Below are 72,089 nucleotides of genomic sequence, written 5' to 3'. Positions count from 1 at the left end.
TGCGAGGAGGTTACAGACCTACCCGCTTCATACCCAAAGATCAAGTAGAAAAGTCGGGAATTTCTGCGTGACATTAGGAAAACCGCGGGAAGAATCCCCACGGAAAACCTTAAAACTAAAAACCCTTTTCAAAACCCCTTGCTAAAGTCCAAAAGTTCACCTCACTTATTGATAATTCATGAGAAGAACATTGGACTGGGGGGACTTGAAGAGGTAGGTCCCAGCAGAGCCCAGTTGGACCCGCAAGACTCACCTTGAAGAGGGACGTCTGCGCAAGGACCAACTGCTTCCGCAGGACCCACCATGCTCAGAGAAGACCTTACGCGCAGTACGCCAGCTGTTCCCGCAGGGAAAGCCTCCCAATGGTGAAGTACCCCGCTTGTTCCCGCAGCTGCGGATACAAGCCATCAGGGAGGGCTACCCGCACTGATAGCAAGGCTACACGCACAAGGCACTAACTCGATACTTCAGTAATGTCACCTGAAGGAATGAGCAAGGCGGGAATACTCCCGCCCAAATGAGCCAGTCCGTATGCTTCTGGAAGATCTTTTGTACTATACCTGCCAAGGTATGGGCAAAATAGACGATCTGACCAAAACAGCCCATGAACCAATCACAGGGTGACAGCTCACCGACAACAGTACGAGGAGGAGCACCCTCTAATACTGTTTGTCACTATTAGCCGCTGCCTACTCACCAACCCTCACTGTGGGACGTGCGTAGCCTACAGTTGGTGGAACAGTGCATAGCCGGCAGTAAAGGAACAGTATACAGCCGGCCTTGTCACTATCGGCCGTAGCCTATCCACCAACCAGCATGGCTTGTGCGTAGCCCACTGTTGGTAGAACAGGGATACTATTCAGCCGGCTATACCTTCTTGGAAACCTACATTCGGCTATAAATACTCCAACACCTTGGAATGGTAAGGACATCATCTGATATCTCATTATCTTATCTTCTCTAGCAATCTCTTAATATACACTTATATTCAGAGCAATCTAGTCTGATTCTCACGCCGGAGGGTGGTCACAAGGAGGAACCCCCCCCTTCTCAGTGACGAGCTTACGGTGTCTGTTTTTCAGGTCACTTGAAAAACAACCTTCTTTGCTGGACCTCATCCTTGTGGGAAACATCTATTTAACCCCCAGATTATCCGTAATCTGCCCGGGGTCACTTAGTGTTTCTTCACTCTTTGACATCATAGTTTGTGGTAGCCAGCAACAGTTTATGAAATTTGTATAATCAAGTGGACATATATTATTATATTTTAACTCGTTTCTTTCATAACAATATCTATTATATGTTTTCGTCTATTTGACTTAACCTAAACATTGAATCCGTACATGTACAACACTCCTCCACCACCACCTTTAATTTGTTTGCAAGTCTCCTCGATATGCCACCTTCAACGTCGACATAATAATAGCTAAAAAAACTATGAACCGTAAGTGGTTATTGCGCTTTTAGGTTTTGAAGTTCTTTAAACAAGCTACAAAGGCCCGAATATATTTGACTTGCTTACTTGGAGGAGGTTTGTTACATATGATTAAATTATTACGTGAAGAAAAAAAAAAGAAACATTAATTGTTTACTACTAAAGTTTCGTTTGAGGATGCACCAAAACCGACGGGTGATTGCAATTACCCACTTTCAGAGTTTCAGTTGCCATAGTTGGTAATAGCTTTTAAAAGCATATAATAATATCGTTTATGCGTTTTTAAGTGTTGTGACTAACCAACACATCTGATACTTATACTAACATATGAGGAGCAATATGGTCCAAAAAAGTCCCAAATTCGGCCTCTAACTATCATATACAACAACAAAAACCATACTAAGTAAATCTCACCCATAATAAAGATATTGGTAGGATCTAGGGAAGATAGGATGTAGGCATACCATAAATATAGGTATGCTTTTCCCACATTCTGATCTTCCAACTCCTGCCAATTGCTTTACTATGGATGAGATTTTACTGACTATGTTGTTATGTTAAAGACCATGACGACTAGTAAGTTTAAACGCTCATAACAGTTGAACCATTTCATAACCATCGGTTCATTGAGCACATGTTTCAAACTGGTTCCTCCTGAAATCACAAACATGTCCTAGGTTTTTTGGATTTCATATTGGTCCAGATTGCCGGTTCAGTTAGCCGGTTTACACCACGAATAACATGTTGGCGTGGTTTAATCCAATTGTTTGGCATGTCGTTGAGTTCGGAAATACTTCAATCACATCAGCTTTCGGATATGAACTATAACTGTATCTAATCAACTTATGCTCTTGGGAAAATTCAAATCTCTTAATATCGGATTAGTTCTTTGCCCGTTGAGATGTTATCCATCAAACACATAATTTATCATATATTATAATACATGGTGTCTTTTTACCCGAAACCCCTGAATTAAGATCCCCATTAAGACGAATCCCGAACAATACTAATCCTATTAAGATTGGACTTGAAGCCTGAATGTAGTATTTAGTTCGATAATTCGGTAAAGAAAAGGTTTAATGGGTTAACCCGCTTAACCCAAGTGTACATAAAAAGAGTCTATTATACATATACGTACATAATTAACTAGAAAAGTCTAGTTTTCCCACCGTTATGTTGTTTGTATGTATTTCGTGAATGTATGTGTGTAATGCTTTTTGTTGAGACCATGGTGATTCAGCGTTTTCTTTTTTACTTTGTACGAATGTATTCCAATGAATACCATGCTAAGGGTGTGTTTAGGATTCCTTATTTAAGTCCAAAAGGATTTTATGTGAAAAGGAATTATAAACTTATGACTTTTTAAAAAGGAGTTTGTGTAAAAGTGTTTGGATTAGCTTATGTTAATAATCTATTTTTTAAAGAATGTTTGGTTTAACTTATTCATGTAAAATGACCAAAAAGGACATTATTTTAAAAATTAATAAGCTGTTTTTTAAAAAGTGTTTGGGATTGCTTATTTATACTATTATGTACTTTTTTCATCTCTAGCATATTGAACAAAAAATACGAAAGATATAACATAAAACTCGTTTTCAAAAGTTTAATTTCTTGATTGGACCATAATAATATAACGTTCAGAATCTTAAAAAAGCGTAAGCATACTGTGTGAATATAAAACCTACAAATACAACCTAGATACGTACAAAACACACCTTCCATTTGTTTTTTTTTTCATTTCAATCTAAGCATACAAGCCAACACAAAACACAATCTAAACAGTAGCTAATTGAAATTTCATTGAGACATTTCATCAAATATGTGGTGGGCATGATTAAATCTTGCAAATTAAAGAAGCTCAAATAAATCAAAGCATCCACAGAATCTCATGAACTATACAAGATTCATGCTAATTGAATTATAAATCAAAAGTCCAAAAGATTCATGATGCTTTCAGGTAATATAACAGTGACATTGAACAACCCTAACTAACAATGAACATGAAGAACCCTAACTTTGTAAACACCAAAACTAGAGCATGAAACATCGGGATGGAATACACATAGCAGTTAATCTAACGATATTCTTCACGAAATTAAAAAATTAAACAAACCAGATAGGGATGAGCTGAGATAAGGAATATGATTGTGGCAGAGATCTTGTGTATACAACATATATGCAGTGGGATGTAGGTGGTTGTTGAACAGAGAAGTAAAGGGAGAATTAAAGAGATGCAGAGATGCATGTGGTAGATAGAGAAGTTTTGATGCAGGTGGTAGATAAAGAAGTTAAGATGCATGTGGTCGTGATTTGTGAAGGGTTTAATGAGAATATTATACCCTTTAAGTTAATAAGTTAGAAAATCATAACTTTTCAAAACTCTCTTATTTTGCCTTGGTCATAAGTTAAAAACCATAAGGGGGTGTTTGGTAGAGGGAATTGAGGGGTGAGAAATGGAATTGGTAAGAATTCTCTTGTTTGTTTATGAAAGAAAGAGGTGAGAAATGGAAATAAACCATTTCCATTTCTCTGATTTTGTTTCTCTAAAAAAAGCGGAGAATTGATTTCTAGGGTTTCATTTCTCCCATTTTCCTCCTTTTCATTTCTCCCATTTTCCTCCTTCAGCAAGGATAGCACATGCTCCTCTTATCGCCGCGCCATCACAGGGTCTTCGCTTTCCTCCGTTTTCAACAATATCCGTCACCGACTTTCACTCCGTTGCACTTCACAGTTCTTTAATTGAAGGTAACAAATCCCTAATTGGATGTTTAGAACCTTCTAATTCGATGATTTTAAACACATGAATAGGGTTCCGATGGCCTTTTCTTCGTCCGGTAACCCTATGCTGGTGTTTTACCTGCGGCTTTAAGGCCTACTATGACTCTGTTAGGTTGACACGGGTAATGATAATCATGTATCTGAGCGCCTATGATGATTATCGTATATTGTAAACTGGCTCCGATTCGATTTCCTTGGTGGTGATTAAGTCGAATTGCCATTTACCAACTGTCTTTCGTTGTTTTGCCGCAGCATTTGCGCCTTACGTTTGGTTGGTTTCTTTGATAGGCTATGATGATAGTGTATCTGAGCCAATTTTGAACTGTTGGATGCGGTTGAAATATCGTTAACTGCTGGAATTTGACTGCACCAACATTTCAAATTTGGTAATTAACGACAACATATCGTGTTCGGTTTTGTTATAATCTTTTATAACAACTAATTGCTAAATTAAATCTAATGTGAATTTGGATTTCTGTAGATTTGTTTGCTGAGTTATTGTTAACTGATCACTACCAGTCGTTGCGCATATTATGTAATATGAGCCCAATACATGTACATGTACAAACTGATGTTATTTGGGAATGTTAAATACTTTTTTTGTTTAATATGCTTGAATGTGCATGTTACAATTCAAGTAATAGTAGCAGTTTCATCATATAAAATACATGAATTAAAGTTTTAGTTATGTATTTGTTTAATAAGATTGAGAAATTTTGGTAGGGACTTTAAAGTCACAGTCATTTATCGTCTTAGTATCGATAAAATATCAACTATAAATTTAAATGTGTCGAGTAATTAAAACATTTTTATAATGCAGGAGGTTCTAACTTTTTGTGGTGGATATTCGTTTTGAAATTACTAATATTCCTTGATTTGAACCTATTATGATTTATGATTGGTTATTTTGAGATGGATATTCGTTTTCCTACAATTACATGTTCACTTTCACATAATTTTGTGGTGCAATTTGATGCAAGATTTGGCATTCATGTTCTAGGATTTGATGAGTAATTTCGCCGGTTCATAGTGTCCATTTTGACACTTTATAAGATAACTTGGAAGCTTCTTTCACTTTAGCTCAATTTTGCACTTTATTTTGCTGCATTTTGGTGTGCATTTTGGCTGCGTTTTTGCATTAATTTACCTGCAATCTCATGTGCACTTTGGCAGCCTCATAGTGTATGATTTTGGCAGCTTTAACATGTGCATTCTTACATAGGTATTGTTAGCATTCGATAATGCCCTCAACTTTTGATATATAAAACTGATACATGGGTATTGTTTGGATTAGTTAGATATCAGTTTAGAAATGTTTATTTAGGATGAAGATTTTGGATTTTTTCTTTTTGGACAATATATAAGTTTGGTTCCTCTGAACATGGTGCGCTTATTATAAACTATCGTGAGGTCTAGTTTAGTGTATAATAGGAACTATGAACTCTTTTGATTTGTTATATATATGAAGTTTAGATTTAACAGACACAAAGCAAACTGATATACTTTTTTTTCATCAGCATCGGCAGTCACCTGACATCCATCAGCATCGCCGCCGTACCTGGAATCAGCTTCTATCAATCATTTAATCATCAGCAAACCTAACCTGTGAGTTCTCCTTTAATCCAACACTTTGTTTTCATTATACATCTTATTCTATTAGCTTTGTACAAATCAATAATTATTAAGTGGTAGAACATGAATTAGGTTTATGTTGTTGATTAAATTAGCAACTGCTTCAATATTCTTAGCTAAATGAAGTTTAGATTTAACAGACACAAAGCAAACTAATATTTGGATTATATTTTGGAGTTATTTGTTTTTCTTGAATTTTCTTATATTTTTATGTGTAGATGGCAAGATCACCTTCCAGACAAAGAATAGTTGCCATAGGTGCATTTTATGTCATTTATGTTACGATTCGTTGGTGGATGTTGTGTACTTATCATTTGCGTCGGTCGATTGAGTCAATGACTTTACGTACAAAATATTTAATGAGTTACCATAATAGGCGTGAAAACATAGTGAGGATGGTTTATGAAAGTGATGTTACGAGTGTTGTTAACATAAGAATAAATATACATGCATTTACAACACTTTGTGATATGCTAGAAACTATAGAGGGACTAAAGAATAGTAAAAACATGCTAGTCGATGAGCAAGTTGCTATGTTTTTACATACCCTTGCTCATAATGCAAAGAATAGGATACTAGTCAACAGATTTCATCGGTCCGGGAAAACTGTAAGTCGGTATTTCAAGTTAGTCTTAAATGCTATATGTCGATTACACAAAGAACTCTACAAGTCACCCGTGCCAGTGCCAGATAATGAAACTGATGAAAGATGGAAATGGTTTAAGGTTAGTCAAACACATTTTTTATTAAAGATATTTTTTGCTAACATACATTAGTAAGTAATGATTTCTTTTAACTCAGGGTTGCTTAGGAGCATTAGATGGAACATACATTAAAGTTAAAGTCCCTGCTATTGATAGAAAACCTTATAGGACAAGAAAATGGCAGATTTGTACTAACGTACTCGGAGTATGTACGAGAGACCTTTTATTTACGTATGTCTTAGCGGGATGGGAGGGTTCTGCAGCTGATAGTAGAGTTTTGCGTGATGCATTCAGTAGACCCAATGGTCTTAAAATAACTCCGGGTATGTGATAGACAATTTTCAAAGAATATACATAGATTTAAGTATGATAATTAACATAGAGTTTATGGTTAATTGTAGGAACATACTACCTTTGTGATGCCGGTTATACAAATGGTGAAGGATTTTTAACTCTATATCGAGGTCAACGTTATCATCTTAACGATTGGTCTCGTCCTCCTACGAATGCTAAGGAGTTCTTTAATATGAGACATTCATCGGCCAGGAATGTTATAGAAAGATGTTTCGGAATGATTAAAGATAGATGGGTTATTTTGCGTGATAACTCATATCATCCCATAGAGTCCATGCCACGTATCATCATTGCTTGTTGTTTATTGCACAATTTCATACGAACAACAATGAGCGAAGACCCTCTTGATAACGAAATCCCAGTAAATCACACACAACCTGCAAATGACCATGACAATGTTATTTCTATGATCGAGCCCTCACAAGAATGGACCGATCGTAGAGACCTTCTTGCTAATGAAATGTTTTAATAGTTGGACTGCGATGCGTGCGCAGCGTGCCAACAATGTTTCTTAATTATGTTTGACAATTATGTATTTTTTATTTGTAGAACCAAGGATGTTTCTTATTAATGTTTATTTATGCACTTTATTTGTTTCTTATTAATGTTTCTTGTTATATTTGTATTTGTAGTTACATGAATTATGATTTTTAATTGTATAATTATGCATTTGTATGTAGACATGACAGATTCAAATATAGTGAGAGGAGTTACTCGGAGCAAGCATACCTGGACAAATGATGAAGATGCAAAGCTAATTGATGCATTAATGGAGATACATGCATCCGGAAAGTATGCTGGTGCTGACAATGGATTCAAACCAGGTTATTTAAATGGTGTTCAACAATTGCTAGATGTAAGTCTTCCTAACTCTGGCCTCAAAGCAGAACCACATATAAAGTCTAGGATGAAGACATGGAAGACACACTTTAGCATTGTATATGCCAACCAAACCCACTTGTATGCACCATATCATATACAATGCTAAAGTGTGTCTTCCATGTCTTCATCCTAGACTTTATATGTGGTTCTGCTTTGAGGCCAGAGTTAGGAAGACTTACATCTAGCAATTGTTGAACACCATTTAAATAACCTGGTTTGAATCCATTGTCAGCACCAGCATACTTTTCGGATGCATGTATCTCCATTAATGCATCAATTAGCTTTGCATCTTCATCATTTGTCCAGGTATGCTTGCTCCGAGTAACTCCTCTCACTATATTTGAATCTGTCATGTCTACATACAAATGCATAATTATACAATTAAAAATCATAATTCATGTAACTACAAATACAAATATAACAAGAAACATTAATAAGAAACAAATAAAGTGCATAAATAAACATTAATAAGAAACATCCTTGGTTCTACAAATAAAAAATACATAATTGTCAAACATAATTAAGAAACATTGTTGGCACGCTGCGCACGCATCGCAGTCCAACTATTAAAACATTTCATTAGCAAGAAGGTCTCTACGATCGGTCCATTCTTGTGAGGGCTCGATCATAGAAATAACATTGTCATGGTCATTTGCAGGTTGTGTGTGATTTACTGGGATTTCGTTATCAAGAGGGTCTTCGCTCATTGTTGTTCGTATGAAATTGTGCAATAAACAACAAGCAATGATGATACGTGGCATGGACTCTATGGGATGATATGAGTTATCACGCAAAATAACCCATCTATCTTTAATCATTCCGAAACATCTTTCTATAACATTCCTGGCCGATGAATGTCTCATATTAAAGAACTCCTTAGCATTCGTAGGAGGACGAGACCAATCGTTAAGATGATAACGTTGACCTCGATATAGAGTTAAAAATCCTTCACCATTTGTATAACCGGCATCACAAAGGTAGTATGTTCCTACAATTAACCATAAACTCTATGTTAATTATCATACTTAAATCTATGAATATTCTTTGAAAATTGTCTATCACATACCCGGAGTTATTTTAAGACCATTGGGTCTACTGAATGCATCACGCAAAACTCTACTATCAGCTGCAGAACCCTCCCATCCCGCTAAGACATACGTAAATAAAAGGTCTCTCGTACATACTCCGAGTACGTTAGTACAAATCTGCCCTTTTCTTGTCCTATAAGGTTTTCTATCAATAGCAGGGACTTTAACTTTAATGTATGTTCCATCTAATGCTCCTAAGCAACCCTGAGTTAAAAGAAATCATTACTTACTAATGTATGTTAGCAAAAAATATCTTTAATAAAAAATGTGTTTGACTAACCTTAAACCATTTCCATCTTTCATCAGTTTCATTATCTGGCACTGGCACGGGTGACTTGTAGAGTTCTTTGTGTAATCGACATATAGCATTTAAGACTAACTTGAAATACCGACTTACAGTTTTCCCGGACCGATGAAATCTGTTGACTAGTATCCTATTCTTTGCATTATGAGCAAGGGTATGTAAAAACATAGCAACTTGCTCATCGACTAGCATGTTTTTACTATTCTTTAGTCCCTCTATAGTTTCTAGCATATCACAAAGTGTTGTAAATGCATGTATATTCATTCTTATGTTAACAACACTCGTAACATCACTTTCATAAACCATCCTCACCATGTTTTCACGCCTATTATGGTAACTCATTAAATATTTTGTACGTAAAGTCATTGACTCAATCGACCGACGCAAATGATAAGTACACAACATCCACCAACGAATCGTAACATAAATGACATAAAATGCACCTATGGCAACTATTCTTTGTCTGGAAGGTGATCTTGCCATCTACACATAAAAATATAAGAAAATTCAAGAAAAACAAATAACTCCAAAATATAATCCAAATATTAGTTTGCTTTGTGTCTGTTAAATCTAAACTTCATTTAGCTAAGAATATTGAAGCAGTTGCTAATTTAATCAACAACATAAACCTAATTCATGTTCTACCACTTAATAATTATTGATTTGTACAAAGCTAATAGAATAAGATGTATAATGAAAACAAAGTGTTGGATTAAAGGAGAACTCACAGGTTAGGTTTGCTGATGATTAAATGATTGATAGAAGCTGATTCCAGGTACGGCGGCGATGCTGATGGATGTCAGGTGACTGCCGATGCTGATGAAAAAAAAGTATATCAGTTTGCTTTGTGTCTGTTAAATCTAAACTTCATATATATAACAAATCAAAAGAGTTCATAGTTCCTATTATACACTAAACTAGACCTCACGATAGTTTATAATAAGCGCACCATGTTCAGAGGAACCAAACTTATATATTGTCCAAAAAGAAAAAATCCAAAATCTTCATCCTAAATAAACATTTCTAAACTGATATCTAACTAATCCAAACAATACCCATGTATCAGTTTTATATATCAAAAGTTGAGGGCATTATCGAATGCTAACAATACCTATGTAAGAATGCACATGTTAAAGCTGCCAAAATCATACACTATGAGGCTGCCAAAGTGCACATGAGATTGCAGGTAAATTAATGCAAAAACGCAGCCAAAATGCACACCAAAATGCAGCAAAATAAAGTGCAAAATTGAGCTAAAGTGAAAGAAGCTTCCAAGTTATCTTATAAAGTGTCAAAATGGACACTATGAACCGGCGAAATTACTCATCAAATCCTAGAACATGAATGCCAAATCTTGCATCAAATTGCACCACAAAATTATGTGAAAGTGAACATGTAATTGTAGGAAAACGAATATCCATCTCAAAATAACCAATCATAAATCATAATAGGTTCAAATCAAGGAATATTAGTAATTTCAAAACGAATATCCACCACAAAAAGTTAGAACCTCCTGCATTATAAAAATGTTTTAATTACTCGACACATTTAAATTTATAGTTGATATTTTATCGATACTAAGACGATAAATGACTGTGACTTTAAAGTCCCTACCAAAATTTCTCAATCTTATTAAACAAATACATAACTAAAACTTTAATTCATGTATTTTATATGATGAAACTGCTACTATTACTTGAATTGTAACATGCACATTCAAGCATATTAAACAAAAAAAGTATTTAACATTCCCAAATAACATCAGTTTGTACATGTACATGTATTGGGCCCATATTACATAATATGCGCAACGACTGGTAGTGATCAGTTAACAATAACTCAGCAAACAAATCTACAGAAATCCAAATTCACATTAGATTTAATTTAGCAATTAGTTGTTATAAAAGATTATAACAAAACCGAACACGATATGTTGTCGTTAATTACCAAATTTGAAATGTTGGTGCAGTCAAATTCCAGCAGTTAACGATATTTCAACCGCATCCAACAGTTCAAAATTGGCTCAGATACACTATCATCATAGCCTATCAAAGAAACCAACCAAACGTAAGGCGCAAATGCTGCGGCAAAACAACGAAAGACAGTTGGTAAATGGCAATTCGACTTAATCACCACCAAGGAAATCGAATCGGAGCCAGTTTACAATATACGATAATCATCATAGGCGCTCAGATACATGATTATCATTACCCGTGTCAACCTAACCGAGTCATAGTAGGCCTTAAAGCCGCAGGTAAAACACCAGCATAGGGTTACCGGACGAAGAAAAGGCCATCGGAACCCTATTCATGTGTTTAAAATCATCGAATTAGAAGGTTCTAAACATCCAATTAGGGATTTGTTACCTTCAATTAAAGAACTGTGAAGTGCAACGGAGTGAAAGTCGGTGACGGATATTGTTGAAATCGGAGGAAAGCGAAGACCCTGTGATGGCGCGGCGATAAGAGGAGCATGTGCTATCCTTGCTGAAGGAGGAAAATGGGAGAAATGAAAAGGAGGAAAATGGGAGAAATGAAACCCTAGAAATCAATTCTCCGCTTTTTTTAGAGAAACAAAATCAGAGAAATGGAAATGGTTTATTTCCATTTCTCACATCTTTCTTTCATAAACAAACAAGAGAATTCTTTCCAATTCCATTTCTCACCCCTCAATTCCCTCTACCAAACACCCCCTAATAGTTTTTATTGAAATTGTTTAGTAATAAATTTGAATACACGCACATATAAATAATATTTCAAATTTAAGTATATTTTAATCATGTTGCCCGGTCCGGTTTTATACGGTTGGTTTGCGGTATAAACCGTAAACCAAACCATTCAGCACGGTTTAAAATTTTCAAACCAATCGATAAAAATTAAAAAAGAAAACCAACCGTGAAACCAAACCGATGTTTAACAGTTTTACGGTTTCAAACCGAACCGTGAACACAGTTGCAAACAATAGTGGTATAGAATCTTTTCAATTTGCTATTATATATGTTAGAATAAACTACTAACTAAGCCTGTTAGGCGAATAATGTCGGAGGAATATTTGACCAAATAATAAATAATAATAATCATCATCATCTTCTTCTTCGTCGTCGTCTGCAATCTCCAGCAGGTTTGTAACTGTAACTCTGAGATCTTGAATTATGGGTATGGAAATAGTTTCGTAATTTGTACACAAACCAAACCCATGTGAATGAAGAAGGTGCCAGTCTGGATGATGGGGTGTTCTTAACCTATGTTTATTTTCTCTTTTATAATTATTATTATCTTATCTTGCCCTCATTTTATTTATGATTTTATTATCTATACGTCAGTTCAGTTCATCAAACCTAGCCGCCGCAGTTGATCATCACAACTGACAACCCACAGACCACCTGCTTCATCATCGATTGCTTCAGGTATTCTTAATTTAATATCGATCTAACACTTTATTTTCATTTTACTTACATCTTTAGGGTTTGTTTTAGTAACCAATTAATTAATATGGTTCTGTTCTCTCTTGTAGAGTTAGTCGTTTGTTACATTGAATTTATCATTAAGAACTTGAAATTTGTTAATTTGAAAGACAAAATGTGAGGAGGCTATGCATGTTCTTTGTTAATAATATAAAAGCCTTAATTTTGAATTTAATAAGTTGATCACAGATTATTAGTAATTATAAATTCCTCTCAAATATTGCTTTCTAATTTTTAGGTCAAACCGTGGTTAGTAACGGTTGGTTTTTGATCATTGAAAATCAAAAGCGAACCGTTGAAAATAAAAACCGAACTGTTACTAAGGCAAAGCATACTGGGCGACAAATATGGGGCGATGGGGGCGAAATAGGGCGCGAACACCGCCCCCGGGCGATGTTTGGGGCGAGAAGGTTTCTCGCTGCTTGTGTGTGTGCGTTTATTAATATTATGGGGGTGTTTGGGATTGCTTATTTTCACCAACTTATAACTTATAAACTTTTTGAGAAGTAATAAGGTGTTTGGTATTGCTTATGTTGTGAGAGGAAAAGTTTCATAAGTTACACTTTTGTAACTTATTAACTTAATGAAAAGTTATAAGGAAGTAAAATAAGGAATCCCAAACACCCCCTATATATGTGTGTGTGTGTGTGTGATATATATGGCTACAACACAATTACACCCCAAAAACAAAAACCTACCCTTTGCTAACTGGGCACCACATTGCGCAAATCGCCCCCCTTTTGTACCCCCTCCACTACACATAGCCTAACGGTTTGGTTTCGGTTTTATTTCACAGTTTGGCCTAGGGATGTGCAACGGGGGACCGGTTTGGAACCGAGAATGATTTTTACATGAACGGGTTCGCGAGTTGTTTCATGGGTTTTTGAAAATGCAGCAGCTTTAACAGTTAGCATTATTTGGTTAAGAAAAAATAGAAGAATTGCAGGAGCTTTATTACGCCTAAAAATTTATTATTCATTTCAAAAGCAAAATATGCAAATCATTTATCAATACAAAGTTACAAACTAGTTAAAAACATGAAAGGTTTTTGTAATATGTAGTTTTAATTTTCAAACGTTATGTTGTTTATGAGAAGTGTTTTTAATGGTTGGATCCAATAGATCTATATTTAATTTGAGGAACATAGATTAGGTAACTGGTGCGGGCCAGCTAGTTTTACCTATCTTGAGCATCGTTAATATATCTTGGGCGTTATAAGGTATTAAAAATTTATAGAACGAACTGATTCGAACAATTAAATATGCTTATCATAAAAGTTATCCATTAAACAAACATGCCAAACTTCATGTTAACAGCAGCATATTGACCTCGCTGCTGATCACCACTCCAAAATATAAATTTGTATATTACATTTGAGAGTCTTATATTTAGAACTAAGGGTGTTCATGGTTCGGTTTGAAACCGTGTAACCGTTCAAACCGGTCATCGGTTTGGTTTCACGGTTGGTTTATTTCCTTTCGTTTCTTTTCACTTGTATAATTGTAAACATGCAACTCTATTTCTCTCTTGCCCACAGTAATAATAATAATGATTCAGAAGAAGAAAAGCCAACTTCCTGTCATAGCAATCATCTTCTTCCTCTTCTTCGTCTGCACCATCTTTTACAACGAACGCCGGTTTCAACAAATCCACCAAAATGAAAACCAAAAACCAAATGATGATATCGCTGCTACTCACAACAAACCACTGCAATCTCCACCAGGTTTGTAATTGTAACTCTGAGATCTTGAATTTTAGGTATGGAAATAGTTTTGTAATTTGTACCCAAACTTCTGTCACACTATTTTAAATTTAAAATTATTATTTATATTTTAGTTAACAATTTACTAACTTATTTACCGTAATTAATATTTAGAGTTGTTTTTAGTAAACCAAACACACTCTCAGTGGCGTAGCCAGAAAATTTTTCCTACGGGTTTGGAGAATTTCGAGGGACGGACGAGCGAATGTTTATCACTTAAATTTGGGTTTTCTACGGGTTCGATGTTGAAATTTTAACGGGTGCAATGTCAAAATACATTAATATATAACACTAAGACAAAATTTTGTACGGGTTCGGCCGAACCCGTTCCCATAAAGCTGCCTACGCGACACTCTACCTCTGGCCGATTCAGTTGTAGCATCTTAATGGAATTGTTAAGTGGCTACCAAACAACGCCTTAGTTATTACCAATTTTAGCTACTTAAAATAGGTAAATAGCTAATTATTTTATTAGGTAAAGGATTAATATGTGATTTTAAGAAAAAATATTGCTTTTTGTTTTTGGGATTTTGAATTCAGAGATTTTGGATAGATTTAGCATCTGCAACTCTACAATAAAGTACAATGGAAAACTTGATTCGAACACACGGTTGGTTCAGTCTGATGAACAAGAAGATACGAATGACACGTGTGATGTGTTTTCGGGTCGATGGGTATTTGACAATGTTTCATTTCCGCTTTATAATGAATCTGATTGTCCATACATGTCTGACCAATTGGCTTGTCATAAACATGGAAGACCTGATTTGATGTATCAAAACTGGAGATGGCAACCGCATGGCTGTGATTTAGAGAGGTAATGTTCATCACTTAACTTGGATACAATTTAAATTTGGGATTGTGTTTTGTGACTTTATCTCAAAGGGGTCAAATAGAGTCAAACGGGCCAGGTTAAATCGATTTAACGTGACCCAAATAGTTAGACAGGTGCCAAACAAATACCTGTTTTGACAATACAGATGTGTTATTTCACACGAAATTTGGGGTGCGAATGGGTCAGTTTTGTAAACTCGGACCAAACGGTTTAATATTAAACTACAGAAAGTTTGGTTTTTGAGTTTTTAAAATCAAAACCGAACCGAATCCATTTTGTAAACTCGGACCAAACGGTTTAATATTAAAACAGTTTGGTCTCAGTTTACAAAATGGATTCGGTTCGGTTTTGGTTGATGTGAACCGAACTGAACCACAAAACTGGTTTAAAAAAAACATTAAACCAAAACCGTTAGTTATTCATTGTCTTCGGCATAGTTATTAAAAGCCCTTGCTTCTTGCCCCTAGGCCCATTTTTCAGGCGAGGCTCAATAAATGCGCTTCTAGTTCTTAGGTGAACGCTTCGGCATTGTCCATGCCAAGAACATAAGAAGATAAAAGCCAAGCAAAAGAAACACAAGCAGTGCTATTGAAACTTAGATCTAGGAGAGGTCAAAGGCATTATAGCTTTTGTTTATTTTATTTGAAGAATAATATTATTTTTCATATACGTAATATATTTTTAATATTTTATTCAAGTGCGCTATTTTCCCCTGAGGCCCTCGCTTTTTTTGCGCCTAGCGCGTTTGATAACTATGGTCTTCGGTTTTTTTCACTTCAGTTAAGCCGTTTATTTCGATAACGGTTCAGTTATTTTCATTTCATGCACACATTTACATAAAATTGAGTTTCTTTAACTCGTTTCAACGAACTTAGATGGAATGCAACAGAGATGTGGAATAAGTTGCGAGGCAAACGATTAATGTTTGTAGGAGACTCGCTAAACCGAGGCCAATGGATATCAATGTTATGCTTATTAGAGTCGGCAATCCCTGCAGACAAAAAGTCAATCACACCAAACGCCCCGCTTACCATTTTCCGAGCAGAGGTACTTTGAGTTTTGACCTGAACAGTCCAATTCTTTGGCTTTTGATTAATCTCATAGTTCCAATATGTTCATAGGAATACAATGCAACAATAGAATTCCAGTGGGCCCCACTTATAGTCGAGTCAAACTCAGACGATCCAGTCAACCACAGATTGGACGAGAGAATAATCCGCCCCGATTCTGTTCTTAGACATGCTTCCGAGTGGGATCATGTCGATATATTGGTTTTTAATTCTTACTTGTGGTGGAGACAAGGCCCCGTAAAGTTGTGAGTGATTTAAAAGTTTTTTGAAGTTTATTATTTGTTTAAAAATAATATATGTTATTATTTATAATCCCGTTTTCGTTTTTATTTAGATGGAGTAACGAAAGAAATGGAGTTTGTGAAGAAGCCAAGAGCTTAAACGCGATGGAGTTAGCCATGAAAGAATGGGCACGATGGATAGAATCTAATGTCGATCCGTTAAAGAAGAAAGTGTTTTTTGTTACAATGTCGCCTACTCATCTATGGTAATACTGTAAATTTATATTTACTTTTTATTCAATTAATTCACTATATATTTTTGTATTTTTTTTCAAAAATAATATACTTAGATGCAAAATATCAGTAACGCATATATTCTAAAATATTTAACGGCGTATATTATCAATACGATATGCTTATATGATACATATTTAGATATTTATTTTGATTCAGTATTCGTTCACATAGATTATATATCTTCTAAGCATATCGTGTTGATAATACATGACGTTAATTATTTTGAAGAATCTACATTACTAATATATCACATCGAGCATATTATTTTCGAAATACTTAAAAAATATAATTGATTGATCGAAAAAACTAAAAAGAAATATAATGTGTAAACAAAAAACAGTTACACGAGTTTTAAAGCACAACATGTCAGGCTCGATTTGTTAAAACATTTTTTATACTTAAATGGCAAACCACAGGGACCATAACCGTAATTTACTCTTTTCTTATACACACACATACACACACTAGTTTTTATCCCCCGTATTGCGGCGGTTGTTTTTCATTATTCGTTTATAATATTTATATATTTTTGGATTTTAATTTTATTTATTGTACAGAAGTTAATAATATACTTAGTATTTGATGATGAAAGAGTTTCACAAATAAATGAGATGTTATAACCCGGTTTAAAAGCTATTTGGGTTTGGTGAGACCCATGACCCGCTTATTTTTTTACTATAAAGTTGTTTTTTAATTTTAAATAATATATATATATCTATTTTTAAGGAAATCAAATATTATTTTTTAGTATATCCATATTCTATAGGCTGGTCATATCAAATATTTGGTGAGAATAATTTTTAATTTAATGGGATGTTATAACCCGTTTATGGAATATCTGGTTTTGGTGAGACCCATACCCATGAATTCGGGTCAAATGCATGAGAAGCGTCCATTTACAAATAATGCAATCTGGTGGCTTGAGAGAATGCAGGGAACAACCAGAGAGCTTTTAAAAGTTTCGTTTATATATATTATAATTTTTGTATACATATATAGGAGTCGGGAGTGGGAGGCGGGCACCGAAGGGAATTGTTATAATGAAAAGGTTCCTATAAAAGATGAAGGATATTGGGGAAGTGGTTCGGATTTGGCGACAATGAGGATGGTGGGTAGTATTTTAAATAAGTTGAAGTCTAAGGTTAGTGTTGTAAACATTACTCAGATGTCTGAGTACCGAAAAGACGGGCACCCATCAATTTACAGGAAGTTTTGGGAAAGTCGGTCGGCTGAGCAATTGGCAAACCCGGCGAGTTATTCTGATTGCATACATTGGTGCTTGCCTGGTGTCCCTGATGTTTGGAATCAATTGTTGTTCCATTTCCTATGATGTAGCACAATGTTGTTCACAAAGGTGAAGTGTATCAAATTGTAATGAACTTTTATTGTAAACATTTCTGGCCGGTACATATATGATTTGTTGTTGACTTGAGATCGGTTCTTGCCATGTGACCGAGAATCACTCCCAAACCTCAGTATATCGTCGACCTAATTTCCTAGGGTTTAGTCCGGTAATCGAAAGGAACAAAAGGGTTTAATCGTAACTTCAACTAGGGTTGTAAACGAGCCAAGTCGAATCGAGCCAGAGTGTGCTTGAGCTTGAACTTAATCGAGCTGGCTCGAGCTCAGTTCGTTTTCTTTAGCGAGCTGAAAAATCTCGTTTAAAGCTCGAGCCGAGCTCGTGCTCGTCAAGCCGGGCTCCTTTAATTTTAAATTTTTTTTTTATTTTTTATTTTATATTTTACAAATTTTGATATATAAAAGAAAACAATTATAATTATAATATACATATTATATAAATTTTATAAACTAGAGAATTATAACTTTATATGTTTTATTTTAGTTCTTTTATAAGGTTTTATGTATCGAGTGGCATAATATATGTATAATTTTTATTTATTTGTTTCTTGGTATGTTATTATATATGAGTATTAAAATTTAGGGTTCAATCTAAACGAGACGAGCTAACGAGTTGAGCCAAGACCGAGCCACGAGCCGATCTGAGTTGGCTCGAGCTCGTGCCGAGTCGAGTCGAGCTCATCTAGAATCAAGCTTTTTTCAAGCTATTTTCGAGCGAGCCGCGAGCCACGGACTTTTTGAACAGCGCTAACTTCAACCCACTATTAATCCTTGGTAAGTAAAACGAAACTGATTATGCTCAATCGATAACATTGTTTACTCCCGCCTAACTGTAATTGAATGTATTGCTTTCTGTTAGCTGTTACAAAGTTCCTTTCACGCCGATAGTTTTTTATTGTGTACTATGTGTGACCTAAAGACACGTTTTTGATGCATTTAGTATTCACCTGAAAATAATAATCCCAATTGATTTGTCATCCAAATTCATATAATCATCATGTATTAACTTGAAAAATAACAATAACTGTTGAACAAATATTACAATTTGGAAAGACGTGGGGATTAGTTATCAGTATATTCATATTCTGCAAGTCGGTATAGAAACTATTAAGGATTGTGATCAAATCAATTGATTATGAAAGAACAAATCATGTTTGGTTAATATAATGGAGTGATTGTATCCACACAGTTAGCTTGAATATAATTTGTATTCAATAGTATCCATAGATATTAGTTATTGTATTGTATTTATCTCTCATTGTAATTGAACAATTTGCGGTTTCATAATATATTCAAAACGTTAATATGGTATCACAACTCATATCTCCAACGAGAAAACTTTTGATCATATTAGCCTGCAAACCACTGTCCACCACCTCTAGATTTCTTTTCCAACATCTATATTTCTTTTTCAGGCACTATGATCCCATCATCTCTACCAAAATCCCTTAAAAAACACCTCTATATACATTACCACTGCAATGATTACTTCTTCAAATATAACGACTTATTTGTCTATATCAATTAAGTTTTGCAAAACCTATTACCCTATCACCACCCCAAGTTGTTTAAGAAGAGACAGTCTCAATATCATTAATTTGAGTTTAATCGAAGTCTGTTTGATAACTTCCTAGTCTTAAAATACTAGGTATTTGAACTCAACTTGTCCAAAATAATCCTACTAACTTATATTAAAGTGGGCTAAAATTTTGGTTTTCAACTAAAAGAAGCAACACACAAATGACAGTCCACCTACCAACAACAACAAAAAAATCAAATGTTTTATCATGTAGATAATACATAATCCCTTTGCCTTAGTGATTAGCTATACATATAAAATGTTTTATATAAAAAATATATATTAAATTAGATGTATAAAAATTCTAATGTTGTTTGATGATTGTTAATAATATCACATTTTCAACAAAAAATTAAAATACATATAAATGTATAATAGCTTACCAACTCTCCGCATTTCTAGATGGGAGACATCTTTGACTTATTTATTTATTACTCATAAAATAGAATGAAGAGCATTGAGTGGGAAACCACTAATCATAATAATAAAAAGAAAATGTGACGGCTAGCTTGTAATAAATATTAAGAAAAAGTATAGACCATGTCTATAAAAAGGGTTATTATCAAAGCATTTAAACATAAACACAATCTTTAGCCTTGTAAAGGAAGAGAGTGTCTAGCATGGGAAGTCTTGGGGTGTTGAGGCATTGGCCTCAACCTTTGTATGCTTTTGTTTTCTTGTTGGTTGCTACTCGTGTTGTCATTGCTGAGAACCCATATGGTTATGAACCTCAACATTATGATGTTTCTAAGTCACCGCCACCGGTGAAGCAAACATGGCCGCGTCTACCTTTGTATGTCTACAAGTCACCATCACCACCACCTTCGTATTTATACAAGTCTCCACCTCCTCCATCACCCTCCCCACCACCTCCGTATGTTTATAAGTCTCCACCACCCCCATCAGCATCCCCGCCACCTCCATATGTGTACAAGTCTCCACCCCCTCCATCACCGTCCCCACCACCTCCTTATGTGTACAAGTCTCCACCCCCTCCATCACCGTCCCCACCACCTCCTTATGTTTACAAGTCTCCGCCTCCACCATTGCCTTCACCACCACCTCCATATGTGTATAAGTCTCCACCACCACCCTCACCATCACCACCGCCTCCATATGTCTACATGTCTCCCCCACCACCATCACCCTCCCCACCACCTCCATACGTCTACAAGTCTCCTCCTCCGCCATCACCATCCCCACCACCTCCATACGTCTACAAGTCTCCCCCTCCACCGTCTCCTTCCCCACCACCACCTTACGTATACAAGTCCCCACCTCCTCCATCACCATCCCCACCACCTCCTTATGTTTACAAGTCTCCCCCTCCACCGTCTCCATCTCCTCCACCACCGTATGTCTATAAGTCTCCCCCTCCACCATCACCTTCCCCTCCACCACCGTACGTCTATAAGTCTCCTCCACCACCATCACCATCCCCTCTACCACCGTACGTCTACAAGTCTCCCCCTCCACCTTCACATTCCCCACCACCTCCTTACGTTTACAAGTCTCCTCCTCCACCATCACCGTCCCCACCACCTCCATACATCTACAAGTCTCCACCTCCTCCATCACCATCTCCACCACCTTCTTATGTTTACAAGTCTCCCCCTCCACCATCTCCATCCCCACCACCACCGTATGTCTATAAGTCTCCTCCCCCACCATCACCATCACCGCCACCTCCTTACATCTACAAGTCTCCACCTCCTCCATCACCATCCCCACCACCGCCGTATGTATACAAGTCACCACCTCCTCCATCACCATCCCCACCACCACCGTACGTCTATAAGTCTCCACCTCCTCCATCACCATCACCACCACCATCGTATGTCTACAAGTCTCCCCCACCACCCTCACCATCACCACCGCCTCCATACGTTTACAAGTCACCACCTCCACCATCACCATCCCCACCGCCTCCATATGTCTACAAGTCACCCCCTCCACCATCACCATCCCCACCGCCTCCATATGTCTACAAGTCACCCCCTCCACCATCACCATCCCCACCACCTCCATACATTTACAAGTCTCCACCACCGCCATCACAATCACCACCACCGCCATACGTCTATAAGTCTCCCCCTCCACCGTCTTCATCCCCACCACCTCCATATGTGTACAAGTCACCCCCTCCACCATCTCCATCCCCACCACCACCTTACATCTACAAGTCTCCACCTCCTCCATCACCATCCCCACCACCTCCATACGTCTACAAGTCTCCCCCTCCGCCATCCCCATCCCCACCACCACCGTACGTCTATAAGCCTCCACCTCCTCCATCACCATCCCCACCACCACCGTACGTCTACAAGTCTCCCCCACCACCTTCACCGTCCCCACCACCTCCATATGTCTACAAGTCTCCCCCTCCACCATCACCGTCCCCACCACCTCCCTATGTCTATAAGTCTCCTCCCCCGCTATCACCATCACCACCACCACCTTATGTTTACAAGTCTCCACCTCCTCCATCACCATCCCCACCACCACCGTACGTCTACAAGTCTCCCCCTCCACCTTCACCATCCCCACCACCTCCATATATTTATAAATCCCCCCTTCCACCATCACCTTCACCACCACCCCCTAATCTCTACAAGTCTCCTCCCCCACCGTCACCACCTCCTTATATTTACAAATCTCCTCCTCCACCTTCACCATCCCCACCACCTGTCTACAAATACATATTACCAGGTCCATTAGTAAAGTCCCCCTCTCCTCCGGCTTACTATTACAAGTCTCCACCACCACCAAGACATTATTAAAGCATAATGAGACTAGGTTAACTTGTTGCATGTCGTGTTCTTAAACAATTTATTTCTTTGCATCATTCTTGTTCACTTGTATTTGTGATTTGTTAAGGTCCAAACATACCATCACCTTAATTTGTTTATCATCATTTTCTGAAATAGTTATGTAAATGTAATACTTTCTTTCTATCAATGAAAACACATGATTTATAATCTTTAGTTTCCTTCTTATTGCTAAGTATATGCAAACAATATATTAGAATGACATTTCACTCCTTTGGTTATAAAAACATGTTATACTAATTTGGAGACAATAAAAGTGTCATATTTATTTTATATGGTGATAGACTAATCCTGCATTGCTAGCCAACTTGATATAAGTATATTGTTTTTGGTGTTTTTTTTTCATATGCCTTTTGGTTTTGATGATTGTTTTCTTAGGATGCTAGCTACTAAAAAGCATTAGGATGGTGGGCATCGAAGCCCCTCCACAGTGCCACGTCAACGCCACATGAGCACGAGAGGCATCGAAGCCCCAACGTATAATGTCTCGTTGTGGTTAAAGCCCCTAGGGCGCCCATTATATATATATATACACACACACACACATGTATGTAGGTATGTGTGAGAGATGGAGAGAGGGCCCACCATTTACCCATTAGCGCCCGGCATTCAAAGGCCCCTTTCCCCCTTTCGGCGCCCCTCATAAACGCCCCTCTGCGGTGTGCAGTAGGGATGAGCAAAATCGGTACTGATTTGATACCGTCGGTATCAAATCAATACCAAAATTTTGAGTTTCGGTACCGGTACGGGACCGGTATTTCCCGAATTTTTACCTTCAATCCCGGTCCCGTACCAATACCGGTACCGAACCGAATATTTCGATATCGGTACCAAGAATTAGCGATTTTCGGGACTGGTCGGTACTCGGTACCGGTAAGGTCCCGATCTCATCCCTAGTGTGGCATTGAAGCCCCAATAATGCCCCCAATGACGCCCATAGCATCAAGTCTTACAGTTATTTCGAAAAATATACTTAACATGAAAATTATTGTAATATTTGCAATTATCACTTGAAAATTTGGAAGTTGACCAAGTCAGCATCACAGATTTGTCATAATAATAAATTAATATGAAAATTATTGCAATGCTTGAAAAAATAATTCAAAAGCCAAGATAAACAGTCATCAATAATCTTTTAACATTTAAGAAGTTTCAAAGAGTTCTGCAAAGCATGGCTGTTTAACATCAAGATTAAACTACTATACAATCTGATCAATGTACATACATGATACAACACGATTCTCCAGCACACGTGTGAATAACAGTTTTTCACAAGTGAACTTGGTTGGAAACTCGCTAAACACTGAGTTTGGGTCGGAAATCAGATTTCACAAACGGTGCAGTAAACTCATCAGCACAAGCCATCCGTATCCGTTCAGGAGTTGCAGGATTATCAAGAGGAAACCAACCATGGTGCCCCGATTCGGCTCTTGCAGATATTATTGCGTCTTTTATGGCAAAGAACACAGAAGACGCCAGAAAGAATGGCGGCTCACCAACAGCTTTTGATGAATGTATAGCCTTGTCATTCGGTGCATCCTATATTACAATTTTAACAAATATTATTGATGTATTTTCTTGTATGTTTACAAATTGCCATATACTTTTATATATATATATATATACCTTCAATAGAGAAACCTTAAATTTGAAAGGAACATCATTGACTGATGGAATTTTGTAATTTCCAGGACCGGAAGTGAACAAGCAACCTGGTGGGACCCATTTGTGAGCTTTATCGCCCCATTTCAGCTCCTCCAGAGCCACCCAACCCATACCTTGCACAAATGCACCTTCAATCTATAAATGAATATGCAAAAATAACATTATTAAACCGTAGCCAAAATTAGATGATTGAGGAACAGAATTAGCTGAAATGAATACGCACCTGTCCAACATCAATGGCTGGATTGATGGAGAATCCAAGGTCCAAGATGACATCAGCAGCCCTCGTGTGGAAATCCCCGGTCAACGTATCGATTTCCACCTCAGCAAATGCAGCACCGTATGTGAAATACCTGAACGGGTGACCTTTTCCGGTTTTCCAGTCGAAACCTATGTCGGGAACTATGTGAAACCCGTGTGCAGAGAGATCTACTCGCTCGAAGTAGCACGCATTCACCAACTGCAAAATAAATAAATACTATCAGAAAGTGAACCAATGAATACTCTTTTGGTTTAAGATTAAGATTAACTGAGTAAACGAACAAACACAAACACCTAAACCAACGAATTCACTTTTTGGTTTTATTTGTTAAGAAAACATTATGTAAAAAAAATTATAAATATATATAAAGTATAGTCAAAAAAATATTGTAAATGAAATGGACGAACACCAACGGAAGTTTGTACATGCTAATTTGTTGACACTTAACCGAATAGAAGATTGAACGTTGATACTTAAACGAACATATTTTATCGTTGTTGTTTGCTCGTTAGAAAATTTTTTGCAATAAACACACGTTTAGAGAAAAATAAAGAATTATATAAAAATCTTGTAAAAAATATTAAAGCTAAAAGTATATACGCTTATGGTTGTAAATATCAAAAATATGTTCTGTAATTAATGTGATATATTTATATAATAGCAATTATTTTATGTAACTATGATTAATATAATTAAATAAAATATGTTATGTTATGTAAAGAAGATGGTTGTAGTGAAAGTAATGTTTATTACTTGAAGGTGTGAATAATAGAAAGACAACTACATCTATTTATACACAAACAAACCCTAGCTTTCAACCCATAAAAGGCCCATGGGCTTTAACCAACTACATGGGCTAAAACCCTAATTACAACTAAATACAACTAACACTCCTCCTCAAGTTGGAGCATAGATGTTAATCATGCCCAACTTGTTACAAATAAAATCTATATGAGTTTTCCGGAGCGGTTTAGTTAGAATGTCTGCTAGCGGTTTAGTTAGAATGTCTGCTAGCTGAAAATTTGTCTTCACATGAACTGGTTGAATGGATGGAGGATCAGTTTGTGTGCCTACTACTCGATCTCTGATAAGGTGGCAGTCGACCTCAATATGTTTTGTCCTCTCATGAAATACTTGATTCTTGGCTATGTGAATGGCTGATTGACTATCACAGTATAACCGCATCAAGTCATTAGAAACAACCCCGAGTTCTATGAGAAGACGACGTACCCATGTCATCTCTGATGTTACATCTGTCATGGCTCTATACTCTGATTCGGCACTCGACCGGGAAACCGTGTGTTGCTTCTTACTCTTCCATGATACAAGATTTCCTCCAACAAACACACAATATCCGGTGGTAGATCGTCGAGAAATCGGACAACCTGCCCAATCTGCATCTGAGAACCCTGATATCCGACCATCTCCTTCTTCCGTGAAGGCACCCACACGACAATGACCCTGATCAGAGTATAATATACCCAAACCAGGTGAGGTCTTAAGATATCTTAAGACACGAATGGCAACATCCCAGTGACCGGTGTATGGCGCAGCCATAAATTGGCTCATAACACTAACAGTAAAGGAGATATCCGGTCGTGTGACGGTTAAATAATTAAGTTTACCAACCAACCGTCTGTATCGCTCAGGATCTTTCATTGGATCTCCTTCCTTTGGGAGGAGTTTCTTTGTAGGAAGCATTGGGGTATCAACAGGTTTACAACCCAGTAAGCCACATTCAGTCAACATATCAAGGACATACTTTCGTTGGGAGAGAAGTAGTCCTTGTGGAGAGCGAGAAACTTCTATGCCAAGAAAATACCTCAATCGACCTAAGTCGCTGGCCTGAAACTGAGACTGAAGAAACTGCTTGAGTTCGGTGATCCCGACCTCGTCATCACCTGTGATTATAATGTCATCCACATAAACTACGATAATCCTCTTTCCTTTCTGGTGTCTAAAGAAGACAGAGTGATCGTAGGCACTCCGAGTCATCCCAAACTGTCCCATAACACTAGAGAATCGACCAAACCATGCCCTGGGAGACTGTTTAAGACCATATAGAGAACGACGTAGTCTGCAAACTTTTGAGGCCTCCTCCTCAACAACGAACCCTGGTGGCTGCTCCATATATACCTCCTCAAGAACACCATTAAGAAAGGCTTTCTTGACATCAAGCTGGTGGAGCGGCCAATGATTAATGGCAGCAAGAGCAATACAAATACGGACATATGGCATTTTAGCAACTGGCGAGAAGGTTTCATCATAATCAATGTCATATGCCTGAGAATACCCTTTTGCGACCAACCGAGCCTTCAAGCGGTGTAAGGAGCCGTCCGGCTGTAGTTTAACCATAAACACCCAACGACAACCAACAATACGCTTCCCTTTAGGAAGTGTTTCAAGATCCCATGTATGATTGGACTTTAGAGCCCCAATTTCGTCTTCCATAGCCTTTCGCCATCCTGGGTGAGCGAGAGCGCTCGTCACATTTTTGGGAATCGGGTAGGAATCAAGAGTAGTGGTGTACGCATGAGATTCAGGAGATAGGTGGGTGTAGGCAACATAGTCCTGAATTGGGTACCGAGTGTATTTCCGGGGTTCTTTGCGAAAAGAAATAGGTATATCGGGTAATGGTGCACCAGGAGGATCATAAACGGGTGTATCAGAGGTAGCTTCTGGTAAAGGTGTCGGATCGGGTAAGGATGTGTCAGTGAGAGGTGTAGATTGTTCGGATGCAGACGGAGGATTTGAGGGTATTTCGAGGTTGTGGCCTGAATGTGAATCAAGTGTCTCTGATATTTGACCCTTACCTCGCCTAGCATATGTGAAAAGCAGTGGCGGAGGTTCTGTCGGTGGGTCAGAATCAGCAGAGATTGGATCGGTAGAGGGAATCGACACAGGAATGGTAGGGAGGAAGGGAGATGTGGGTATATCGAGGTCGGGAAACGGGTCAGAAACAGGAGTGGAACACTCAGGAAAGTAAGGAGACTCGTGAAAAGTGACATCGGCACTAGTAAAGTATCGGTGAAGTGATGGGCTATAGCATCGATACCCTTTTTGAACCCGTGAGTAACCAAGAAAGACACAACGAATGGCTCGGGGATCAAGTTTGATGGTTTTCGGACGATGGTCATGAACATAGGCGACGCAACCAAATACTTTAGGTGCGAGAGGAAATGGATCATCGTTGGGAAATAGTACAGAAAACGGTGTTTTACCATGAAGAACGGTTGAGGGCATGCGGTTAATCAGATATGTGGCAGTGAGAACGGCATCTCCCCAAAAACGATGAGGAACACGTGATTGGATCATGATTGTGCGAGCAACATCCAATATGTGACGATTTTTGCGTTCGGACACACCATTTTGTTGAGATGTATAAGCACATGATGATTCATGAATAATGCCGTTGGTTTTTAAGTATGAAGAAAAGTCGGTGGAAAAATATTCTTTAGCATTATCAGATCGTAAAGTTTTAATGGTGGTGTTAAATTGGTTTTGAACATAGGCATTAAATTCTCGAAATATGGAAAATACCTCACTACGAGATTTCAACAAATAAACCCAAGTAGTGCGAGAATAGTCGTCAATAAAGGTAATAAAATATTCAAAACCCAACGTAGATTTGATAGGGCAAGGACCCCATACATCAGAATGCAACAGTTCAAAACAAGAACTGACTCGATTGGGCACCCTAGGGGGATAAGGAAGCCTGGTATGTTTACCAAGTTGACACGACTCACAATGAAAATTAAAAGACGAAAGTGGTAAATCTGGTCGCATTTGCCTCTGAACCGCTGTAGAGGGATGACCTAACCGACAGTGAGCCTCCCTGACAGCGGAATCACATAAGTTTGCTACAGGATGTGAAAATGGGGATATACGATAGAGACCTCCTGATTCAAAACCAGTACCAATTACCCGGTTTGTTCCTAGTTCATGAAAAACGCAGTGAGTTGGGTAAAAGGTCACAGAACAGTTGTTTTGTTTGGTAATCTGACTCACTGAACAAAGACGGATAGGAAATTTAGGAACAAATATGATAGAAGACAGTTTTAGGTTTTCCGAGTTACTGATGGATCCTATGCCGAGAACGGGACATGAAGATCCATCGGCAAGACGTACCGGTGCATGGGAAACATTTTGAAGACTAGAAAAAATACCCCGGTTCCCAGTCATGTGATGTGTGGCTCCAGAATCAATCACCCATGATAAGTCAAGGCTAAAAGGTTTACCTGAATGTGCCGAGCTGGTTTGAGGATGAGGCAACTGGGAGGTAAGAAACCGTTGAATAAGATCATGCTCCTCTTTAGTAAATGTATACATGTATTTATTTTCGCCCATAGTGATACACGAAACTGAAAATTGACTGTGAACAGTAACAAGTGCGAGTGGAGGGCGGAAACAGATTCCGGCGTAAACAGTTACTCGTCGTGAACAGTAAATCCCGGCAGCGAACAGTAACTTTCCGGCAGTGAACAGAAATTCCGGCAAACGAACAGTAACTCTTCCGGTAGCGAACAGTAACTCGTCGTGAACAGTAAATCCGGCGTGAACAATGACAGTACTCCGACAGTGGCTGGCTGGACGGGTTTGAAACAAATCCGGAAACCGGTGCTGAGGTTTGTTTCAGATCTGGTGGCTTAGGTGCTTGAACAAACTCGAACACAATAACCGAGACAGATGGAAAAAGGTTGTCGTATCAGAAAACTAACAACACAGGGAGCTTCGGACGGGAAAGATAATAAATCTGGAAAAAATACGGTGACCGGAGAGTGGGTCACGCGCCGTCACGTGGCGGCACGTGGGCGGTAGTGACGACGGCGAGGTGGCGCGTGGGAGTGCGTGGGGAGGCGGTTGGACGTCGGATTTTCAGGGAAGGCAAATCGGAGGGTGGTGAGTACGATGGTGGCGGCGGTGAGTTGTAAAAGTCTGCCGAAAAAAGAATTGTTTCGAACAGCAGCTCAAACAGTGACTTGGAACTTCAAACAGATCTGAACTTGAACAGGTCTTGGAACGGAAGTCGGGACGGGAACCGGGATTCAGGTTTGTACCTAGAGCCTTGGCTCTGATACCATGTAAAGAAGATGGTTGTAGTGAAAGTAATGTTTATTACTTGAAGGTGTGAATAATACAAAGACAACTACATCTATTTATACACAAACAAACTCTAGCTTTCAACCCATAAAAGGCCCATGGGCTTTAACCAACTACATGGGCTAAAACCCTAATTATAACTAAATACAACATGTTATATAAAATACCAAATTACATAAACAATCATAAACAAACATAACATATATAAAATAAAATATGCTTATGTTATATATAAAATACACACACACACACACACATATAAACAATCATAAAAATACATAAATAAAATAATTAATCATCAGAAGATCAGTAGTTTTAAAATTACATAAATAGTCCTTTAGGGGTAGAAAGACCAAACTGTCATTGACTTAACAAAAAAATTTAACTTTAGTTAGTGTAAGGGACCAAAATTGTTACAAGAAACTTACATAAATAATGCCCAACGTAATTATTGAAGATAAAGAACCAAACATGCAAGTAGGTATGAAGATAAAGGACGTTTTCTGTAATTTACTCATGCATAAACTGATGAATTGTGATTGGTGTACCTCCACAAAAGAAGTATGTTTATTCAAAGATGCAACTGGCTCCATTCTTGCTTTAATTTGGTTACAAGCATCCAAAACTGCAGCCCCATACATATCAGAACTAGCAGAAGCTGCTGTTGGAGATGCATTAGGGACCTAATGACAGATCGAGTCGTCAAGAAAAGTATGAAGAGTTCAAGGATGTCGTATATAAAAGTAATATTATTATTAATTACCTTGTCGGTACTCGTCTCAGAAATAAACACTGAACTAAGAGGTATATCAAAGGCGGAAGCAGCAATTTGGGCCACTTTTGTATGTAAACCCTGGCCCATTTCAACACCGCCATGTGTAACCAACACGGTTCCATCTGTATACACTTGAACCAGTGCACCTGCCTGCAGTCAATGAGATAATTAGTTATTTGAGAGTTTAAAAATTTACGCATAAAAGGACCAAAAATGGCATTTTGTCACCTGATTCATGAACTTGGTTGTAAAAGAAATACCAAATTTAGTTGGAATTATAGCAACTCCACGTTTCTTCCATCGTTTATGAAGATTAAAATCTTCAACTTCACTTCTAACTTTCGCAAAGTTGCAGGATTTCTTGAGTTCATCCCACAGCCGATGCAAAGTACAGTCTTGAATTTGTTGACCGTAGTGTAATATTGAGCCTTCATTTATAAAATTAATTTCCTAAAACAGCATCATACTTTTTAGTAACAATAAATAATAATAACATATATTGCTTTGAGTTCTAATACATACTCTGATTTCTTCTGGGCTTTTGTTAACTTCCATGGCTATTCTTTGGATCCAATTCTCCGTTATAAGCATGCCTTGGGGCCCACCGAACCCTCTGAAGGCCGTATTACTAGGATAATTAGTGAAACAAACGTTTCCGTTAATTCTAACATTTGGAATCTCATAGACGTTTTCTGAATGGTACATTGCACGTTCAAGTATCGCTAAAGATAGATCAAGTGAATTCCCTGCATTGTTATAGACTTCAAGATCTAATGCAAGCACCTTCCCTTCATTCGTGAACCCGACCTAATTTATTATTTTGTCACCCGTTTAGTCAAATCATAACTTTGACCAGTCAATATAGAATCTAAGTTTTGAAACTATACCTTATATTTTCCAAGAAAGCTGTGTCGCTGACCTGTTACTTGCATATCTACATCTCTATCTAATGTAAGTTTAACGGGACGATTTAACATGTATGCTGGTACAGAAGCAACCGCAGCAAAGAAAGCTGAGCGGGTCTCTTTCCCGCCAAATCCACCACCAATTCGTTTCACTTTGCAAACCACTTTTGACATTGGAAGACCGAGCACGTGGGCCACATACTTTTGGTGCTTTTGTGGTGCCTAAATACAAGTAAAAACATATTAGAATCAATTGTTGTAAAACATATTAAAGCAAATGCATACCTGAGTTGATGAAATCATGTGAACCTCATGACCACCATCCATGGTCCAAACAAAGGTACTCTGAGGCTCCAAATAGAAGTGTTCTTGACCACCAATATGGACCTCACCCTCAATAATGCTATGGCATTGGTTTGACTGAAAACAGAGGTCAACTGACCCTTTAGCTAAACACCTATGAGAATTTGGATGGAAACTTTTGAGCTTGACTGCTTCCTCTATTGATAATACAGCTGGCAGATCTTCATACTCGATAACCACTTTTCTAGCTGCAAGTTTTGCGTTTTCGTGAGTGTCGGCTACAACTACTCCTATAACCTGCATAAATTTGGGTGTAAAGAGTTACCAAGGTCACCTAGGATGTAATCAAATTTCAAAATAGAGAAAATTGTACAAATAGTTTTTAACGTTTGTGAGAGGGTTGCACGTTTAGTCCCCACCGTTAAATCCAGATAGTTTTTAACAGGAAAGTGATGTCTTGAGAGGGTAATTGGGTTTTTCGGTTTTTCCAAATTTTAAACCCTTATAAAAAAAACTCTTTAAAACTCCAGAACTACAAATGTCAACTTGAAAAGACACAATTACCCTCGCATGAAATGCACATGACATTAATTTTACTGATATGACCCAACCACCCACCATGATGATCCATAGAAGCTGCAACCCATATTTCCTATTTTCACGTTTGTTTTTCACTTGTTATTATGACTAGTAGTTTTTTCCAATTCCTCAACTTATCCATGATCCCACATTCACTCAAACCCTCACCTCCATATATGTTTTCCTATATGCATTTGTAAGCCTATTTAAAGGCCGGTTCCGTTTAAATGAAACACAGAAAATTGAAGTGCATGTTCTTATTTTTATTATTGCATATTAAATCATTGAGAGATCGCCGATCTCGAATCCGGCTTGCATCATTCACCCTCTAGTAAATGCTTGGGCTAAGTTTGTAACTTTAAAATTTTGGGGACCAAACTTGCAATTTGGTCAAAACACAGGGACCATTTGTGCAGCTATCTCTTCAAAATATATAAAACATTAAAAGCTCAACTGTTTTATAAAAAATTAGCATATGCTTGTAAAAACATAGTTTAATCATATTTAACAACACAGCAATTTCTGGAATTATGTACCTGGCCAACACAAGTGACAATCTCAGAAGCAAAAACTTCCTCATCTTCAACAACCGGGCCAGTAAAATTATCGCCCGGGATATCTTTAGCAAAAAAGATGCCAGCAAAGCCAGGTGATGACCTGGCACCCGAATCATCAATCGAAAGTAATCGAGCATGAGGCTTTTTACTCAATATCAACGCAGCATGTAAACCGCCAGGTGGCATTGGGGTGTCATCTGTATACTCAGCCTCTCCGGTTACCTGAAGTCTTGCTGACATATGAACCTCAGGGGACCCCACAGAAGTCCCCTGCTTTGTAATTGCATAATCTTGACTACCCATTACCGACGGGCGGGTAAACGACTCCACAGCTGATAAATGTGATACAGGTACAGATTCATTAAACGAATCTTGACCGTCCATTTGATGAGACACCCACAAAAAGAACTTGAAAAAGAAGCTTAAAGTTAAAGACTTTCGAAACTCCACCATGCCACCTGGCGCATCTTCTGAAATCACAACATCCTGCTTCAAGATTTCTAAAGAGTTCTTCAAAAGCTCCTTATTCCATGTTTTCCCAATCAAATAATCATTCGTTTTTAAAACCAATAACGAAACAGGAGCAACACCACCATACACAACACATGCATCAGAAACAATCCAATTTTTCTCCTTTTTTTCAAGAAAAACACGCATTCCACTATTCACAAGTGCAATATCATCATCCCGTCTATGAGCCTGTTTAAACTCTTTAACATACTCAAACTCACGAGTCCACGGAAGAAAAACCGATAACAGAATCTCATCATTCCTCATATCCACTTTTCGATAACCCAAAAAGAAATTTGCTGCCAAAACGGTTCTAATGGTTCCTTTACAATCAACAACTTTAAATTCTGCTCTCGATGCCATCCAGAGTGGATTCAAGTCTGAAATTGGGCTCGCGGTGCATATATTCCCACCAACCGATGCAACGTTTCTAATTTGAGTACCCGCAAACCATTTTATTTGTTCAATAATAGCCTTACAAGATGATGTTTCGTGAGCCGGACGTTGTTCAACAACTTGTTTCAAAAACTTTTGAAGCTTGGAGAGGCGTACACCAGCACCGATCTCAATTCCATCGTGGTCAACGGTCAAAGTATTAAGTTCAGGTACATGGGTAACAGATATGAAAACCGGGTAGTGAAGTTTCTTTAACCTGGTTTCAATTCCTAATTCCGTGTTGCCTACGACTAACTTTGCATCGGGATATTTTGATTTTAACTCCAATATGTGTCTTAACAGTAACGGTCTATACCACTTGATCCCGCCAAATCCGTTTAAACTTAAATAGCTTGATTTCCTCATTAAAAGCTGAGGTGGAAATATGATTTCTTTGTTTGTATATGAACTTCCATCAATTTCATTATAAGAAACAGGTTTATATCCATGTTCAACAGGTTCTTTATCGGGCCCACAAGAACAGGGTTTGCCAGTTGAAGGACAAATAAACTCACCATTGCTAGATTCTTGTACTGCAACAGAACCTGAACCACTTGTGTATAACAGATCATTGCTTTTTGCAAAGACACGAAATGCATCGAGGATTGGTCTATAACCGGTGCACCGACATAAATTTCCTGCAAGGCTTTCTTCAATTTGCTCTTCAGTAGGTGGGGTTTTATTAGACCTTAATAATGCATACATAGACATGATAAATCCAGGTGTACAAAATCCACATTGTGACCCGTGACGGCTTGCTAATGATTCCTGCATATATTTCATTATCCTATTATGATCATGTTATAAATAAGTTGAAAATGGAGGTGGGACCCACAGCACGAGAATAAAGAAAATGTACCTGAACCGGATGCAAGCCGAATTTTCGATTGCCTACACCCTCAACTGTGATTACATGCATTCCTTCAACAGAATATAGTGGAGCCAAGCAAGCATTAACTGCTTGGTGCCTGATAAAAAAAAGGAATAATATGACTATTGAAACAAGAAAACAAACCAAAAAAGGACACATGTCTAACACGATTAAACATGAACAGTTTAATAACACAACTGGCACGACATGTTTACCCCGCTCTTTGACATGACCATATGACTAACTAAACACGATTAAGCAATAATATAACAATTAACACGATAAATTAAAATTTACCAAAATTAAAACCATATTTAATCACCATAATGCTACAAAGACAACGCCATTTTGATAAACGGGTCAAAAATGCGCAGTGTCAACCTATTAACCTAACAGGTTGAATCCGTTTCGCCACGTTTTTAATCGTGTCATTAGCATAAAGACGCGTTCTTTACCAGAACTCGTTTACCACAAATACTGATTTATTTAACTTTGCGTCGAGTCATTTTCAGTGTTAACAGGTTGTGTAATAAACTGCCTAACCCTAGCTAAATCCTCAAAACTTTGTCACAAAACACACACACACGCATAAATATATATGCATAAAGATAGAAACTCACACGCATTTCTTGGAAGTTTGATCAAAGTAAGACACCATAACAGTGCACGCCCCACAACCGCCTTCGCCACAACCTAACTTAGTTCCTGTTAAACCTACATCTGTATCGCCACAATCATGACACGAAAGGAGTCAGATCATTTAGTAGCAAAACTTATCACATATTTACACAAACTGGGGACAAACTTATAAAAAAAACCTAATTTAGTGCCAACATATCAAGCAAATAAGCATCCAATTAGAAGTAAACATATACCTACCACTAACATCAATTTCAAACAACAAACCTAATACTGTCTCTAGGCCTGGCAATTGTGACCCGTATAACTTACTTTGGGTCATAACGGGTCATAGATATAACCTTTTGGATTAATTCGAGTTTAAAAGAAATGCTTAATGAGTTAATGAGTTTAAATGGTCCACACTAGAAAAAAGAAAAAGTTGGAACAGGTCCAAATGGGTCAAGAGAAAAATGGGAATGGGTCAGATTATGGTTTGGTTGAAACCGGTTCGGTTTGGTCAACAAAAGTCAAAATCGGCTTAAGATCGGTTTCGGTTCGGGTTGAAACCGGTTTCTTGACCAGGTTACATACAATCGATTTCAGTTCAGGTTTTGATCGGTTTCGGTTTGGTTAACCGGTTTGGAACCGGTTTTGGTGGCGAAAAGCCGAAAACTACAAACCGGTTCCGAACCTACGGTTGCAATCGATTCCAAACCGGTTTCTACATAATCGGTTTTAAACCGGTTCGGTGTCGGTCCGATTTTCAGGTCGGTTCGGTTAACCGGTTATATTTGCCCACCTCTAGGTCAGAATGGGTTGAGATAAAAAAACCCCTCAAAAAAAATTCAAAAAAAATAATAAAGATAATCATACCTCAAAATATAAATCAAAAACAAAAACAGTAAAAGAACTAAAATGTTTCCTCCATTGTCCTCGTTCAAAAAAAAATCGACCCAAAACCCGTTCCGACCAAAACCAAAACAACTTTTTTTATTTGACATGTTCTGACCCTAACCCATTCCGACCCTAACCCGTTCCGACCCGACCCAGACCAAAACAACCTTTTTTTATATGACCTGTTCCGACCCATGACCTGTTTCAACCCGACCCGACCCATTTGCCACCCACCCTTAACTGTCTCCAACAAATTATGAATATTTGGGGAGAGCAATACCAAATTGTTAACCGAAAACCGACGAAACCGAACCGAAAAAACCAAAAACCGAATTAACCGAACCGCACCGAACTCTTCATTTTTTTCATACTCAAGCCTTTTTTCCTCTATTTCAAGTATTATATGTATTAATTGCTTAGTACTATCATTTTCATGTATTTATATCTCCATTTCATGTACTAATATCTCAATTTCATATATTTATACCTTCATTTCATGTAATTATACCTACATTTCATGTATTTAAGCATTCATTTCATGTATTTTTAAGCAAAATTTTAGCCCAAGTTTAATACTGGTTATTAACCAAAATTAACCGAACCAAACCGATAACCGATCGGTTCGTTCGGTTTATGCTAATAATCGAGCCGAACCGAACCGTGCACACCCCTAAACTGAATATGAAACACCGATTACAAATCTCAGGAACTAAAACTAGAAACAGATTCATAACTTTGATCTCAACATAACCAGATCACTAAATACAGATAAGATACCACAAAACTCATGAATCAGAATCAGAATCAGAATCAGAATCCAAATAATAATAATAATAATAATAATAATAATAAAAGTCATAATTCTATTGTTTAGTAGCGAAACTAATCACGTATCCAAACAAAACCTAATTAAGTCAAGCAAAATGAATATTATCAACTATCATCAACAACAAACCTGTATATATTGTTTATAGTTATATACCTCTTAGATACTCGAGCAGTGTTAGGTGAGCTAGACCGTCAGGTAGAACGTTACAGACTCCGTTAACGTACAAAACAGCTTCATCGGTCTTCAGTGATCCCATAATATGTGACTGATTTTGATGATAGGTTGAATACTGAACACTGGTTTTATGGGATCTATGGCGGTTTTGGATGGTGGTTATATTATATTATTATTATTATTATTAATTATTATTGTTGTTGTTATTATCAGTGGGCCCCTCGAGTTTATACTTTATGTGATTTTTGTTATATGTAACTCGGTTGAGTGTCGTAACTAACTAACTAACTTCAAACATGTTGGCATAAAGGTTATATTGGTTGAGCGTACTGGTTTAACTAAAAGGTGAAAATGCAACTGTTATGTCACTTAATAACGCGTAAAGGTTTAATAAAGGTATAATTGTTATTCAATCTTTTTTTTAGGAAAATTGGTGTTAAATATTCTAACCTATCTTTATTGACAAATAATGGTCTCACATTTATTCTTGGCGGGTGACGGTCGTATTTTTTTACCAATGGTCCGTGGTTAAAGGAGTTAACCATTCGTTAATCTGATGCTTATGTGGCATGACTACTTGTCGATAAACATTTATGTGGCAGCGTTACGTGGTAATAGTTATCTGTTTCTTTTTGAGAAAATTGGTTTTAAGTAATTTTAATTATACCCTATTGACAAATAACAATCATAACTAAAGATGTATTTTTTTTCAACAGTCCGCTAGGCGTGCCACGTAAGCAACAGACTAACGGAGTTAACCATATGTTAGTCACGGATCGTTGAAAAAATACACAATTGGTTGGGACCGCCACCAACCAAGTATAAGGTTGAGACTATTATTTTCTAATATGGTATAATTGGGATTGTTTACAACCAATTTTCCTTTTTTGTTTATCAAAATGTGAGTGGGGTAGTTTGATTAATTGCAAAATGTTGTGACCCCACAAAAAATGCAAAATACACATGTAAATATATAGGTTTCTTCTCGAAATGTAGGTTACATTTGCGCTGTTGATAACTATATGATATTTGATGTTTTTTAAATCTTTTGTTTTAATGTCTGATAAATAATGTAATGAAGAGAACAACAAGTCATCAACCCACAGTAAAAAAAATAATCACTCGGTCAGTAATTTTTTTCTTTGAACAACCAATTTATGACCAACAAGCAAACCATACAAGACCAATAGCTCAGCCAACAAAGCCTCACTACCAAGCCAAGAGAAGCCACAAGAACATACTTATTGGGAAAAACAAAAGCACATAATTACAAAAGATCTCTACAACTTGACCTACGGTTTATCAGCAAATACTTCTTGATCAATTTCATCATCTTGTAATAGAATTGTCTCAGATTATTATAAATAACCGCATTTTTTCTATTCCAAAAATTCCAGAGAGTTGCCATAAAAACAACCATAATCGCGTTCTTTTTTTCTTTACTACTATCTTGGGACAAACCAAACTCCAACATTTGTCTAACGAAGCTAAAATTAAGAGGGATTAGGATATTTAGCCAAGTGCACATCTGCCACCAAATAGTTCTAGCAAACATTACAGGAAACAAGCAGATCGTTTGAGGACTCCAACCTGTATCCACAGTCAACCCGTAATTGGTCTTCGAAATAAACTCCACGGATTGCAAGTGCCTCCTTAGACGAAATTCTATTGAGTTTCGCCCACCACCCGAAGTAGACAGAATTTTGGTGTTGTAATAAGTATTCTAAATTTTAAAAAATTGTTGAATGTATGGTATTTTATTTGATACCACATATAACTAATCTCATGCCTGGTCCATACCCAAAGACACATCCCAATCCGACTAAATTTTCTAACTAGATACAACTAAATTTGATGCCCGGTTCATACACGAATACACATTCCAAACCCGCAAAACTTTCTAATAGCTAAACACAACCAAATGCTTGTAAAGTTTAATCCATTGAGAAACAACAAATATCCAAATGATTCAGGTACAACAACTTATAAAGTAAACTCAATTCAGCAGAATTTAATTTAATCCTCTGAGCAAAACTTCAATAATGAAAACCAACATAAATCCAGCCAGTAATCATAGGCGTGACAATTAATTTGAAGATATAACTTATACTCGACACAATGAGCCGCCCGTCTAGTCGTCTAGGATGTCACATATATTTTGTCAACCAAGGTAGCTCCTTGCTGTCTTTCAGTGCAAAACTCACATCATCACTGCCATCAAACCATAAAATTTTTAACTAAATTTTTATAAGTTGTAACAAATAAAAGTTGAGAATATAATAATATAAACAACTTTTGAACTTTTTAAACAAATAATTAAAATAACTAACCTAGGAAAATTGAGCTGCAACTTCTGCAACCTGTGACTTGCTCCTGATTCACAGAGAAGAATTCTGGATTCACCAAGCTTGCACCTGCAATATAATATATATATATATATATATATATATTTTATTTTTAATTTATAAAGACAAGTAAGCAAATTTAATAATTTAATAAAGAGAAATGTGGATTATTACCCAATTCTCAAAAGTGTGTCCCATCCAGGAAATGTTATTCCATTGTTTGTACAGAGACATGAAACAGTTTGTGCTAACTGCATGAACAAAATATATAAACAAAAATTAAACTCAATGCAAGCGAAGATAATACAAATTTTAACTTATTTAGTTTCGAGAAAATCTGACCTTTTCAAAGGTGGTCTCACTCATTCCTGTTTTATAAAGCTCATGCACCATAGCTGCTAAAAAGATCTTACTCAGTTTAGAACAACTCCTCATTACCTGAAAAGAGAAAGAATCAGTATTTAACTAACTATATGACAAAATAACCGTGAATTTGTACAAAAAAGAAATATATTAAACACGTGAAAAATTATGATGAAAATGTTCACTGTCTACCTGAATATGAGGAGCTTGGAACATTTCTTGTATGGCTGCTTCAACTTCAGACATGCCAACAAATGATTTTCCTGCAAACATCAACGGTTTATGAATATTATATAAGCATTATCCTTTACTCATTCACTAAAAATAATAAATTAAAAAAATTTGATTACCTGTTTTTGGAAGCGAGGTAGAACTCTTAACGCAATAGTCTGCAAGTTCAGCTGCACGACGACATATTTCTAGGGCACGGCGTGCATCTCCTGAAACTGCTGCAACCTAAATAAGGATAGTGCATTTCTATTAGTACATGTGGCAATTTCAACCTATTTACATCAAGCGTACACAACCTCCTAACTTGTTTTACTAAATATTATAAACAAAAGTAAAACATGAACAGAGAAGTGTATGCAGGTCAAACAAGCCTGGTCAGAAAAGTGCTTGTGAAAGAACTGAACAAACACAAACAGAGCATATTCGTGTTCCTTCGTTTAACTTTAATCAATCAAACATGAACAATTAACCGGATAGGGGGTACTTGTTCGTTTGTTAACAGTAGAAACGAATGTACACGAGCAAATATAACTGAACACAGATGAAAAAACATAAATGAGCTAAAATAGTTAAAAGTAATGTGAATAACAACGTGTTGCGTCTAAAAACTTATTTAATCTATACTAAGCTGTTATGGATGAAAAAAATGAATGAATTTTTAACAAACGTAAACAAACCTTTCTTGAAGCAAACTCTATAGCTTGTTTCTCAAACGCATCAATTCCTTTAAGACGGCACCCGATGATTTCTTGAAGCTGCAAGTAGTTATAAGGAGCAAAGCAAAGCCTTTGTATACCCATTCGGCTGGAAATTCTAGGAAGCAATTTCTCTGGAAGATCCATGGTATTTGCTATTCCTGTGAAATGATATAATCAAGTCAATTAACAAAAATAAAGTGCTATAATCTAACTTGAGACAAAATGTTTCTATAGGATGCTTACCAATGACAATAAGTTTAGAATTCGGCTTAGTAGGCCAATCAAGAATGTTGTATAAGACCTATGAATAAAAACACAAATTGTAAATTTATAATAATGCAATTAAGTAGTTAAGCCAAGGTAAAATATTTATAAGTCTGAGTAGGTTTTACCGATTGATTTCTAGTTACTAAAAGATCAAGCTCATCAATGAGAAGAATACACGGGCGATCATCATCTTTGCTACTTTTAGCCCCGTTTGAAAACTTGTCATTCAGCAAGTTGAGAGCTTTTTTCCAACTAACCCTATGGCCTGTTAAAGCTTCATAAATAACCTGGAAATATTCATGAATGTTTAGGCAATTATTATAATGTATTCAAAAGAATCAAAACAGTTCAATTGATGTAAATATGTACTCTGTATATATTCTCTGGTGCAGCCAACTTCAGACCATTTATCTCCACAAAAGAGTATGGTTTAACAATTCCAGCATCAACTTCTGACCGAAGGCTCCTCATCACCGCAAGCACACTCATTGTCTGTGAATAAATCCATGTTTAAATACAGGATGCTTTTCATTCTTAAAAAGTATAGTGAATTGTGAAATAAGGATCATGAAGAAAATAATATACGAATAACAAAAGCACACCAAATCAACATAATTCTTTGCTAACTACTAATTTAACACTTTACCTTGCCAGTTCCTGGAACACCATGGATGTAAAGGCAACGTCCTAGACATTGATCATCACATATAGCCCCTTTGATAAATGCAGTTATTTCTTCCATTTCTCTGTGAATAATAAAACACCAGTCAATAAACATGAAATGAAATTCTTGATGCTGGTTTCCTATGAAAACCTCATGTCACTTACTTATTCCTACATGGCAAAGATTTTGGCAAAGTTGCAAGCAGAAGTGTTGCTTTTGCCTTTTCAAGTTCACTCTGCTTGTGGGACCTCACATGCTCAGGAATTCTATTTGTACCTATTTTCTGGAGTCCAAAGGTAAACCCTTTTCTTGAATTCTGCATAATATGAAACGAATCGAGTTCAGTTTCAGTCAAAGCATGCCTAAAAAAACACAAAACAATAAGATTTAAGTATTCTTACTGCAGCTGCTTCACGAGCAGGGGTTGATCCACGTGCAGCTGTGTATCTATCCTCCTCTTCTTCATATTCCATGTCATCAGACAACTCATCATCTGAATCCTCCTCATCACCGCTCCAATCATCATCATGCTTAGCTTCTTCATCCTCCTAACAAATCAGAAAGCAGTCAAGTCTTATGCTATCTTCAAATGAACCATATACAAAAAACATTACTCAGTATCATAAGATACTCACATCTTCATCGTTATCAATCTCTGCAATCCGCTTGAAACTGTGCCAATTGACATCATATTCATACTCACATAGGAACACATCATCACCTTCATTCTCAGCCTTTGCATATTCATTCGGACTCATGACGTAACAATGTCTAAGAACAGTTTCCATCTAAAAAACACACAGATAATTTCAAAGTAAGCAATCAAACATATATAGACATAGCCCATTTACTTTGAATAATTTTATTATGTTCAAGAAAAACAGTTATATGATACTTAAAATGTTCAAATTTCGGGGCCCCCTATATGAGACCATAGTTGTTAATAGCAAATAGCGGACGATAGCGACAAGATACCTATACCCGCAATAGCAATGAAATAGTGAGCGCTATTCTATGTTTAGCGATACACTAGAAAAGCAATTAGAAATATTTTATACGCATATTATATCTAAATACGCTCTTTTCGTGTGTATTTAACATAAAACCTAAAATTCTGCTGCATAATTATCGCTATATTAGGGCGCCACACTCAGACAGTGATAGATCATCGCCTGGCTAAACTATTCGCTATAGCTCTCGCTCTATGAGCGTTATTAACAACTATGACTGAGCCTAGTGTCATACTGTCATTAGGTGGTTCTATGGTTCTATATAAGTCACTATCAGCAAGTTATCAGCCTACAACAGTAAAGATTCAGCACATGCATTACCTCATTATCAGCAAAGTCATTGGTTCTATATAACTCTCTTTTCAGATTATGCGGCTGTCTACCCGCAGCTGTCTCCTCAGGAATCACATACCATCGACCCCGAAACCAGAAGCTACCATCAGTCTCTTTCCATAAACTAAATAACCAAAACATAACCACCACCAATAATCATTATCAAAAGATTAGTTTAAATAAGAATTAATAGTTTTGTAGGAATTGTAGGAAGCCTTAAAATAGGACACACCCTGGCTAAAATAAAACACAACATGTAAATAGGACACTATACGGTTTTTTAACACACTACGGTCTAAACTATCAACTACCTTGCTCCAAATGGCCATATCAATTCCTAAGCTTCTTAAAAAACTATGTATTCTCACAGTAACCCTACCTCATTATCAAATCAATATCAACAAACAGTATGATACCTTTCAATCCTGACCGCCCATAAATCGCTCGAAAGCAAATTCTCCTTCGCCGTCCTGCGCACCTTCTTCCCTTCCGGAGCCTCCGGCAACTTAACATCCTTCCCCAACTTCCTCCCCTCACAATATCCACAAATCCAATCCCCGTCCGGAACCACTCGCAACGGCGGCTTCAAACACCTCAAATGAAACCCTCCCAAACAATCATCACACTCAATCATTACACCTCTTCCAACCTTAAAACACACCCTACACTCCTCAACTTCAGGCTCATCCTCTATACTATCATCCTCTCTCCTCTTCACATACACGTCATCGCCTATCGAAAACTCGCCTCCATCATAACTCACCTTCTTATAATACACTCTCCGTTTAGTTTTAGTACTAGCTTTAATTTTACTTTTACTAACCCTAGCGTTGACTCGGTCAACGGTGCTTACAACTTTACTCTTCCGTTTCTTCGTCTCCGTCCGGTCTGGTGATAACGGCGAGAATGTGTTGCTGACGTCATCCTTAATTAAACCGTTCGATCCGTTTGTCTCGTCTGTTTCGTTTCCGTACAGTTTCTTCCACGGCTTCGAACGGCGCGTTGACTCGGTCAACGTTCTGCTGACGTCATCATCCGAGACTAAATCGTTTGAATCCTTTCCGTACGGTTTATTCTTCTTCTTCGATGAATCGGCGGCGAGCTTCGTATGTGTTTTGCTGACGTCATCATCCTCGATTGAACCGTGTGTTTCGTTTCCGTACGGTTTCTTCTTATTATTAATATTATTATTATTCAACGTGACGGCGGACTTCGAATGCGTTGGTTTCGGATTAATCGGAGAGTTTGCAGGTGGAATCGATTGATCCGGTGAGGAAATGAAGCGTAACGAGCGTCTCGGTGAAGCTAGGGTTTGTGGAGTGAGTGGAATCGGAGTGTTTGGTGGCGATTTGAGTGATGGTTTGAGTGGAGTTTGTCTCAATCTCTTTGTTGGTGTTGTATCCGCCATGGATGGATGGGTGATGTTGCAGAGAGAGAGAGAGAGAGAGAGAGAGAGAGAGAGAGTTTGTAGAGAGAGAAATTGGCGGGAAGATGGGATACTGTTTTGCGCCATTCTTTGAAAAAAGAAGATGGGTTGACCGTTGATCTGTGAAAGATATTGTTTTGTAGTAATTAGTAATTACTAATTAGGATCAACTAGACGGGTGCCCGCGCGATGTAGTGAGTGTTTGAACCTGTTAATCACGTATAAATATAAGTGTTTATGGTTCGGTTAAAACCTTGAAATCGTTTAAACCGGTCATTGGTTTGACTTCTTTTTTCTTTTTTTACTTTCGGTTTGTTGGTCGGTTTCAAAATTTTCAAAACGTAGTGAACGGTTGGTTCGCGGTTTATATCGGCAACCGGCTATATGAAACTAGAGAATACTGTAAATTAACCTAATTGTAGTATGATTCCTTTTGTAATATTTGTTGTTATTATTTCACGTTCTAAATCTTCCATTAATATTTACTATTTATGTGGCTAAAATTATCATTTTTTATTTATGATCATCTCAAGTATCATATTATGTTGGTTGCTAGTTAACATTGACGGTACATTTACATTATTAATTATTTTAAACTAAATTTATTATTAAAGTTTAAACTGTGAAACCAAACCAGAACCAGGCCGTTAGTAACGATTCAGTTTCAACTTTCAATGGTTGAGTTTTGTTTTGGACGACAAAAAATCAGTATTAACGGTTGGACTCACAAGTTTAACTTAAAAACCATCAAAACCGACACTGAACACCCATACGTAACATATTAATTTATTTAAAATGAAAAAAAATTACAACAATATTATATCCAAATTAAAGAGAATAAAATGCTCGTTTTTATGGTGCGATTTGTTTATAAAGATATTAGCGTATGAAAAGACTATATTCGTTTAAAAATCATGGGTGAGAAGTTAGTTTACAAGTTAAATTAAAAACATAATATGGTTAAAGATGAGGGACCAAACTTGTAAGTTGAATAGATTGTGTTTAAAATACATATTTACCCTTACTAACACATGTACATCATGCTTTAAGTGTTGTAAATTACTTAAAAATGAGTGTCTTAATTTACCATGTGTATTATATATAGTATAGATATAGATATTGATGAAATAATTAAATTTTGATTTGTAAAACTTAAAAATGGACAAAACTTTAAAGATTCAGTTTTTAAGAGAGATTCCATATATGGCTAAAACTCATATATGTTTAATTCAAATCATCATATTTCTTGTGTATGGTTTAAACTAATATATTTAGTTTATGATATTTTTAATCTAATTTAATTTATATCAAGATTAAATCTGGTTTTACTTCATTTGTGTTGATTTTTTCATATGTAGGAATTGCAGGTTTGTTCGTCTATGTAATAAATAAAAAAAATGTAAATAATTCTTAGATCAGGTTGATCGGGTTAGTTGCATTAACTTTGGGTACATAGAATTTTGATGTGTTATTTTGGTTTTTAAGTATGGTATAAACTTTAGATGAATCCAAGTATTAATGGTTCTAACAATTTTCTATATAATTAATTTAATGTTTTATTTTTTTATTAATGGCAATCAATTTAATGTTCTAACAATGAATTTTAATATGATCAATTCAAGCATTAATGGTTTTGATACTGTGGATTAATCAATATCAAACTTTTGATATTATTTTTGGTTTTAAGTTAGTTTCAAATTAATGGGTGAATTAGTCACTATGTTTTGTTAAAAATTACTATTTAAGTTATATGGTTTAGAGTTTGCAATTTCAGTCTTTAATCTTTTTAACTATTAGACTAAAATCGCTATTTACTCTTTTTTAATTAATAAATCAATATTAAAATTTAAATTTTGATATTGAGTGTTAACATTGAGTCGTCCATTATAGACTTTGATACTGGAACATTGGTTAAAGAATTTTAATTGGTCCTTTTTAATGGGCAAGTATAAAATTTAAAGTTAAAATGATGGGTAAATATGAAATTTTAAAGTTTTATAAAATTAAGGGTAGAATTATCATTCTAAAATGTTCATTTTGAATAAGATGGTCAAGGTTTTGTCCATAATCATCACAAATTCCCCAAATGTTCATAATCAATATCGTCGGATCCTCCCTTAAACTTTGTCAGACTCGCTTATTTTAAACCAATAGCTACTTGCCACGTGTCATACATATCGTCAGACGCTCATATATACCGTCGACCTTACATATATACCGTTGGAAGACGGTATATATCGTTGGCCTTGCATATATACGTCGGCCATGCAAAAATTTAAGAAATGATTTAAAAAAGTAAATTCTTTTACAAAAGAAGTTATTAAGTTAGGATCCGGCGGTATATTTGTGAGGGCGACATTATATACCATCTTCCAACAGTATATAAGTAAGGCCGACGGTATATACCACACGTGACAAATAACTACTAGTTTAAAATAAGTGATTTTAAAGAAGTTTAAGGGATGAGTCAAAGTTATTGGTAATGAACATTTGATGAATATACAATGATGATAGATAAAAACTTAACCACATTATTTAAAATGGACATTTAGGGGATTTTCCCTTATTTAATTGTTTTCAGTCAAATGAAAAAAAAAATTAACTTGTTTTTTTAGAAAACGTGTATAAAATTTTAAGTTTGGGTTAGATATATATGATATTGCATAAGCTTGTAGTGGTATATATGACCTTATCTTATTTCCAACCACTTGTATGTCTTTCATAGTTTTGTGACTAAACTCACAAGCTTTAAACAAAAGGAATGCTTAGAATAATCATTTTTTTATTTCAATAATTTCATAAGTACAGTTGCTCAAACTAAGTTCAATAATATGTGCAATAGAGGTAGCTAAAATTTGAGGAGAAGCAACAAAAGGCAACGACGATGGTAAGATACGTGGTCAACATGGCAACGAGGGATGGCAATGCTGAGGGTAACAACATCAGTTGTAGCGAGCGACAATGGTGGCCAGATGGTAGTAACTTGAAAAGTTTTTATTTTTTTTGTAATACATATAAGTATATAACTATATTGAATGTGATATTTTTTAAGCATATTGAAGAAACACTAACCGGACCCCGGGCAGATTACTGGTAACCTGGGGGTTAGATAGATGTTTCCCACGAGGGGTTAGACCCAGAGAAGATGGTTCTTCTGATAACCTGCAAAACAGACACCGTGAGCTTGTCACTGAGAAGGGGGGGGTTCCTCCTTGTGACCACCCTCCGGCGTGAGAATCAGACTAGATTGCTCTTTAAATATAAGTGTATATTAAGAGATTGCTAGAGCAGATATCAGGTATAATATGATGATACGAGATAAGATTAGATGATCATACCATTTGTGGTATTTATAGCCGAAGGTAGGTTTCCAAGGAGGTGTGGCCGGCTGCAACAGTGTTCCTGTTCCACCAACAGTGGCCTACGCACGTGCCCTGCTGGTAGTTGGTGGGTAGGCAGCGGCTGATAGTGACCAGGCCTGCTGTGTACTATTCCTTTTCCACCAACTGCTACGCACGTGGTATGGCAGTAGTTGGTGAGTAGGCAGCGGCTAATAGTGACACAGCACAGGAGCATGCTGCTCGCCATACTGTTGTCAATAAGCTGTCGTATCTTTAGTCAGATCTTTTTCCCATACCTCGTCAGGTACAGTACAGAAGATCTTCCCGTATCGTACGGACTGGCTTATTTGGGCGGGAGTATTCCCCCTCCCGCCCTTGTGCGGGATTGTTCCCGGCTTTGCTCATTCCCTCAGGTGACACTGAGTGATTGAGAGCTAAGTGCCTTGTGCGTGTAGCCTTGCTGCGCGGGTGGCCTTCCCTGAAGGCTTGTATCCGAGGCTGCGGGGACAGGCGGAGTCCTTCACCATTGGGAGGCATTTCCTGCGGGAACAGCTTGCGTACTGCGCGTAAGGACGTCACGTCTCTGAGCATGGTTGGTCCTGCGGATCCAGTTGGTTTCTGCGCAGACGTTCCTCTTCAAGGTGAGTCTTGCGGGTCCAACTGGGCTCTGCTGGGACCTACCTCTTCAAGTCCCCCCAGTCCAATGTTCTTCTCATGAGTGTTTAATAAAGTGAGGTGAACTTTTGGACTTAAGCAAAGGGTTTTGAAAAGGGTTTTTTAAGGTTTTCCATGGGGATTCCTCCCGCGGAAGTCCTTGTCACTTGCAGAAATTCCCGAGTTTCCTGCTTGGTCTTTGGGTATGATGCGGGTAGGTCTGTAACCTCCTCGCAAGTCAGGAGCGTTGAGTCCCACTTGTGTGGATTCTCCATGAGGTTTTGGTAGTTTTGAACATAGTGATCAATTATGTTAAAACCACCAATTCCATCCTGGAGCTTCAAACAACGTAGTTCTCGACGTTCCCGCTATGCGGGGATGTTATTTCCGTTTCCGCAAGCATTGCCCAGAAGATCCTTCTTGGTTTCAATTCCCAGCGGAGCGCTAGGTATGTGAAGGGTTTTGCCTTAACACTGTACCCGCTCTCGTCTTACGGTTACTTTACTTCCAAGGTATTCCTGGCGTCAATTCCCTGCGGGTGCTAGGTATGTGAAGGGTTTTGCCTTTACACTGTACCCGCACCCGTCTTATAGTTACTTGGTTGCCGAGGTATACTTGGCTTCAATTCCCTGCGGGTGCTAGGTATGTGAAGGGTTTTGCCTTAACACTGTACCCGCATCCGTCTTACGGTTACTTGTTTGCCAAGGTTTACTTGGCTTCAATTCCCTGCGGGTGCTAGGTATGTGAAGGGTTTTGCCTTAACACTGTACCCGCATCCGTCTTACGGTTACTTGTTTGCCAAGGTTTACTTGGCTTCAATTCCCTGCGGGTGCTAGGTATGTGAAGGGTTTTGCCTTAACACTGTACCCGCATCCGTCTTACGGTTACTTGTTTGCCAAGGTTTACTTGGCTTCAATTCCCTGCGGGTGCTAGGTATGTGAAGGGTTTTGCCTTAACACTGTACCCGCATCCGTCTTACGGTTACTTGTTTGCCAAGGTTTACTTGGCTTCAATTCCCTGCGGGTGCTAGGTATGTGAAGGGTTTTGCCTTAACACTGTACCCGCATCCGTCTTACGGTTACTTGTTTGCCAAGGTTTACTTGGCTTCAATTCCCTGCGGGTGCTAGGTATGTGAAGGGTTTTGCCTTAACACTGTACCCGCATCCGTCTTACGGTTACTTGTTTGCCAAGGTTTACTTGGCTTCAATTCCCTGCGGGTGCTAGGTATGTGAAGGGTTTTGCCTTAACACTGTACCCGCATCCGTCTTACGGTTACTTGTTTGCCAAGGTTTACTTGGCTTCAATTCCCTGCGGGTGCTAGGTATGTGAAGGGTTTTGCCTTAACACTGTACCTGCATCCGTCTGACGGTTACTTGTTTGCCAAGGTAAGGGGTATTTTCCCGCTTTTTGATATTTTTGAATTTTGAATTTTGAAATTCGAAGAGTTGGTGGAAAGATAAGAACAGTCCAAACCTCTGAAACGTCGTGCGACGGTTTCTTCTGACTGTGTCAGGACGTGCAGGAAGTTATGGTGACGTGACAGTACATGGTCATTCCAGACGCTTTTTCAGGCGCGTGGGCGCGATTTTTCGGGCGCGTGGCCTTGAAATTAATGGTATGCATCCTGTCAACAGCTGTTGCCAGCTTGCTTTTTGCCACGTGTCATAGTTTCATTGCACCTTCGTTTTCTCTCTCTTCCGCATTAATTTCATCGCATTAATTGCGATTAGTATATAAAGGGGGAGAGGGTTCTTTGTAATCCACACTTTCACTCTTCTCTTCATCTTCTTAGCGATTTCCGGCGAATACTCACCTTTTCAGGCAAGCATTCTCCCGAAATCGTTTTCTTCTTCTTTTACAAGATGTCTCGTGATCTCGAATCTTCAGCCGATGACAAGAGTACTGCTGGCGAGTGCCAGTGTGCTCTGCCTGGCGATCTGTATCGGTACGTCGTCAGGAAGTTCATGCTCGAGTCTCTCGAGCCTGAGTTTCCTGAACCCCACCAGACGGTGTACGATGCCCCCAGAGGCAAGATCGGGGTTTATGCTGCATTCTTTGTCTATGGGAATCTTAGGTTCCCATTGACAAAGTTTGTTTACCGTGTCCTTGAGAGGCACGGCGTTCATTTGACCGAGTTGCACCCCATGGCGATCGCCAAGATTCGCCACTTCGAGTGGGTGTGCCGGATTTTGGGCATTGAGCCCTATGTTGACCGCCTGATGACCTTCTACACTTGGAGGTGCATCCAGGGGTGGTATACCCTGATAACCCGAATCAAGGGTTTGAAGATTTGCGCGACCGAGCGCAGTCTTCGCGCGTGGAAGCGGGAGTTCTTCTTCATCTCCGCTCGCGCCATCCCCCTTGCCATGAAGTTTAAGAACGGGTAAGTACTTCCCAGCCTTCACGCCTCCAACCACGAGGAGGCGGAATGGTTCTCGAAGATATCTAGGATCCAATCTCCGGTTTACCGGTTTGCGGAGTCCGGGATGGTGATGCTGGGGATGAGCCGGGTGTGGAAGGCTGCCGATGCGCAAAAGATCCCAATCGTCCTCGAATACGGTTCGAACTCTGTTCCTTACGGTATGCTTTGTTTCTTTTTGTTGATTTTGAATTTCTTCTAACTTCTTTCCTGTTTATTTCAGAGGGGAACGACTTGCAGTCGCTCCTAAACCCGCGGGAGGCTGACGGTCCCGCTCGGATGGGTACTTGCGCTCTAGACGAGAACGAGTTGCCCATCCTAGAACAAACGGCGGATCGGTTCGTGGAGGTCTATCCGCTAGGCCATGAGATCCTTAGCGCCCGTCGGCCAGGTAAGGCGCTATTCGACCCTCGACCCCTCAATGTTGAAACCTCTGCTGGAATTCCTCTAATCGTATGTTCTGATGAGGAATCCGCAGATGGTCCTCCGTTGGTGCGGAAGAAGAAGGCTGCCGGCGGGAAGGGGAAGGAGAAGGTGGCCTCCACTGCCGATCCAGCGCCTCGGTCTGATTCGGAGACCGAGAGCGAAGAGGTGGCGGGGAATCCCGGTGGTGATAAGACCACCGCTCCGGAGGTTGCGACTGTCACCTCCGGAGAGCCCAAGAAGACGACGGTGAGCGGCGCAAAGAGGCCGGCTCCATCGGGTTTGTCCCCGCCTCTCCGTACCTTTAGGCTCAAGAAAACCCGTAAGTACAACTTCCTTTAGCTTTTATCTTCATAGCTTAATATCAGATAACACTTATCTTCTTTGTGCAGGCGTGGATGTTGACGCATTCCAGGGTGGAGCGCAGAGTGGTACCTCCCCGCCAATGACGGTAGGCCCGGTCAGCCTACCTGAGGCGACGACCCAGGCGCCTGCGCCTGCTTCCGCTGGTTCAGTTGCTCACTCCTTTAAGCCGACTGTTCCAGCTGTGATGACGTCACCGCCGGCTGTGAGTGCTATTTTTACAGCATCTTTCACTGAGCCGGCAGTAACTTTTGCTGCGGACTCCGCGGCGGCGACCGCGGCGGCTGCTACCATGCCCCCGTCATCGGCAAAGACGGCCGATCCATCAAGTACGCATGGGGCTTCTCGCCAATTTCTGCCACCTTCCCATCTGCCTGACCTCTTGGATGGATTTCCCTTGGGTTCAGGTGATGGGTTCGGCGGCTATCGGCCTGTTATTGACCCTACAGGTGCGTAGGGTTCTTTTGGCCCATTTTATATATATATTTTCTTTATCATCTTTTCCTAACTGCTTTATGTTTTTTGCAGTGTCGGATTCCAATGAAGTGTATGTTCGACGATGGAACATTCGCCGAGGAACAACCCTTCGCACCCCTGTGGAGTGCGTGGAGTGGGCTCGTCACGCTGCTCCTAGTGGTGCGTTGGGGGAAGCCATGGCTAGCTACCAGGAGGGTAGGCTTAGCAATGAGCTTCGGGTTCTCCTGGCCCGGATGCAGCCGCGCGTCGAGCTGCTTTGTCGTGAAAACGACAAGTTAAAAGCAGCTCGCGTTAAAGAAGTAGCTCAGGCGCGGGCTGTCCGGGAGGAGAACCAAAAACTTTCCGCATTGGCTGCGGAAAAGGAGAAGGCCTTCAAGGCCCTCGAGGTTGAAGTTCAGGCTCGACTTGAGGCCCATTCCAAGGCTGCCCAAGCTGTTAATGAACAGCTTCGGCTGGCTAAGGAAACTGCAAGGAACGCAACCGAGAGGGCCACCAAGGCTGAAGCTGTTGCTGAGCCTCTACGCGTGGAGAATGAAGAGCTTAAAGCCAAATTAGAGGCTCTCCAGCAGGCTCATGATGCCTTGGCGATGGAAGACGCCAAAAAGCTCCAGGAGATCTTGGACCAGAGGGGGGTGCTTGACCATACTGAGCGGAAGCTAAAGGGCGTCGAAGAGGCTGCGGCTAAAGAAGTGTTGCTTGCCAACCTCAACAAGAGTGAAGCCGATCGCGCCCGTAACGAAGCTCAAGCTGCCCTCCAAGAAGCCCTGGTTGCCAAGGAATGGCTTCTTCGAGAAGCGTTGTCTCAGGTAAGCTTTTCTTGTCTTTACGCTTTTCTTTGTAAATAGAAAAGGTTTTTGACACTTGTATATTTTCTTTTGTAGGTTGTGCATCGAGTCTTTGCTGAGACGTCGTATGACGATGCTATGAGCGCAGCCCTCAACGCTTCTCACGAGGATGGGGAAAAGGTCGGCTTCCTGCTTGGTCTAGGGTTCGTTGAGAAAGGCATCCCGCCTTCCAACTTCCCTTTGTACAATGTTGATACTGAATCTGTTTACGACCAAGCAGTGAATCAGTACGCCGCCTTCCCGCATCCGGTGGTGGAGAAGGTGAATGAAGTTGCTGCTGCTGATGATGGGCTAGCTATCCTTAAGGCTTTCTTTGAACTGCCACGCTCTACAGACGGTGCTGGTCCAAGTGGAAGTGGCCCTGAAGCCTGATCCTGAAGATCCCTTCCCACTGGTAGGATAGATTTAGCTTGTATAGATTTATTTTCCTGTAGGCGGGTAGTTACCCGGCCATTCTTGTAATGAATCATTGTGAAATATAAATCTTTGTGCGGGTAAGACCGCTTCTTTTATTGGATTCCTTGCTTTATAAACGTTATATGACTTGCATACTTTAGTTTAAGTTAGCAATTTTCCAAGTGTAGAATAAGTTAACCTTTGAACGTGGTAGATAGGTTGAAGTTTTGCTTCCTCATTCGTGATTGTGCGGGTAGGACCGTCACTTGCACTTAGTAGGATGGCTAAACTTTACCTGCGTCTAACCTGCGTGTAGGTTTTTCCTCATTTTTTCTGAGGATAAGTTAACCTTTGAACGTGGTAGATAATAGTTGTGAAGTTTTGCTTCCTCTTTCGTGATTGTGCGGGTAGGACCGTCACTTGCACTTAGTAGGATGGCTAAACTTTACCCATATCTGACCTGCGTGTAGGTTTTCCTCATCCTTTTTGAGGATAAGTTAACCTTTGAACGTGGTAGATAATAGGTGTGAAGTTTTGCTTCCTCTTTCGTGATTGTGCGGGTAGGACCGTCACTTGCACTTAGTAGGATGGCTAAACTTTACCCATATCTGACCTGCGTGTAGGTTTTCCTCATCCTTTTTTAGAAATTCTGTTTTGAACCGTTCGACGCGCGACTGTCAATAGGTTAGTGTTCAGTTCCCTTTTTCATGATTCATGCGGATAGACCGGCACTTTCATTTAATGGGATAACTGAACTTTTCCCCTTCAACTGACCTGCGTGAAGGTTTTTTCGTTTTTTGGGTTTATGCGGGTTTTGCCGCCTTCCCCACGCAACGACTTCACGTAATTATGCGGTGAAAACCGGCATATCCGTGTTGAATAAATTAACCGTTCGACGCGCGGTTGTTAATAGGTTAGTGTTCAGTTTCCTCTTATCATGATTCATGCGGATAGACCGGCACTTTCATTTATTGGGATGACTGAACTTTTCCCCTTCAACTGACCTGCGTGAAGGTTTGCCGTTTTTTAGGTTTATGCGGGTTTTACCGCCTTCCCCATGCAACGACTTTTCACGTAATTATGCGGTGAAAACCGGCATATCCGTGTTGATTGTTCATAAAAGTATAAATGTAAAATCATCAGCGTCGATGTTTTAAGGAGAATCATTTCCATTAGAAGTGGCTCTTGGCCTTTTCTTTACAAATTTGGAATTGATTTACATGCAAACTGTGTAAATGAGCTCCCTTCCATGCTGTTGGGATGGGAGTGCCATCGAGCCGATACGCACCTGGTTCGGGATCTCGTTCTTTACGCAGCATGTAGTCTCCACATTGAAGCTGGAATTTTTATTCGTGTTTTCCCCAGCTGGGGTTCTACACGCATCAGCCTGCTCAGCGTTCATTGCGCCACGAGGTGTGCGAGCGTCCCATCTCTGACGAATGCTTCGACCATGTCCTTTACGTCTATGCATTCTTCGGTGTTGTGGCCTTTTGTCCTGTGAAAGTCACAGTATTTACTCCGATCAGCATTGTGACGATGTCGGATTATTTGAGGCTTTGGCCATGGGAGCTCCTCAGTAGCGAATATCTCGGTGACGCTTTTGGTGAGCGGCGTCCATCTGGAGTTCTTGTTTGTATGTACATTATCCCTTCCGCCTAACCGATGTTGCAAGCCGGATGAGGTGTCAAAGTTTACCCTTTACTGCCAAATGCCTAGCTTCCGCTTTTTGTTTAATCGGGCGGTAAGGACGTTGTCTTCTCTTGTTTTCTGGGTGTAGAGGTTTGTGCTCTGTGGGAGATCTCTACCCAGTTGCTTCTCCGTTTCCGCAAAGCGTTTAGCTGCTGTCATGATGGCATCCCATGTGGATGGCATGCCATCTTTACCCGTTAAGGTGCGGATGAGCTCTGGGTCGTTCGCGCCCTGAATAAAGGCAGCGCGAACAAGATCTTCGCTAATGTTACCCAGACTTAGCTTCTTCGAATTGAAGCGAGTGATGAAGTCTAGCAAAGATTCGTCTTTTTCTCGAATGCACTTGAGGATTGTCCATTGCTCCTCGGTATATTTTCTTTGCTGGCTGAAGTGTTGGCTAAACTTCTGTTGGAAGTCTGCCCAGTCGTAGATGTGGTTGACCGGTAGACGATCGAACCACGCTCTAGCAGCCCCGACAAGCGTCATTTGGAACATGTAACACCACGTAGGTTCCGTCCAACTACTGACGGTTGCCCCCGCTATGAATCTGTTCAAATGGTCATCTGGGTCGGATATACCATCATATGTGCCTATGCTGGACATTTGCTTGGCACTTTTTGGGGCAATTGCTTCTGCAATGTCCCTTGCAAATTTGGACGTTCCTGCATTTGCAACGTTTGGTCTGAATGTTTTGGAGAAGTCTCGTGGACTTCCACCTGTGCTTTTTGGTTTGAAGGCTTGTCCAAAATGCCTTTTCGGTTGGGAGTCCGTTTCCTTACGCTTCCCTTTTGCCCTATGGCGAGGGTTCGCGTCGGTGTCGGACTCCTCCGAGTCATCGTCCCCGTATTCTTCGAATTCGTCAGCCTGTTGGACGGAACGCAAGCGTTCGTCAAACTCAGCTTGGAATTCTTTTTGACGTGCCTCCGCCCATGCCTTAACTTCATCGAGTGTTTGGCGGGGGAGTCTTGTTCGTTTCTCTAACTGGGTATCGGTGAATCCAGTGAGCGATTATTTACTGCACTTGCCCCAGCTTGAGTAACTGGGGTAGTGTTCGTAAAATTTACTTCACTTGCCCCGGCTTGGGTAGCCGGGGTAGTGTTTGTAAAAACTGTGTTGCCGGTATTCCCCCCAGTAGCTGGGGTTGTGGTTACCGGAGTTTCTTTAACCATCTTAGAAGTTTGAAAAAACTGGAGAAAAATGTTCTAGCTTTATGCACGGATGGCGCCAATGAAGAAACACTAACCAGACCCCGGGCAGATTACTGGTAACCTGGGGGTTAGATAGATGTTTCCCACGAGGGGTTAGACCCAGAGAAGATGGTTCTTCTGATAACCTGCAAAACAGACACCGTGAGCTTGTCACTGAGAAGGGGGGGGTTCCTCCTTGTGACCACCCTCCGGCGTGAGAATCAGACTAGATTGCTCTTTAAATATAAGTGTATATTAAGAGATTGCTAGAGCAGATATCAGGTATAATATGATGATACGAGATAAGATTAGATGATCATACCATTTGTGGTATTTATAGCCGAAGGTAGGTTTCCAAGGAGGTGTGGCCGGCTGCAACAGTGTTCATGTTCCACCAACAGTGGCCTACGCACGTGCCCTGCTGGTAGTTGGTGGGTAGGCAGCGGCTGATAGTGACCAGGCCTGCTGTGTACTATTCCTTTTCCACCAACTGCCGGCTACGCACGTGGTATGGCAGTAGTTGGTGAGTAGGCAGCGGCTAATAGTGACACAGCACAGGAGCATGCTGCTCGCCATACTGTTGTCAATAAGCTGTCGTATCTTTAGTCAGATCTTTTTCCCATACCTCGTCAGGTACAGTACAGAAGATCTTCCCGTATCGTACGGACTGGCTTATTTGGGCGGGAGTATTCCCCCTCCCGCCCTTGTGCGGGATTGTTCCCGGCTTTGCTCATTCCCTCAGGTGACACTGAGTGATTGAGAGCTAAGTGCCTTGTGCGTGTAGCCTTGCTGCGCGGGTGGCCTTCCCTGATGGCTTGTATCCGAGGCTGCGGGGACAGGCGGAGTCCTTCACCATTGGGAGGCATTTCCTGCGGGAACAGCTTGCGTACTGCGCGTAAGGACGTCACGTCTCTGAGCATGGTTGGTCCTGCGGATCCAGTTGGTTTCTGCGCAGACGTTCCTATTCAAGGTGAGTCTTGCGGGTCCAACTGGGCTCTGCTGGGACCTACCTCTTCACATATCATCTTATATTTTTTAAAATTCAATGGTATGATTTCGTGTTAAGAACATTCGGCTCAAACCGCCAAACTTGAACTGGTATTGGCCGATCAAGAGTCAACTTGACTGGTTTTGTTAAGTTTCTTCAAAAAGCCCAGTTATATACATTGGTTATTTGGTTTGTATATATACATAACTAACGAGCAATACTGTCGGCTTGATGAATCTACACCTTTTTATTAGACCATGTAAATATTAGGCCCAATGTATTTATGTCTTGTTTTTTATATATAGTGTAGGCTCAAATGTGTGGCCCATCTTTGTATATTCTCCCCATATAGTTAACGGAAATCATTGGCTTAATGAGATGAAAAATATTTCATAAACGTTTTTAATGAACCAAACATGTTATTCTTGAATTTCAATTGTAGCGAAATCCAAAAACCAAACATGCCGTGTACTTCGCCTAAAAACGATGCATGAAAAGTTTAGTCTTCGCGCTAAAAACGATGCATGAAAAGTTTAGTCTTCATCTAAAAAACCGCATTGAATGATTAAAGATTTGACATCAAATTCTTCTAAAACTTTAAGAAGTTATTTCAATCATGAAAATACTTTATTGTTTATAATGTTGGCAAAGCTATTACTATTCTTTGGTTTGTATCAAAATGATTTGTTGATGTATTTTTTTTCATTAGTTCCGCCTTATATGTCCAAACTGTTATATACTGATTATTGATTAATGTTATAATATTAGTTATGAGATTTGGTATCGTTTTGTTACCAAAGTTGACATGATATCTCAGTGTGACAATGTAATCGAGTCCAATACAAATTTGCCCAACACGCGTTTCAAATTAATTTATGTTGAAATATATGTTTGTTACTTTATTTTCAACTCAATGTCAAATATTTGTTTGTATAAGTACTTATCAAGTTATCAACATTGTTTCTGGTATTGTATTGTTTATATGGAGTATTATTGGGCTGATTGGCTGGATGGATACTTATGGGCTTGGATGCTAGCTTGGGCTTGAAACTAAAGATGAGAAGGCCCAGCCCATACGGGTTTGATTAAGAGTTTTGGTATAATAGAGCAAAGACCGCCTGATGCATGAGGAGTAGAGGTGCACAAATCGGGTTTTCTAAATACCCGGGTTCGGGTATGACCGGGTATTGGTAATAATCGGGTAGGGTTCGGGTCGGGTATTGTCTCTAAAAATCATACCCTATGCATCGGGTTCGGGTCGGGTATAGAACCGGGTATTCTAAAACCGGGTATTTGAATACCCTATTATCGGGTATTGAAAAAACTCTATTTACGGGTTTTTTCGGGTTTTTTTCTGGTATTTTTTTATATAGATTGGATTTTTTAAAAGTTTACACTTTTTAGGGGTATTATTCGGGTATTTTTAAGGTATTTTCCGGGTATACATCGGGTATTTGAAAATACCCGATTTTGGGTATTGGAAAACCTCGGTTCCGGGTTCGGGTATTATCGGGTACAAATCGGGTTTTCGGGTATTACCGGGTACAAATCGGGTCCGGTTCGGGTTCGGGTTTTAGTGCCAAAATGCATACCCTATCTGTACCCTACGGGTAGGGTCGGGTTCAGTTTCGGGTATTAAAAACCCAGGAATTAGAAAAACCGGTTCCGGGTATTTATTTCGGGTCCGGTTCCGGGTTCGGGTTTCTTGTGCACCCCTAATGAGGAGTAGCGTTTTTTGGAAGATATTTTATATACGCTCTTGTTTTCGTCTTCTTGATTCCAGTTAGGGTCTCTATTGTTAGAGCGTTTGCTTATGTAGTTCATCATCATCATCATCGTACTCAGTATATCCCACCAATAGCAAAGCTATAGTAGGGTCTGAGGAGGGTAAGATGTAGACAGCCTTACCTCTACCCCATAAGGATAGAGAGGCTGCTTCCGGTGAGACCCCCGGCTCGATAGTAGTTTTGCATCAAGCCTTGGACATAAGGCACATAGCACTCAATCATCGGGACACCGGCTGATCGGTACATGTACCCTTGTCTTTCGGCTATCAACGCCACTACATGATGCCTGATTAACCGTCCGTCACTTTTAACGTTATTTTCACGAGATTAGTAAAATAACGTCAAAATTAGTGCAATTTCACTTTTGCCTACCCGAGGGTTCACACATATATACATCATATGTGCGCACCGCAAGCAGGGCTATGTTTGCTTATGTAGTTGTTCGTATTAAATCGTTACAATAGAGGCCTGAGTTTGTTTTCTATTTGACGTGTACTGATTGTAAGTTTTGAGAATAAAGATTTAGATTTAGAGTTTGTGACAATTTACCACAAGCAATTCTTTTCATCTGAGTTATATTATGAGAAATGAACGTATATTTTAATGCTTTTTATCATAAGATGGTTGATCTTGTACAAATTTTCTAGTAATTATATTAAAACATGTTTCTACAATAATTTACTATTACCACGGGCTTGAGTTCTTTTAAAGAACTTGCCTTGGGCTTTGGGTTTGTAGCAGACTGGAGCTGGGCTTGTACTACATACATTTTTTTTTCGTTTATTTTAGAGGGTGTACTTTAAATGTTCCATAGTAGAGGTGAACAAAATGGTTAACCGGTTTATTTTAATACCCTAACCGGTTAGACCGGTTAATCGGTTAGGTTAGTAACCGGTTTTGACAGGCTGCAGAAGCGGTTTTGACCGGTTAGGCCGGACCTAATAACCGGTTTTTTATAAAATAATAATTAAAAAAATCGGTTAACCGGTTAATAACCGGTTTTGAAATCAGAAATACTAACCGGTTAGTAACCGGTGGTTAGGATTGGTTAGTAACCGGTTAGGGTTGGACCGGTTACTAACCGGTTACAAAATCGATTAGAAACCGGTTTATGTGTGCACCTCTAGTTCCATACACAAGTACATAACTATTGTACGTTTAAAATATAGCATTTTATAAACAAATATATCATTCTAATGTGTTTATTCTTAACAAATATATCTACATTTAAAGGTAACTTTTATTTAAAATGAGCTGGTACATTTATTTTTAACTTTTTTTTTTATTTTTCTTAAACATAATGGTTTCTTAAATACCATATAATACTGCGACGTGCGTTGTCTACGTTTGGATATAACTTTTTTTTCAAAACTGAGTATGGTCAAATTCGATATATTTTTACCCTTTTTTATCAATTTGTTTTTCCGTAACGCCAGTGGCTGAGCAAATTTATTTCATATGGGCTCGAAAGATATAATAACAATCGGGCATCAAAGTTTTCGGGTTGAAATGGGTCAGGTCGGGTCAGATCACATAAAAAAATGCAATATCTTTATTATAACAAAAATGTATCATCAACATTTAATAAAATATATATAAAGTAATTTTATATAAGACACAACCACTAAAAATTCGTCTTTTATTAACTCCAACTCTTTGTCTCGCCATTTTAGTATATGTAATTTGTGTTAAAGAATTGATCAAACTAGAAGTTTTGAATACAATATATCTCAAGAATCTAATTAGATGTATATTTTTGAATGCCGATAGAGAGGGTTATATAAAATAATAACAAAATAAGAATATATAGTAATAATACGGTAAAAATACTTTAGTTGGCGTATTTCATTTCAAGTTAACGAAAATAAGAAGAAACTACTAAAAACAATTAGAGAAAAAGCTAATAAAAATATTGAAATATTCTACGCTCAGCCATGATAGGTATACCTTCAATTTTCAAGAAAAAATGGAAGCAGACGAATTAATATGTTTATATTCAAAGAAGTCCCTACTAAAAAGAAAAGCTAAATAATTCATTGTTATTGTGTTATCTCTTTTGTATCTTTCTTATTCCATCATCGTCGTCTTCCTTCTGTTCCGGTTGTCGGCCGGAAGAAAACAAGTAATTTTTTTATAATATTCTTTTAAAGATAATGGGTTCGTTCATCGAAAAACAACGGGTTCGTTCGTATGATAGTGTAGGCTATATATAAATCCGAAAAACACCCGGTCTCTTAGGTGTACCTCCGCCACTGTAACGCTAATAGATTCCCATACAAACTTGTCCAGCACACGACACATGCTCCAAATTACCCCAAACAACTCTTCTCACACCGCTTTGTTATGAGAATAAACACAAAATTTAATGCTTTTTACTACAAGTATTTTTTTATTCTATTTTTTGGCAATGGCTAGGGGACATATCAATCTTGTTATTATAAGTATGTTGATGTTGTACAAATTTTCTAGTAATTATCAATATTATGCTTTTTTTAATGCTAAACTTGAAAATATATATTTGAATATATTCATACTTCCATAGAATGACTAGGTGGCAAGGGATCTCAGTTTCCGAAACGACCTGAACATTACACGAAAATAATCAAGTCATGAGACATAGTTAATCAATTTAAAAAATGGGTCGTGACAGAGTTGACCTCTATAGCTAAACATGTTATGTTTGGGTATAACAATAACTTGTTTAATGTGTTTAATTAGTTAGGCAGGTCGACTCACTAACCCGTTATGACATGTTTAAACCATTATTTTACAACCCATCAACTCAATCAACTCGCTTACACCCACCAACTCACTTGACATATTTAAATAAATTAGTTAAACTGGCCGGTTATTATGTTAACTAGAGTAATCAAAACATGAACGAGTAGATGTCGAACTACATCAGATAATTTAATTGCCACCTGATAGGTTTCATATTTCTTTCAACAAGTGTCATGACAATCTTGAAACTCATTGTTAACATTAAAAGCTAATTTTGAAACTCTGAAACATATAAATATGCAGTGGACAAAAGTTAATTAAGACCCGTGAAGAAATTTGTGTAAATATTTAATGATGCATGCAGGGGTTAATTATGTAAAAAAGCTTTAGTTGAAGGTAACTAGTGAATATATATATATCGCCTGACAACTTGACATATTTACTAAAATATTTCAAAAGAAAATTGATGAAAATTTTATTCTTTTGCTAATATCCATTTATTTAAGTTCCCAAGCGCATAGTTTGCAGATTTTAAATACTGTTTCAGTCTTGCAAAATCTCATATTCAAGCAACTATTGTTAAAATTACTTGTAATAAGAGGTATGTGTATATAAAGGTATGCAAACATAGACTTCAGATAAAATAAAAGGCGAAAAATGTTCGTGATAAGCGAGCAGAGCGCGACTTAAGCCGTTGATCTCATTACTTCAATGGTTAAGATTAAGAGTAATATAATAAATAATAGAAAGTTAAAGAATACAACCAATCAGGGTATCAGACACAAATGTTTTGAGTTTTGACTTTTTTAAATATGTATATACTTCATCAAATCAAGAATTTATTATATTTTCAAAATTTATGTATCTAAACTAGTTACAGCAGCATGCTTAAATTGTCCGGTTATGACAACATATTCAAACTAGATACAACATCGTGTTTAACTAGTTAGAGCGGTGCATCCAAGTTGTTAGGACATGGCACATAAATGAACTATGAATATAATGGTGTGTCCAAATCATTACAATACTAGTGTATCTATAATAACTTGGCGTCACACGTATACCTTCAGCTTTAAATACATTTTTCCAAGTTATTTAGCGTCACACGTATACCTTCGACTTAAAATACATATGTTGCATTCAGGGTCCTAAGTGCATTTCAATTTTCACATGATTACCTCATCTCTATAGACCTCCACACGTGTTTGTTCTTATTGTTTATTCGGAATTTGAAGCTATGAAATTTCATGAGTTTGTTATGCATATTGGTAGGGATGTGCATGGGTCGTTTGGGGCGGTTTTGGGCCAAATCCATAACCATAACCATAACCGATATGTCAGTTAATGGATAACCATAACCATAACCAATCCGTTATATCGGTTTCAGTTAGTCGGTGTTGAAGGATGTAACGAGTCGGTTATGGGTTAATTAATTCTAGCTTCTCAGTTAAATAAATGGGTCTATTCGGTCAGGGGGGTTTGAAAATAACCTTAACCAAAACCGACCCACATTTGGTAGTTTCTGAAATATTATTAAACCAACCCACTTGTTATGCTAGTTATCAGTCACACAAATTGGTTTTTCTGGAGCAAGCTGATTATTTCAGTAAATTTGGCTTTTTAGTCAAAGTTGATCTTACTGCTGTGGTTGACTTTTCACAGGTCAAATTTGACCTGAAATTTAAAAAAATTTAAAAAAAGAAAAGGGGTGGGGGGGGGGGTTATGAACAGCCAAAGTGATAAGAGAATGCTAAGGTTAGATATAAGAGTACCAGTTGGCAATGAGATTATGATAAAACATAAACTTTTTTTGTTGGTTATACATCATCAAATTACAAACTATAATCATAGCGATAAAATTAGCTCCAAAGAAAACTGTTGATAATCAATAATTTGATTTAACAAAACTTAATTATTACAAGTTACAACAACAGCCAACTGTCAATCAAGCTTCATGCAAAATAACTTTGAAACAGACTCGATATTTGTACGACATCTATTAAATAAATAATATAGATTAACAAAACAAAGCAATCTATAAACACAAATAGATAAACTAAATTAACTATTTAAATATTAAACGGTCCATCCTTGTCTCATTTTCTTCACTTGTAAACCGCATCTGATTACTGTTTGGCATTTACAAAAACAGGCTCCGGTCCTATTTCAGGTGCCAAAGGTATCCTTGCTGGCACATCCACATATTGCGGTGGAATCTACAAACACAGCCAAATTAATTCCATGGAGTGATGATCTTTGAAGATATGCATACATATATGAATATATGAAATCATGTATCTTACCATAGGTGGACCATAAGTTGCCATCATTCCACCATAATACTTATTTGCAGGACACACCTATGAAAACATTGAAGATAATACTCAGTCCAAATATATATATATATATATATATATATATATATATATATATATATATATATATATATATATATATATATATAACATATCTATAAATTAAAATGACCCGTTTTGATCAAAACCAAGTTGATACCCTTATAATATGGCCTGTTTTGACAAGAACCAAAGTGATATTCTTTTAAAATGACCCGTTTTGACCCAATCCCAACCCGAACCGCTACTCGACCCGACTTGCCTGTTTCGGCAGACAATATATATCCACAAGGCGTAAGAAGCTTACAATGTTATGCAAATATATCCATGTTGTGGGACCTGATTTAGGATTCCACTGTTGACCGGAAGCATGTTTGGTAGTGCATCCTGCTGTTGATAATTTGCATTAAATTGTTGTCCATAAATGCCTGACATCAAAAGATGGAGTATATCATCAGTATTACAACAAAAGCATATAACTAATTCATCATAACAAATATAAAGTATCATAAAGTACCTATAGATGGAAAGGACGGAACATGGTAACCCGGAGATGACCGGTAACTCTGTGAATTGACCGATTCACCCCTTGGTGTTTCAGAAGACTCTGGTCGCACCTGCTTTGAAGAACCATAACCAGTTGTGTTCTTTAATGATTCCACTTTTGGTCTCTTGGAAAAACGACCACCAATACACCTAACTCTTCTCATTGCATGTTGGTGGCGCGACTCATGCATATATGGCTGTAAAACAAGACCAACATAACATTATAACATCTTATTTACCATTTTAGAAAACTAAAGTCATCTTTAAATACTAATTCATAACTCACCTTTCGGTCTTTAATAAGTTTCTTTTCTACCTCTGCTTTTGCATGCAACTCTAGTATCGCGTGGTATTGTTTTGGGTTGAAATAAACAAGCTCTGGTCCCATTTCGGGTGCCAAAGGACTTTTGTTATTATGCCAGGTTTGGACAACTTGAAAATACCAAAGCTTGTCTACTGGTATTTATAGAATGGGGAGAGCTTCTGGAAGTCTTTGCATAGTCATGTGGGACTTGCTAACATATAAAATGTAACTTAGAAAATATGTATTAAATGTTGTACTCTTCACATTCACAATTTTTGCTTTTCTTTTTTAGAAAATAAGGCTCAAAGCCTTCTCTATGCATGTTGATGGCGCGACTCATGAAGATAGGACTGTAAAATAAGACCAATATAACACGTTATTTACCATTTCACCAACCAAATTCATCCTTAGTCATAAAATGACAATTTACCTTTCGCTCTTTAGCCGCTACCTTTGCTTTTGCACACGATTCCCTTCGCCTAGTACCAAAGGTATCATTGGTGGCATATCCACAGATTGAGGTGGAATCTACAAACACAATCGAAATACATCCATTTAGTGATGATCTTTAAAGATACGCATACATATATAGGTATATGAAATCATGCATTAAGATCAAGCTGTCTCTGAGAATCATGAAAAAATTTTCAGAAAAATTAATTGAGTGATTGAGTTTAAACATTAAGAATAAATATTTTTTTTCAAAAAAATAGTAATTTTGTTTTTAATAAAAATATTCGCCCCCCTATCAGGGTGTCGGGTTGACTACCCGGCCTATCTCATAGCCGACCTTCACTAAGATATGCTTACATATACCAAAGGCGGGCCATAAGCTGCCATCATTCCACCATTAAATGGATTTGGATGTTGGTTGTACTTGTCCATAAGTGTCTGTTCACGAAGGTAGAGCTCATCATCATTATTACAACAAAAAACATATGCCTATATAATATAAGTACAAGTACATTTTAAAATCAGCATAAGTACCTAATGGAACATCAACTTCCTTCGTTAGGAAGACGACAACCCGAGTGTAATTCCCTGTCTAAAGAAGACGAACCGAATAAAAAGGTAGTGAAAAACATGCTGATTATTATGTAACACCAAGATCTACCTGCAAAAGATCACCAAATAATCAATTAACATGAAAATACAATGCATGGTCAAGTTATACACACTACTATAAGCTAACAAACAAGTTAAATATAATTATTATCACTCTTAATTTATAACCAACTAAGACCAATTTATCAATAATAACACAATGACATATTCATGCATGAAGGACGTCAATGTAAAGTTAAACAACAATCAACATACGATTTACATGTGATTATTAAGAACGAGGTTCAATAATGTATAGTTTCACCTTGCATCAGCAAAAAACAGCGATTTAGGGTAAAAAAATGAGTTAAAAAGCATGGTTAAATAATAATAATTACCATGAAAGATAATGGAGAGAAATGTAAAATCCCTAGATTGAAGAGATGAATATGATGAGAAATTTAGATGAAAAGCAACATAATTATGGATGTGATAGTACAGGAAATCACAGTTTTTTCATAGTTGTATCTGGTGTTTCTTTTATACGTGTTTTCCCCTAATAGTTGAACTAATAAGATATTTTTAATTTAAAGCATTCCTCCAATGTTTCTTTTTTTATTTTTTAAAAATTAAAAGTATTCCTTCAATGTTTTTAGTAACATCACTTGTTTTAAAAAAGGTATTTTTATTTTTGTGATAACAAAAACTAAATCTACTCGTTTTAATAGCAAGTTCAACTCCTAGCTTTTTCATCACTGAAATGAAATCCATCATTTTTTTCTGGTAGAGTTGTTATTATCTTAATGTTAATATTATTTTTTAATGCTCAACTTGAATATATATATTTGAGGATATATATTCATAGAATGACTAGGTGGTAAGGGATTTTAGTTTCCGATACGACCTGAATAGGGAGGGGATTGGTACCGTACCTGTATCAATACCGAAAGTACTGATACCGAATTTGAGTAAAAATAGGGGTCGAATACCATACCGAATACATCGGTTCGGTATTGGTACGGTACTGGTATTTCGGTAGTTTACTGCTTCGATACCACTTTAGCATTTTTATCTTTTTTTAGTATTTAACTGATCCAAAGTAGCGTTTTATGTTTTTTAGCAACACAAAAAGAACTTTTAATTTAGCATTTTATGTTCGATGCCACATCCCCCCTGAATTTATGCAGGGTAGAACTTCCAAAGTGTTATTTATAATTGATTATTATTAATTTATTGAAATTTTTTTGACCTTTAAGATAAAAAAATAAAAAGGTGACATATTTTTACAAACCTCTTGCAAAACCCATAGGCAAACAAAGTTGACAAAACCATAACAAAACCATATTCCCAGAATTGAGATCGCTAGTTATTCCGTAAGAAAAGATATTGAACTTGGATTTTAAATTTTTTTACTAATGAAATGAAGATAGATACTTAAAATTCGTATAAATAGGTAACACAATCAATGATATTTTTGTAAATCGAATTACTACCCATAAAAATCATCAGATGTGTCTTATATAAATTCGGTACCAATACCGATTTTACCGCAAAGTACCGATATCGATACCCATTTTTACCGATACCGAACTTAAGAAAAAAAATACTGATACCGGTACCGCTTACAATCGGTCAGTACGGTATTGGTACGGTACCGGCATTCGTGAGAAAAACTCATCCCTGGACCGGAACATTACACGGAAATAATCATGTTTTGGATTAACATAGTGTTACGAACCTTGTTCGTTAATCAAATGGTCCAAAGAAAACAGAAAGAATCCAGATTAGAAATTTAGATAGAATACAGACTTGATTCTTAAATCATAATATTTTCATTCATAATTTAGTGAAAGGAAAAGTGCCTCTTATAGGCTTACATGAAAACTACTAAATAGTTAGACCCACTACTCAATAACTATCAAGGCACATAACACATTTAATCAATTTAATAAATGGGATCTCTATAACTAAATAGGTTATGTGTGGGTTAACTTGTTTAATGTGTTTAGTACAAATAGGTAATTGACTCACTAACCGGTTGTGACATATTTAAACCATTATTTTACAATCCATCAACTCAATAACTTGTTTTCACCCTCCAACTCATTTACTCATTTGACACATTTAAATACATAAGTTAAACTGGCCGGTTATTACGTGTTAATTAGAGGAGTCAAAGCATGAACCAAGTAGATGTTGAACTATGTCAGGTAATTTAATTGCCACCACCTAACTCTAAAGTGATAGGTGTCATATTTTTTTCAACAACTGTCATGACAATCTTGAAAGTTGAAACTCACCCTTAACATTACAAGCCAATTTTGAAAATTTGAAACATATAAACATGCCGTGGAGAAAAGTTAAGACCCGTGAAGAAAATTTTGTCAAACTTATATTGTTTTAAATGATCCATGCAGGGGTTAAGTATGTAAACAAGGTTGAATTGAAGGTAACCAGTGAAAATATAATAAATAACAGAAAGTTAAATATTAAAACCAATCAGGCACAAATGTTGGTCTTGACTTTTTTAAATATGTATGTACTTCATAAAATCAAGAATTTTATTATCTTATAAAATTTATGTATAGGGGTGTATCTAAACTAGTTACAACAACGTGCTTAAATTGTCCGGTTACGACTGCATATTCAAACTAGATACAACATCGTGGTTAACCAATTAGCACGGTGCATTCAAGTTGTTAAGACATGGCACATAAATGAACTATGAAAATAATGGTGTGTCCAAACCATTATAATAGTGTATCTAAAATCACTTTAGCGTCACACGTATACCTTCGACTTAAAATACACTTATCCAAGTTGTTTAGCGTCACACGTATACCTTTGACTTAATACACATTTGTTGTATCCACTTCAGGGTCCTTCGTACATTTCAATTTTCACATGATTACCTCATCTCTATAGACATCCACACGAGTTTGTTCTTATTTTTAATTCAGAATTTGAAGCTATGAAATTTCATAAGTTTGTTATACATATTAGTAGGGATGTGCATGGGTCGTGTGGGGCGGTTTTGGGTCAAACCCATAACCATAATCGATATGTCAGTTAATGGATAACCATAACCATAACCATAACCATAACCATAACCAATCTGTTATATCAGTTTCGGTTAATCAGTGTTGAAGGTTGTAGCGAGTCGGTTATGGGTTGGTTAATTCTAGCTTCTCGGTTAAATAAATGGGTTCGTTTGGTTATGGCTGGCTTGAAATTAACTTAAACCAAAACCGACCCGCGTTTGGCAGTTTTTGAAATATTATTAAACCAACCCACCGGTTATGCTAGTTATCAGTTACTCAAATTGGTTTTTCTAGAGCAAGCTGAATATTTCAGTAAATTTGACTTTTAGTCAAAGTTGAATTTACTGCCATGGTTGAGTTTTCAGTGGTCAAACCTGACCTGAAAGTTAATAAAAAAAGGGGTATGAACAGCCAAAGTGATAAGAGAATGTTAAGGTTAGATATGAGAGTACAAATTGGCACTGAGATTATGAGAGAAACATAAACTTTTTTTGTTGGTTACACATCATCAAATTACAAAACTATAATCATAGCAATAAAATTATCTCCAAAGAAAACCGGTGATAATCAATAATTTGATTTAACAAAACTTAATTATTACAAGTTACAACAACAGCCACCTGTCAATCAAGCTTCATACAAAATAACTTTGAAACAGACTCCTGTCAATCAAGCTTCATACAAAATAACTTTGAAACAGACTCGATATTTGTACGAATTCTATTCAAAACCTAACATGACTCTAATACGTACCTATTAAATAAATAATATATATTAACCAAACAAAGCAACCTATAAACACAAATAGATAAACTAAATTAACTATTTAAATATTAAACAGTCCATCCTCGTTGAAGAAACACTAAATGACCCCGGCAGATTATGGATAATCTTAGGGTTAAGTAGATGTTTCCCACGAGGGTTAGGTCCGGCAAAGATGGTTATTCTTCTCGACCTTCAAAACATACACCGTGAGCTCGTCACTGAGAAGGGGGGGGGGGTTCCTCCTTGTGACCACCCTCCGGCGTGAGAATCAGACTAGATTGCTCTGAATATAAGTGTATATTGAGAGAAATAGCTAGAGAGAAGATAAGATGATGATACCGTTCCAATGTATTGGAGTATTTATAGCCGAAGGTATGTTTCCAAGCAGGTACGGCCAGCTGTATATAATATTCCTTTTCCACCAACTACAGGCTACGTACGTGCCATGATGGGAGTTGGTGGGTAGGCAGCGGCTGATAGTGACATTTTGTACTGGAGCGTGCTCCTCCTCGTACTATTGTCGGTGAGCTGTCACCCTGTGATTGATTCATGGGCTGCTTTGGTCAGATCTTGTCTATTTTGTCCATACCTTGGCAGGTATAGTACAAAAGATCTTCCAGAAGCGTACGGACTGGCTCTTTTGGGCGGGAATATTCCCGCCCTGCTCATTCCTTCTTCAGGTGACATTACTGAAGTATGAGTTAGTGCCTTATGCGTGTAGCCTTACTGTTAGTGCGGGTAGCCTTCCTTCTTGGCTTGTACCCATAGCTGCGGGAACAGGCAGGGTACTGTACCAAGGGAGGCTTTTTTGCGGGAACAGCTGGCTTACTGCATGTAAGGTCTTCTCTCTGAGCATGGTGGGTCCCGCGGAACCAGCTGGTCTTTGCGCAGACGTACCTCTTCAAGGTGTATCTGCGGGTCCAACTGGGCTTTGCGGGAACCTACCTCTTCAAGTCCCCCCAGTCCATTGTTCTTCTCATGAATTGTTAATGAGGTGAACTTTTGGACTTTAAGCAAGGGGTTTTAAAGAGGGGTTTTTGTTTTTTAAGGTTTTCCGTGGGGATTCTTCCCGCAGTTTTCCTAATGTCACTTGCAGAAATTCCCGACTTTTCTGCCTGATCTTTGGGTATGATGCGGGTAGGTGTGTAACCTCCTCGCAGGTCGGGAGCGTTGAGTTTCACTTGTGTAGATTCTCCACGAGGTTTTGGTAGTTTGACATAGTGATCGGTTATGTTAAACAACCACTTCCACCTTGAAGCTTCAAACAATCTAGTTCTCAACGTTCCCGCCATGCGGGGGTGCTATTTCTCTTTCCGCAAGCATGGCCCATAGGATCCTTCTTGGTTTCAATTCCCTGCAAGTGCTAAGTATGTGAAGGGTTTCGCCTTGACACTGTACCCGCACTTGTCTTATGGTTCCTTGGTTTCCAAGGTATTCTTGGCTTCAATTCCCTGCAAGTGCTAAGTATGTGAAGAGTTTCGCCTTGACACTGTACCCGCACTTGTCCTATGGTTTCTTGTTTTCCAAGGGGGTATATTCCCTCTTATTTTTGAATCTTTTTGAAATTCGAAGAGTTGGTGAAAGGATAAGGACAATCCAAACGGCTGAAGGGACGTTGGCGTCTTCTGACGGTTTCAGGACATGCAGGAAGTTATGACGACGTGACAGCATGTGGTCAATCAGGACGCTTTTTCCGGTGCGTGGGCGCGAGTTTCATGTCACGCGCCATTCTGACACCTGTTGCCAGCTTGCTTTATCCACACGTGTCGCCGTCTCATTGCACCTGCGCTCTCTCTCTCCTCCGCATTAAATTCATCGTATTCATTGCGATGAGTATATAAGGGGGGAGAGGGTGCATCTCATTCCATACTTTCACTTCACTCTTCTTCTTCTAAGCGATTTCTGGCGAATACTCTAACTTTTCTGTCGAGCATTCTCCTGAAATCGTTCTCTTTAACATCTAAAAAATGTCTTCTATACATGATCCCGAGGTTAACGTCGAGGAGTCCGATGTATACCTCGAGAACCCGACGTCCACGTCTGATAAGGACGATAAGAGTACTGCTGGCGAGTGCCAGTGTACTCTTTCTGTCGATTTATACCACTATATCGTCAAGAAGTTCATGCTCGATCCTTACGAGCCTGAGTTTCCGGAGCCCCACCAGACGGTGTATGATGCCCCTAAGGGCAAGATAGGGGTTTATGCCTCATTCTTCATATATGGGAATCTTAGATTCCCATTAACGAAGTTCGTATACCGTGTTTTGGAGAAACACAGTGTGCATTTGACGGAGGTGCACCCGATGGCGATTGCTAAAGTTCACCACTTCGAATGGG

The 72,089-nt window shown here is 38.2% G+C and overlaps 3 protein-coding genes and 1 non-coding gene across 4 annotated transcripts; 1 reads left to right on the top strand and 3 right to left on the bottom strand.

The window, feature by feature from the left end:
* The first annotated feature begins 14,181 nt into the window (after positions 1–14,181).
* On the top strand, positions 14,182–18,179 carry LOC143572913 (protein trichome birefringence-like 35). The gene is made up of 6 exons (XM_077057939.1): positions 14,182–14,363; positions 14,943–15,219; positions 16,113–16,284; positions 16,359–16,552; positions 16,642–16,794; positions 17,825–18,179. Exons 1-6 carry the CDS (start codon positions 14,189–14,191, stop codon positions 18,153–18,155), a joined length of 1,302 nt encoding a protein of 433 aa, XP_076914054.1. The 5' UTR covers positions 14,182–14,188; the 3' UTR covers positions 18,156–18,179.
* Positions 18,180–23,707: 5,528 nt separating this feature from the next.
* On the bottom strand, positions 23,708–37,135 carry LOC143572912 (xanthine dehydrogenase 1-like). The gene is made up of 13 exons (XM_077057938.1): positions 37,051–37,135; positions 35,174–35,273; positions 34,542–34,650; positions 32,717–34,450; positions 31,584–31,898; positions 31,281–31,520; positions 30,916–31,200; positions 30,622–30,843; positions 30,382–30,543; positions 30,167–30,301; positions 24,480–24,716; positions 24,218–24,391; positions 23,708–24,130 (listed from the first exon to the last, which is right to left on the bottom strand). The coding sequence occupies exons 2-13, from the start codon at positions 35,209–35,211 to the stop codon at positions 23,888–23,890; spliced, it is 3,894 nt and encodes a 1,297-aa protein (XP_076914053.1). The 5' UTR covers positions 35,212–35,273; positions 37,051–37,135; the 3' UTR covers positions 23,708–23,887.
* Positions 37,136–38,956: 1,821 nt separating this feature from the next.
* LOC143572911 (origin of replication complex subunit 1B-like) lies at positions 38,957–44,521 on the bottom strand. Its single transcript, XM_077057937.1, has 16 exons — positions 43,399–44,521; positions 42,971–43,106; positions 42,275–42,427; positions 42,041–42,187; positions 41,804–41,955; positions 41,622–41,721; positions 41,345–41,467; positions 41,101–41,262; positions 40,952–41,009; positions 40,688–40,866; positions 40,130–40,235; positions 39,972–40,042; positions 39,759–39,854; positions 39,591–39,667; positions 39,402–39,485; positions 38,957–39,282 (listed from the first exon to the last, which is right to left on the bottom strand). The coding sequence occupies exons 1-16, from the start codon at positions 44,493–44,495 to the stop codon at positions 39,219–39,221; spliced, it is 2,805 nt and encodes a 934-aa protein (XP_076914052.1). The 5' UTR covers positions 44,496–44,521; the 3' UTR covers positions 38,957–39,218.
* LOC143572924 (small nucleolar RNA snoR28) lies at positions 42,290–42,367 on the bottom strand. Its single transcript, XR_013142336.1, has one exon. It is a non-coding gene; the product is annotated as a small nucleolar RNA snoR28 (small nucleolar RNA).
* Positions 44,522–72,089: the final 27,568 nt, after the last annotated feature.

The sequence above is a fragment of the Bidens hawaiensis genome, unplaced genomic scaffold (assembly GCF_021521415.1).
Source record: "Bidens hawaiensis isolate Kalapana, Puna unplaced genomic scaffold, B.hawaiensis_p1.1 tig00026173_1, whole genome shotgun sequence".
In the NCBI taxonomy this organism is placed as follows: Eukaryota; Viridiplantae; Streptophyta; class Magnoliopsida; order Asterales; family Asteraceae; genus Bidens; species Bidens hawaiensis.
The sequence above is the reverse complement of the archived record's forward strand: the minus strand, read 5'-3'. Positions and strand labels throughout refer to the sequence as shown.

Bases quoted from the DNA above. Each gene is read 5' to 3' on its own strand.
- LOC143572911 (XM_077057937.1), bottom strand. From the start codon at position 44,495: ATGGCGCAAAACAGTATCCCATCTTCCCGCCAATTTCTCTCTCTACAA. The intron at 43,107-43,398 runs GTATCATACTGT...TTGGTTATTTAG, and splicing joins TGGGCGGTCAGGATTGAAAG to TTTATGGAAAGAGACTGATG. The intron at 41,956-42,040 runs GTAAGAATACTT...CATATTATGCAG, and splicing joins CTGCTCGTGAAGCAGCTGCA to AATTCAAGAAAAGGGTTTAC.
- LOC143572912 (XM_077057938.1), bottom strand. From the start codon at position 35,211: ATGGTGTCTTACTTTGATCAAACTTCCAAGAAATGCGT. The intron at 30,544-30,621 runs GTGACAAAATGC...CATTGACTGCAG, and splicing joins CAACCAAGTTCATGAATCAG to GCAGGTGCACTGGTTCAAGT. The intron at 24,392-24,479 runs GTGCGTATTCAT...ATTCATTTATAG, and splicing joins CAGCCATTGATGTTGGACAG to ATTGAAGGTGCATTTGTGCA.
- LOC143572913 (XM_077057939.1), top strand. From the start codon at position 14,189: ATGATTCAGAAGAAGAAAAGCCAACTTCCTGTCATAGCAATCATCTTC. The intron at 15,220-16,112 runs GTAATGTTCATC...CAACGAACTTAG, and splicing joins CATGGCTGTGATTTAGAGAG to ATGGAATGCAACAGAGATGT. The intron at 16,795-17,824 runs GTAATACTGTAA...ATACATATATAG, and splicing joins ATGTCGCCTACTCATCTATG to GAGTCGGGAGTGGGAGGCGG.